This window comes from Gobius niger, assembly GCF_951799975.1.
Source record: "Gobius niger genome assembly, chromosome: 1".
NCBI lineage: Eukaryota > Metazoa > Chordata > Actinopteri > Gobiiformes > Gobiidae > Gobius > Gobius niger.
Window position 1 is genome coordinate 60983282 of NC_136852.1, and position 72089 is coordinate 61055370.

At 42.1% G+C, this 72089-nt stretch overlaps 1 protein-coding gene across 1 annotated transcript; it reads right to left on the reverse strand.

The window, feature by feature from the left end:
* Window positions 1-36175: 36175 nt before the first annotated feature.
* Window positions 36176-38360, reverse strand: gas1a (growth arrest-specific 1a). The gene has a single exon (XM_079562627.1). It carries the CDS (start codon window positions 37909-37911, stop codon window positions 37123-37125), a length of 789 nt encoding a protein of 262 aa, XP_079418753.1. The 5' UTR covers window positions 37912-38360; the 3' UTR covers window positions 36176-37122.
* Window positions 38361-72089: the final 33729 nt, after the last annotated feature.

Here is a 72089-nt window from a genome sequence, read left to right on the forward strand (position 1 = left end):
TGACAGTGTGCGTTAATGTTTATGTGGAGCAGCACTTCTCACATATATTCCTCACAAAGACGGGCCTGTGCAGATTGGATGAATTAGTGCTCTTGTGTCGGTGCGCAGGCTGCCGGTTGTGGTGTTTGTGGTGCCTGATGTGTTAGCAGAGAAAACAGCTCTGAGGCCAGGCCTGGGCTCTGGGCTGACCACTGACCACTGCAGGAGAGATGACAGTGAGGCCTGTAGATCACTGTATGTACAGCTGAAATATGGAGTGTAAAGAGAAATGTTGTTAAGTGCAAGTAATGCATGATTTCATCTCCACACATTCAAATTACAGATTTATTTCCCCACTTTCCTAGCTTGGAGAGCTTGGCCACTCTTACTTTCAAAAGAGCAAATGGTTGGCCCAGCGGAATCCAAGGATGGATCAAATGCAGAGGTCACATTTTCCTACAGGTACAATAAAGTACATCTTAACCTTCCACTCACCATATACTGTACAATTATTCGGAGTGAACTCAATCATTTCTGGCATCTCTGATCAGCGTTTAGAATTTGTCCAATGGTTCTTCGATTCTCTCAGGTCTTTGTTTTCTCGTGCCACAATGTTTGTTTTAATAAAAGGCAGACCATGCATTTCTCTGATTGGTTAAACAGCCTGACAATCCCACCCAGGTGACAAGTATCAAGACTTTGTTTAGAAAAGGAAGAACTGGCTGGCCATGGCCTCCACTTTCCTGAATATACATGTGAAACAGTACATTGTAACTGCACAGTGCGATGAGAGTTTATGTCATGGTTGCTCACTTAAGAATCTAGCAGTTTAGCATTTTCTGCATGTACAGAAAAATGGTTTTGTTGGAATCTGAAAAGCTTTGTAATAGTAGATTCCATAGCACATTTTTATTCGACATCCATATTTAATCCAGTCAGTTTTACTGTAGCAATGCCAATGATGTCATCTTCAAATAGTGAAAGTTTCCGTTTGATTTCTGTTGTGCTTTGCGCATTATTAAGTCTCTAAATTAGTCGAACAAAGGTTCCCAGTTCTTTCCTCGCTAGATTATATGACTGGTGACAGATGTGCACCTGTGACTCTGGAAGCACAGAACACACCTGCTTATATTTACTCAGGCAGTTGCCAAAACACAGACTGGGTTTTATATGCATTGCTTCAGTCTGAACAATCCACACTCACAGACTAATGAAATGCTGTTAATAGGCCAACAGTTAGCGACATCGGCTGCTAATGCGACATGACATGACTGTACGCCCAAAGTTGACATCATGCTCTTAAATCCATGACTTCACCTGCTCTCTCTCCAAACGGAGCTGCCAATGTCTCAGACCCGGGTCAGAATGGCGTCATGGGAGAGGTGAATGCATTCAAACAAGCTTTAACAAAAGGCTCTCTTGTCCCTGTGTCCACATCTGTCCAGAACCACCCCTCTAATTACCAGGGTTAGTCTGTGGGATTGACAGCATGAATATGAAACTGTCAGTCTGTCAGTTGGTGAGATGCTTTGTGTGAGTCACTGTAGGGGTGAAACAACATGGTCTTTATCTGATCTGAGCGGGTTAGTTCATTTGGACACATCTATGAACTCTAACTGCCGTGACAATAAAGACAGAAGATAATTATGCAAAAAGACCGTGTATGAAGTTTGACAAACTCTAAAACCATGACATCAACAGTAAATACATTTGACAACAAACCTTTTCCACACTTTGTGTTATAAAAATGTGTGGTAATGCACATTTGCCTATGAAACTTAAAAGACAACGGGTTTACATATAAATCCACACTCATTCTGTGTCCCATAGCCTGCTCTCGTGTGCTTACTGTTTGGGCTTAAACTGAGTCTTAATCATTTTCCAGACAAAGCGTTGGATTGCGGCTGTGGAAATGTTCTGCTCAAATCCATCACCAATGATCTTTTCAGATGGAGACCGTTCCTGTGAGTCTAGGACCACAGCTGTATTGTCAGGCATAAAACCTAAACAAACTGCACTGACAAGATGGAGAGCTGTGCAAACAGCAGATTAGAGAGAGATGAAAGAAAGAGGAAGCACTCTGGCAGGAGCTGCCAGCACTCTGTGGCTTCTGCTACTGTACCACTGACATGTTCATGTTTGCTCTAGGATGAGAAATATTCATGTGTTTACATTTTAATTATTCACTTATTAATGTGGGTTGTGTGAGAGGTAAACTGCATGGGAAGACGCTCGCTTGGTCGATTGAGATACTTACTCAAAAGTGAGTAGTTTGAGCATTACTTCAGTGTTGTTTTGTCTTTTGTGGTCTCCTGATAAGACAGTAAGTAACAATGATTATGCTGCATCTCCTTCAGTTTGTAGAACCATGTTAGTGAGTAAACGAATAATGGTGTGATCTAAAGGCCTTTGAAACGCTTGTAAAGTATTGCACAAATCAAGTATATTAGAAAATATTTTTAAAATCACTCTGCACAGTCTACAATTTTTATGTGGAGGCAGAAAATGCAGAGTCTCTTTACCAAATGAACAGTGATGTCAAACATCCCTTGTCTGTTTCACAAAGGCCCTTGTGAGTATGTGGTGCATTGTTCAGTGCTTGTGTGGACGTGGCTGTCTTCTCTTCCCAGGACTTGGACCAATAAAGGATGCACATTGGTCTCTGTGATAGCTCCTCCTCTTTGTTGAGGCGACAAAAGGCCTGTGGTGTTGTTTGGTTAGTTTGTGTGTAACCCCCACCGGCTGGGCTCCATCACGCTGCAGCCAACACTCTCAGCCTCTCACACTGGCCGTTGCTACACAACAGAACCTGGCATCCTGGAGATGAGCTGCTGCTCTGGAAGTGCAGGACCCCTGCCTGTGCCTGTGGACCACTGTGACATGGAGACCTGACAGCTCTGCTGCCTTGCCCAAGGACACGCTGTCACTGAGGTATAATAACAGCCAGTGATTGGCCCGTAGTCTTCCACAATACCAGCCCCCCTGCACTGTTAGAAAGGGCTCGACAACAAAGAGGCAGCCCACAAAAGAGCCATGTTAAATTAGGCATTTAATTCAACACTCGGTCACAGGGGCAAAGTAATCAAGAAGAAATTGTAAAAACATATTAAAAGAACAAGCACAAAGTAAGTCAGATAAGGCCACAGAATTGACTTCCACATCTGAGAAGGCAAGATGAACCTGCTGCATGTAATGAACTTCTGCACTGAGCCAACAGATAGAGACACTTTGCTTATAAAGCTTTTCTGAATATTGCAAATCTGTTGAGCACAAATATGAATAACTTAAGTTGTACACTAAACATGAGAGCTTTGTCAATGTCGACAGTTTTATCTTTTAAACCAGCCTCAGTGGCGGCTCCGCTGTTGAGAATTGCATCACGTGAACTTGCTGGTGCATGTTCAAGTTTAACGTTGACATTTATGGAGCTATCTGCAGGCAGTCGTTTCCTTACATCAGGCCCACGCAGCGGCACAGTGCTAATTTTGAGCGCAATGTTGTTGTATGATTTCATTACAAGCACAGCGCTGTGAGGCAGTGGTATCACCGGGGGTTAAGGCACAGCTCTCTCCTGGAGCTCGTTGAGCGCGGGGTAATTACAGGGAGGGGAAAGCTCGTCAGAGTCACTGGAATTCACTGGGATTTATTCAGGAGTGAAAGGATTCCTTGTAAGCCTTAAATAAATTTTAATTGCAGTAAGCTGTCGAACACAAGAGACCCCCCTCGGCTCGTCTGAACCCTGGAGAGCTGGGAACTTTGATTAGATTACACAATAAGACTGGAGAGGTATTAAGCAAGCAAAGGGGTCCCTGTACAATTTCACTTCTATTGGAGCACTACTGCTTAAGGGCAAATCCAAGCACTACACAGTTGAACAACAATACGCCGTTTAGCATTCAAAACAACAATGAAGCACTAGTTTTGGAGTCCTTTTTATGGCTGGCAAACAGAGCTGTGTCACCTGTTGCAAAAATAACAAATACTGACATTTAAATATATTCTCGGCGGTGAATTGGTGAGGTGAACTAGAATAGTTAGACAGACAGTGGAATGCATGTTTCCAATATCCTGTGGCAGAACCGCCTCCTGCCCTCATGGTGCGCTTGTCAAGTCATGTCGAGGTATTTATAGGTTTGATTTTGCATCTTTCCTCCCTTCCTTCCTCTATTTTATCACTTGGACTCGAGGTGTGCTGTCGAAGCTCGTGCAGTGGTTTTGTCTTGTTGAAGTTGTCTCATCTTTTCCAGCTGCATTTTCTTTACTCTAATAATATACGGCTAATTGAATTATTGGAAAAGAAGAACACTACAAGTAACAAAGACAACGACCAAGGCTAGGGTAAAAAGTAATGTAATAATCTCTTTATCTCACACCTTTTACCTCATATGTAAACCCCCCATATATATATTGTTTAATTATTGCTCCATATCACGCTCTGGTCACGAGTCTGCAGCAGCACTTTTACTTGGGTTCACGGGCGCAGCCGTTCTGGGCGGACAGTCTAAGAGAGATGGATATGTCCAAGGAGTGAGAGGATGGAACAGCTTGAAAGGAAAATGAATACCTTCACCCGTCAACTTTCACTATTTCAACTTCTTCAAGGTCTGCTCTTGTTCTGGTTTAGATCATGTCAGAGGTGTTTCATAATCTGTTTGGAGAGACAGGCATTTTCATATTTTCATACAGCTTTTTCCCAGCCATTTTATCAGAGTCAACACACACTTTTCTGGATGTTCCCAGTAGATTATTTGTTGCCGAAGGCCTCTTTAGAATTTGAATATGGGAATGTTTAACTGCAATTTATACCATCATTATATTTATGAACTGTGACCTAAAAACAGCTGTTTGTGTGTGTGTGTGTGTGTGGGGGGGGGGGGGGGGGGGGGGGGGTGGGACGGACTAGAGATTCGGGACCCTGCACAAGTCGCAGCCTGCCGCTTCTCAGGCCCCGAGGAGGAACGAGCGGACCGTAATTGAGCTGCAAGGAATGGAGGGAGAGAGTCAAACTCCCCCAGATGTATCCAAAACAAAAACTACACCACTCAAGCTCCTCCTGTTTCAACAGACTAATGGTGCAGAAATCCAAAGAACTGAAAATGCTCAAATCCAAGTTTGACTACAGGGCTTTCCACCATTAAAATTTATGAATATGGCATGGAACCAAACCAAACCACAATCTTTTTCTAAGCCTAACCAATGTTCAGTTATTGCTTGAGGGGCCGGATGTGAACTGCACTTACAAAGAAGTACTCAGAAAAAGGCAGTCAGATTATGTGCGGTAAAAAAATATACTCGAGTAGAAGTGTAAGCATGCTGTAAAAAGATAAATGACTGTTATCGTAAGACGACTGCTGCTAAGTTCAATTTTTCAAGTTCACGTCATCCGTAACTTGTCATTTTTAAGTTTCCACTTCTGTCATACTTTAGATGGGTTAAATACTCATAGGGTGTGTGATTTTTGGACACCCCACTTTTTTCAGGGATATAAAGGGAGTGCAAGACACCTCCCCAGTTGCCCTTTGCTCTGGTGAGGCTGGTCTAAGTGAGTGGACTTAGCCCCAAGGCAGGTCTTGTCTGTGTGATCTGATCTGAGCCTGTCAAAGCTCTTCAGACTCTTCTGATTCTCCTGAAGCTTTGATGACGCTGCACAGATCCTCATGGTCTGCACGTCCTGCTTTGAACTCGGTGCTGTCTTCTGGATGTCTTCATCGGACGAATACTGGCTGTTGCTATAAAAAAATATATATAAAAAAAACATTAAGAATCACCTCATAACCACAAACATACAACTTGAAGCCAAAATCCTGCCAAACTATAACCAAATGTTTCTTTCAGTGTTTCTTTCAATAATTTCACATCATGGAACATATTCAATGTTCGAGCTGCAGCGCATATGCAGGCCAGCATGTCTCAGCATTTTGCTCTATTTGTCTATTTGCTAGATTTTAGCATTTTGGAAAAAATGCATAAAAGTAAAGCCCACTGGGCGACGTGAATGAAGTGTAAAGTGTAGTGGTTCATACTCATTCCTAACCTTCTTAACATTCCATCCCTCTGAGTTTATAAGCATATTTCACAACTCTTTGGGAGAAATTAAAGTGCAAGATTCTTCTGACTTGAGAGTGTTCAAAGCGCAGCAGCTCTAGAACAGAACAAACCGCAGACATGTGCTTCAAAGCCTTACCTGCCCGTGGCTTGATCCCTCCACAATAGAGAGCTTTGATGAGATGCTCCAGTGCTGTGTAATAGATATCAGGGCCATCTTTGCACCTCTGTGCACCGCTGAAATCACACAAACGACAGGTGACAGTGTGTGAGAACAACTCTGTATAAACAAATCAAGCTTTATGTAAATCATATTATTTTGTTAGTTTATATGTTACTATGTCAGTAAACCTTGGCAGCAAAATATCTCAGATTCTTTATGTTTCATGCTAAAAAATATCTGTCCGGCTCTGTAATAACTTGGTGACACACCTGCAGTATTCTTAGTGACCCACCAGGGGGCCACAGTCCTCAGTTTGAGAATCGCTACATTATATGAAACTGTTTTGTCATATTTCACATAATAATTAAACCCTTTCTTAAAGAGGGGGTATTATGCTTTTTTCAGCCACATAGCACCAGTCTATATCACACTACAATGATGACGAAACCTTCTGTTGGTCTGTCAATGCAGTAAATTAGAATAACTGCCTTGTATAAAATTGCTCTTTCAAAATGGCGTAGCAAATGACTTGAAATAGGCCTCTGTCTCTTTAAGAACCTCTGACCCTTTCCGACACGCCCCCTCCACACGCTGTCTGTGGCATCACAACAACACTGCGCTCGTTGTCTGCGTACAGTATTGAAACTACGATCGGTGCATTTTAATTTTTATTGTTGGAAAGGACCTACTGTTTATCACTTTGTGAACAATGGCCACACAGGATATTATTTGGAAACGAACCTTCCACACCGGACGCTTGGAAGGGGCTCTTGCCTGAAAAATAACTGCTGTTTGGAGGCTATCTCTTTGCATCTGCCATGCCCTATGGATCTCTAACTATACCCCCATGGACGACACCAGGATCTGCAGGAGCCCATACCATTCAAAGACGGACATTATCTGTGCAGGTGGACAATGGTTTTTCGAGGTTACCCGTTAGCTTGTTATAATCGACTACAGCTCATTGTTGATGAAAAGTCTGTAATAAACCACAAATGTGTAAAGCCAGGCTCATTGTGTGATCATCGTAAAGGCTGCTTCGAGTAGTTGCCGGCTTTATTGACGTTATTTGTGCATAATATGCTGCCTGTTTTCAATGAATGTTGTGAAGGTGAAGGTTGTTAGCTTGTCGCGGCTAATAGTGCCTTAGCTCCGGGAGAAAACCACTCGGCTACGACTCACTGTTGATGAAATGTGAGCAATAAACTACGAAATCAACAAGCCAGGCTCCGTGTGTCATCATCATAAAGGCTGCTTCAAGCAGTTGCCTGTTTTAGTGACGTTTTCAATGCATAATATGCTGCTTGTATTCAGTGAATTTTCCCGTTAGCTTATCGCGGCTAGCTTGTTAGCTCCGGGAGAAAACCACTCGGCTACGACTCACTGTTGATGAAATGTGAGCAATAAACTACACAATCAACAAGCCAGGCTCCGTGTGTCATCATCATAAAGGCTGCTTCAAGCAGTTGCCTGTTTTAGTGACGTTTTCAATGCATAATATGCTGCTTGTATTCAGTGAATTTTCCCGTTAGCTTATCGCGGCTAGCTTGTTAGCTCCGGGAGAAAGCCACTCGGCTATGACCCATTGTAGATGAAATGTGAGCAATAAACTTCCAAATCAACAAGCCAGGCTCCGTGTGTGATCATTGTTAAACGGTTCTTTATGTGTGTGGTGGTTTTATTGACTTTATGTGTGCATATTTCTCGTTTTCACGTGATGACTCGAGGTTTAGCTTAGCATTAGCTTTCTCCGGAGGCTCTGTGCATCATCAAGGCCCAGCGCAGAACCAGACACTGAAATAAGTGTTCTTGTCACCGGTTTTAATCCTGGGTGTTTCGGTAACAGAAACACTGATGTGTGTCTTTGTAAAAGTCTGCTGTGGCTCCGGTTCACAACACATGGAGCTAATCCTCCATTATGACTCTGTTTACATCTTAGGGCTAGACACTGCGGGGAGGGGGTTCTGCTGAGGAGCAGTGGTTGGTTACTCGGCTGGTGACGAAAGGTCGGAGGCGTATCCTGGAGGTCGAGGGCGTTTCCTGAAGGAATCAGGCGTTTTATCCCTAAAATGGCCGCCATCAGAGTTTCTACAGATTACTCGAAAATACGTGAATGTGCCAAGGCAACACTTCAGGCATGGTTTTAATGAGGGAATGACTTAATAACATGATGTAAAGCTTGAAAAAGTCGATTTTGCATAATAGGCCCCCTTTAAACCTTCAAACTTAAAAAGTTAATGAGCATTTTTTCAAAAGTATTTCTAAGTTATGTTGAATTGTCACAATCTGACATTCTCTTATCTGTTACTCTACATTGCAGTATATTCTTGGATATACTTTAAAATGTAATAATGCATTTGCCAAGTACATAATATTCTGTTTCTGTCTAGAGCAAACCATGGCATCATAACCCACTCCTCTAGCGCTCATGTGAGTCCTAATCGTGGTGTTATTTTAGTTGCCTTCCCCTGCATAAGTCATGACCCCGGGCAGGTGCACACACAGGCGTGACCTCTGCACATTCGTCTGTCAGAGAAAGAGGCCTCAACATGAAGACTTCATTCACTGCAGACTCACTGTCCCATTTTGTTTACCAGTTCTGAAAGGGTTTGGATCAGTGATTCTCAAGCTGTGGTACTTGGACTTCTTCGGGTGATACTCAGGGACATCAGTCATTTTAGACTTTATTTTACTGAGAGATTTATGCTTTTGTAATGCAGTACGTTATTTAAACCCTTTTTAACCTGGTTTGATCTAGATTTAGGTACTTTTTTATGATGTAATGTATGGTGTGAAATTTGAAGTTCGATATATTGAGGCAGGAAAATATCGTGATAAATATCATTGACTCTAACAAAGATACTGTCAACTCTCAGGCATAACTATGACAGTAAACCTTTGTTCTAAAAGTGCATAATCATATCCTAAAATGCCACACAAGCTGCAATAACCATGAAATATAATGTAACTCAAATTGCTTCATCTAGATTTCAAAGTTTTACAAAGAAAAAATGGCGGGGAATGCTAATAATGTACAGGCGATAAATATCGTGCCCAAAAATGTATCATTTATCTGTTTTTCATTGAACGATAAGTCGATATAGTAATTATCGTGACAGCCCTAGTTCCAAGGCATCGTTGAATCTACACTTGCGCTAGTCCTGTGTTGGCAATTGTTCTTTACTACCGGTAGCAGTTCAAACTCTATGGGGCCTTGACAAAGTTAATGGGGGTCACATTCTTGGGTCAACTTTTGTAAGTTATTGTTTTCCCTTTTAATATCCACTGTAGGTGCCTTGTTAACTAAAGCCTTAACGGCATCTGCACATCTGTTCATGTAATGACTCAAGATTTGTACGTCGGCTAATGGCGCACGTGTACCATTTATGGGACAAGAGGTAACAATGTAGTGCTCTGGCAAGACCTTTAAAATAACAGCCCTTTATGTGACGAATGCTAATTTTACCACGGTATTTTGCCTTTCGCGGCTGGATCAGATCCTTTGCCCCTCTAGGCCATCCCCGGTTGAACAAAAGCAACTTGTTCCGTGAGAGCCGCAACTAAAGACTGCGATGCGAAGATTACAAACACGCTTTATTGGCACCTTGTAATATGACTAAGAATATCCTCAGCAGCTGGTAAAATGATTCACCGTTGTCACGAAATATTGCGAGCCGGTCTCCTCCTGCTTTAAGGCTCACCTCTGCAGGGGTCACGGAGAGTGGAGCCAGATTGAAAATAGTTGTGACGTTTTGGTTTGAGCAGAAAAGGCGCTCGGTCTGGCCGCTGTCAAAATAGATAAAGCCACAACGATCTTGAAAAGTCAGAAACATCAAGCCCAGTAGATTAGTGCTAAGGTATTGGGTAATAACTTTAACACATGACATCTTACCACTTTCCATCACATATGCGACTTCAAAGGGGGAGAAAATATGGTATTTATTGATGGGTCCATAATTCAGCTCTCCTCTAAAGCAGGTCGGATTTCATTGGACAGGGCGGAGAGAATAGGAAACAGATGATACGAGCTTGGGCCCCCAGACTCCCCTACCCCATCATCCTGCAGGTTGCCGGGTCGAATCCTGAAAGGGAACAGCCCTGGGCCCGCTGTGGCTGTGCGCTGGAGGAAAAACAAGCTCAAGCTAAGAAACATTATTGGTAACAGTGGGGGTGTGTACTATTATTAAAGTGTATTTTTCACTTATGGTTATTTTTTGTTAAGACATGTGTGTTGTGTGTTGTTGTGAATAGTTTCCTTGATAAACTGATACAATATGGGGACCACAAATTTAGATGAAAGCTATGAAAGCTATACTGGGGGAGATTTTTTACTCCATCTCTATTCAAAGTTCATCTTTTAACTTTGTGAATATGTGTTTGAATGTGCCATTCAGGGTGCTTTCAAGAAAATGATATCCCAGGTATCCCTTATTGATTCTACCCCCATCCACAAGAGGTCGGTAGAGAACACTTCCAACAAAACCTCAAAGGATAAACATAATGGAAACATTTTTGGAGGGATAACAAAATAATTTAGAATGGTATTCAAGCTATTAGTTTATTGGCCGATTACCCACATCTAACAACAGGTCATTGATTGAAAATGTAATGTCCCCGCTGAAAAATAGGGAATTTTGGACATTTTTAGGCATAACACAGCTTATTTTTTTAATGAAAACATCCATCCATCCATTTTCTTCCGCTTTATCCGGGGCTGGGTCGCGGGGGCAGCAGTCTCAGCAGAGATGCCCAAACTTCCCGATCCACGCACACCTCCTCCAGCTGTTCTGGGGGCTGGAACGAATGCTGGAATGAAAACATGAAATGACAAAAAGCTTGCAATACGTTTTTTTCTCATATTCATGTCAGTAATCCACAGCAAAAGCTTCAAATTGAAATCTTTTAAATTTTCCTTCTTCAAGGTCAATGAGGCAGGGGTAAATGTTGCTATAATTTGAAAAAAATATATATATATCAGGTGATTTTTTGTGACTATTCGAACAAAATTCAGGGCTTGGAGCTTAAAAAAATATAATTTGAGAATTTACATGGGATTAAGGACCACTCTAATAAGCATGGCATAGTTAATTAAATCAATAAAAAAACATTGTTTTTATATTTAATTGGTTGCGTTCACGTTTTAGAATGTGATGATGTTATAATGTCAGGTGGGCCAATACAACTCTATGGGAGAAATCAGTTTTTGCAAGAAATCTACAAAAACGAAAATTGACAAATGTTTTCCCCCATCAGTTTTTGGAAGTAATTGGATTCACAACCCTGTCACTGGCTTTTTAGTCCTTTCTACTGAACAACATCATGCTCATGTTTTTGAATATTGTCTCCACTTTTGGACGCTTTTATGAGGAAATAATTGGACATCATTCTATATGTACTGACAGAAAAGACGATGAACTTTGAGACAGTGTTTGTTTCATGTGGATTATCCCAGTAATGAGATATTAGACAAAACCTAAGAAATAACTTATATAATTTTCAGTTAACCTCCACCTCATGTTGTGATCACTACCACTACCTAGGGCTATGTATAAAATTTATTAATTTTCAATCAATTCCTACATGTATTTCTTTGAGTGAGAGTTTTTGCTTCATACATGCCGAATGCTGATTTAATCATCTCGTAAAAGGTGTGGATGACCAGCACCGAAGTGTCAGGCTGGATCAACCATGGAAATGTATGACACAGAGAACACATGCCAAATTGAAAAATCATGTGTGCTCGGCTCCCTCAGTTACAGCACATGTGTGAGAGTAAAAATACCCAGGCCCCAACAGATGAAACATATGAGTGAGCCATTCGTCCTGTCTCACTTTGCAAACGCCAACGGGATTTCCACAAAGCAAACACTGGTTAGCCTCGCTATTTAGTGTGGAGAGCCACTGCAGCCAACAAGTTCACTTCCAGAAAATAAGTTGGTCTGCCCCCGGTTTGCGTGGAGAGAGTGTAATCCATATGATTCTGCATGGCCCCGAGAGCTGCTGCGATTAATAATTCTCTGGCAGAGGTCCAGCCTGGATGTGGTGAGATGGCGTTGTGTAGATTTTCTCTCCAAGAGGGGGGATGGTGCTTTGACTATCAATTACAGTGGCTTCAGCGCTGGAATCTGAGCTCTCTGATTCACCAACACTGAGGCGGCAGGCTGCACTTATCTTCATGTTCTCATAGTGTGTTTGCTTGCTTTTGTACAATATTGTGTATACACTATCAAAACTATGATTACAAAAGTGGCAAAGTGTGTCAGTATAGAGTTCATTAGACTTATACTGTGGATGTACACTAGCATTAGTTTTACATAGTACGAGTCATTTGATAGCAGCAGACAGTATTAACATGAAGTATTTCAAATTTCAATATATGATTGATTATGGTCTATTGCAACAATAACATACGTAAAAGCGATGCTGTGACGTCATTTCCAGCACAGAGTTTGTTGGTTCAGTAATTGTATACAATCTGCTACTACAGAAATCAAGACAGGCTCATTCCTTGAAATGGAAGACAAAGAAAATACATGTTCATCAAAGTGCTGTTGCCATAATAGAGCACAGCCACACGAGACATGCGGTATGTAATTAGTGGTACACAAAATACTGGCTTCCTCATCTAAGCGCTAGGCTCAAACAACTTGTTGCTATATGTAACACGAGTGCCTATAACCTATAATAACGAAGAACATATTACCTGCGATTGACAGGACAAATTTGGCAAGTATGGCAGAAATTACCCCAACAAGCTTTCCTTCAAATTCTATGTTTCAGATGGGCTACTTTCCGGCATGGTGTGTTTAAATGCAAGTCTTATGTGTGTACATTAACATGAGCACCAACAAACAAACAATGAATAAATAAATACTGTACTATTGGAGGTCGAGTCAGAAAAGATAACAGCCATAAAAAAGGAACCCAATCAATATGTGGATTACTGCACAGCAGCTGCGTTGAAGTAAACAGACTCGACAAACACACAGCAGCTCCAGCACTTCCACTACTGTCATCCCCAGACTTAAAACCCTTAGTGTATACACGAGCCAATAAATAACAAAATATATCCTTATAATCCACTCATATTAGAGTATGTTCCAGATTTGGAACAACGCCACCCCTGTACAGTCTCTGTCAACCAATCATTGTCCAAAGATCCCCCGGTCTTTCTCTTTTCACTTTCCCAAAGCACAGAACAAATAGCAGCTCTTAGTGAAGAGATGAGAGTTGGACCTGAGGGAATGCACCTTTTCTGCGAGCCAAAATAAAATAACGATCTGTATTACGTAGACTGTAAGGGGAATACCATTATAACAGAAAATAGTAAATAAATGATGCTTGTTACTGGGAAATATAATGCGGTTATTTAAAATGTCATTACTCCTAACTCTGCACAGCAAGCCAGCGGTGTTTCCATGAAAGACATATGAAACGCACACATTTATACGCTAGACTTCTTAAATGTTCTGATTTCGGCTAGGGTGGTTCTAAAACTAAACCCAAACTGTTCTTAATCGTTATATTCACATCTTTGTTTTGTTTCTGAATCGGAGGAAAAGCATGTACATTCCTAGAAAAACATTTACATAACCCTCGAGACCAAAGAGTGAGTAACCTGAAGAATAAACCCATGTCATGGAACTCTCTGGACAAATTGATATGCGCTGAATAAGACCACTCTCCCTCTCCACACAGTGTCCCCTCGGTGTATAGGGCTCTCATTGTGCACCACTGCCATCTGTCTCTCAGCAGTAGGTCCTTGTTACCTGTTGTACTCTTTCTTAGCCCGCTCATTCACCAGGCCAACCTCAGTGCCAGCAGGCCTCTCCACAATGCTCGTCTGTAAAAGGGTCTTCAATAAACACTACAGAAAAGAGGATTCCAGTATTTATCAAATCTCCCTGCTTTAAGTTCAGGCCTAGATTAAACACTTAAAATGTGTGTTCAGAGGATTGGTTCGGAACGTGAGAATGTATACGTTAAGGTCGAAATTATGACTAAACTATTTCTGCTTATTAAAGTCAAGTTGGTTCAGGATAGGTCGTTGTCCTTATTGCTTCATCAGTGCCTCTGCTTAGAGGACGTAGCAGTCACAGACACAGTCTCAGTCAGTTGGCTGTCCAGCTGGTGTTAGTTAAGAGCAAAGCAACAAGCCCTGGGCCTTTCACATTCTCCACATGCTACGTGCTAACAGTGAGCGCTCACCTCAGGCTTCAAAGATTACACTTACACTATGTTTTTGGACATCAGAACAGAAAGGCGGCTTCCAATAATGATAAAAAGAACATGCCAGACTGGTGAGTGCGTTAAAAAGTGAAGTATCAACGCACATGGTGTTCATTATAATAATCCTAGTGCAACGTAGTGAATATTTTTGAACAAACCCTTTCATAAAATTCAAAAACACGAGAGCCATTCACAAACTATCGTAATGTAGAAGATCTGCTCACTGCATTTGCACTACATTTGTGTTTTGCCGAAAGACTACCAACATGTTTTCCACAGTTACTTAAGTATCCCTGCTTTCACTGAAAGTTAAAAGACAAATTTGGAGTAACTTTGAGTAAATGTAATACAGACAACTGAGAGAAACTCCATGAAAGAGGAGTGATGTGTTTTGTAGCAGTTGTACCAGAAGTGCGCTACACTGTTTTCTTCCACTGAAGCAAGCTAGTATGTCGAAAAAGGTTTTCAAGTCCTCATTTGTATTGGATTGTTTTGAAATTGAAGACGTTTCACCACATACACACACACACACAAACTCGCTTGTTGGCTTCTTGAGTGCTTGTTCCAGCTCTGGTCATTGTTTTCTACGTTCCCTTCGAGCACGCAGCTGTTTGTGCGTAACATTCTTTCTAACGACTCTTCGTTAACTTTGCACCTCAAGTGGCCATTATCATTGAATAACAGGAAGTTAATTTTCCTGTTCTAAACTTCCCCACTTTTTTTGACCACTGACCTCTCAGGAATAAGAGGTCAGGGCCAATTATAAGCAAGCTGCTAATGGCACTTTAGTGAGTCCAGATGTTGTTACCTCTATGAGCTAAACTAAGTGTACGCAGTGACTGACCACAACAAGGTGAAACACTCTCTGTTGTCTGTAGTCTGCAGGCACAACGCTAACATTGTCCGTCAGAAAACTCAAAACCTCTGCTTCTGCACTGAATGTGTAGCATGAAGTATACACTCAAGGAGTTCAGAGGAAAGGGGAGGTGGAAGAATTCCTCAAATACAAAAGAATATAACTTTGATTGCTAATACTACCACCATAATAGTGACGGCAGTAAAAGATCGCTTCCCACTTTTCCATGGAAACCAAACTTAAACAGTAAGTAAGTAAATTCTCAAACTTCCCAGATCTTAGAAAGAATCTGTTGTGTTTCTAAATTATTAGTTGGCTGTCTGTTTCATTCTGAACGCCCATCTACCAAACTGCTGCATAATTTTGCTCTGCCAGATCCAATGGAGGCTCTTGGGGAAAGTAATGAAGTCCACAGTAAACACGACTACTAGAGTTTGTGCAGAGGAGCTGCTCGCGTTTAATTCTCCTCTAAACACATGCGAGGGGAAAAAAAGATAAAGCATGACGTTTGTCTTTGTTCTGTCCAAACAAACATTACGTTGTATATTATAAGATTAAATAGGCATCAGAGCAGCAGACACATTCAGAGCACGCAAGATGTGTATATGATTGTGCTGTTTCTGGCATGGAGCAACTTTTATCTGGTGATCCTGTTTTTATGTACTGTAATACCGGAACAATGTTTTATTTTTATTTATTTTATTTTTTTTATTTTTTTTTTAAATTATTATTATTTTTATTTTAAAACAGCCAGAGGTGCTGTTTTACCGGAACAATGTTTGATTGTCCTGGGGCAACTTTTGTGACATGGAGAGGAAAGATGATACGATAATTCTGGATTTTAACACGGTGACAACTTTTGTGTGACTATACTATACAGAACGTTTCTACAACTTTTCTGTAAATTTGATCTAGATCTGGGATAACTTTAATCCACGGGCCAGATCCAGTCGACTGAAGGATAGTTTTATCCACCAGGCTATCAGGAAGCTTCCCCTGCACTCCCTGTGCTCCCACCCAAGGACTTGAGAGAAACGAAAATGTCTTATATTTTGAATCTTTGAAAAATAACATGGCCCCAGAAAACACTGCATGCAAACCCCGGCAATCACCGTATTTTCAAAACTATAAATCGCACTTTTTTCATAGTTTGGCTGGGGATGCGACTTATACTCAGGTGTGACTTAAATATCAAAATATATTATTTCACATGTTCGTTATTTTCACACTGACGACTGGAAATAATAATTTTTTTAAAAGGGTAATAGAGCAGCAGAAAGAAAGGTTGGAGTGAGCAAGAAACTTGAGCGACTGGTGAAAAGCTAAATGGCCACAGCTAGAGTAACGAGTTGCAAATGAGAGCTTGAACAACGTGCTGCCGGGAGGGGCTTGTCAACGGTGTAGTTACGCCCAGGTAGTTGCCAAGGCTGGTGCGACTTATACTCCGGAGCGATTTAAAGTCTGGTCAATACTGTGCTTTTATTAGGATTCTTAGATTTGGAAGTTTTGGAACAGCTTCGTAGTGATACCGGAACAACATTTGATTCTTCTGGGATAACTTTTGAAACTGGAATGATCTTGGAATGCACGTCTATGATAGCCAGCAACTTTGTATTGTGAAATGTGACACAGGATAAGTTGAAAGTTATGAGAGCGAAAAGGATTTTTTCTCATGATGATTTTTTTCTCTCTCTTTGTCCTAAGTGTAAAAAAAAAAGGAAATGAGTTTTGTGTTGTCCTTTGTTTTTTAACGCAGTTCGAATTTTCTCATGGGTCGATTCCTCACGCTCCACTGCTGTGTCTACTCTCCTCTTACGCTTTTCAAGAGCAGTCCAGCCTCAATTTATGTGCTTTTCTGTTTGTTTACTGCGGTTTGCGGGTCATAAAAATAAAGTCAGCTGTAGAAGTCTGTCTCTTTCGCTGTTTTCCCTCCGTGTGTCTCTCTCTCTCTCTCTCTCTCTCTCTCTCTCTCTACACACATTTCACTTGGCCGTTCGTCAAACAGCCTGCGAGCCTCCAGAGCGTCACACCCTCTCTACACTCAGAGCTGGAATTAATTGCAGGCTAAAAAAAAAAAAAAAAAAAAAAAAGCACCTAGCAACTCCCCCGGCTGCGCTGCGAAAACACATCAACAGGTTGTCACTTGTGATATCCTCGTCCAAACGGCTCTAAAAGCTGACACAAGAAAATGATACAGGCCTGGTGGAATGCTCATGACATCAGGAGGAGAAGTGCCAGCCAGCGGGGTCTGCAGGGCTGCGGCTCATGTACCAGAAAGTGTTAGCCAAACTGGGGCGCACAGTTACAGACCATCAATCTACGAGCTGTTTAATAAGTGACAGGGGAGTTCGAGTTGCCAGAGTAAAGCTCATGATTGCACATTCAGTTTGTCTAATAGCCTGTCCCGCTATGATCTGGTGGGACCTCTCTCTGTCCAGTTCTCTCTCTCTCTTGACTTCTTTTTTTGCTGCTAAAAAACAACGGCATCAATTACTTCTTCATTCTTGTCAAGGCTGTTTTGTCATGATCTGGGGATAGTCAAAGTTCCAAATGTCATTTCTTTACTGTGGCTCACATGGTAGAATGAGTCCGTCATATAAAGGTTGGCAGTTTAATCCCGGCTCATGTATGTATGAGTGGTTCCACGATGGGAAACAGTTTTGAGAGCCTATAACAGGGGTAGGCAACTTCAGGCCCGGGGGCCAAATTCGGCTCCTGCGGAATAAAACCTTTGGCCCCATTTTATTCATAAGTTTGTGAGACTATGTGAAGAGGATTCTAAAATGTGGAAAATACTGTGAATATTTTCGCATTTCACAGCAAAATACCCCATTAGGTCATATATGAACTTATATTTGTGGAAAAAAGGTGCTTTACTTTGGGTTACAGTTGTGAGTTTCGGCCGTTGGCCTTTTGGCAATGAAGAAAATCGCCCCTCCATTACACAAACTTGCTTACCCCTGGCCTATAATGTATGTGGAAAAGCGGCATTTACCTTTAACACAATCTTCCAAATGTCGATGGATTAAATAGTCTGTGTACATGACTAGTTCCATATAGTAATAAAATGATTTGATCAAACATAATTAGTTTCAATCTTGACTAAACAACATGTTCTCATTAAAGGTGCATTATGCAACTTTTTATGCAAAAAAAAAGAAGTTATATTTGTGTGTATTTGACCTTGTAGTGACCCAGCGGCTGTATGAGTGGTCAGCATAGCGCCTTCACTTTCCATTACAGTGGTCTCTGGGACGCTCCAGGTTCAGTTGTTTCCAAGGTATTGAGCCTCTCCGAAAACGTACATAACAATTGATCCTGGAGACCCCCGTGATTGAAAGTAAAGGCGCCATGTTGACCACTCATACAGCCGCTGGGTCACTAGAAGGTCAAATACAAACAAATATCGACTTTTTTTTTCCGCATAAAAAAGTTGCATAATGCACCTTTAATGCAATAAAAAAAATTCTGTCAATATAAACACTGGATTTTTTCTTTTTTTTTTTATACAAAAGGTTAAAAAACTGTTTTTGGACACACCATAGAACCGACCTTTAAGAGCAAGGAGAGAAGCTACACAAATGTTTCTGGCAGGAAATTGAATACTGATGTGCTCCAGCCTCCAGGACATTGAAATAATGAACTCTGGCATTTCTTAGGTCACATCCATATTCTGAAGGAGCTTAGTCTTTTTGGGTTATTGTTATTAACCTGTGACTTTGATCCACGGAGCGTCTATGAAAGGCAGATGGTAAAAAGTCTGAGGCCAAACATGTTTGCAATGGGCCACAATGTTCAGCCCCCATCTGTAAGCTTTGTTTTTGAACCCACATTTTGGTTTCTCTCTTTTTTTGTGATGTCGTGCATGTGGGCTCGAGCTACCTGCAGGATTTTACTCTGTAGTCAGCGGGGGATAGTATTACTAACTTCACTCAGTATTCAACGTCACTGCGGGTATAATACTCAGTGCTCACGTACATGTACTTGAGTAACTTTTTGTACTTCTTAGAACAGTTTCCTGTGTTTTTTCTTGAGAGCTTAATATAACATGTGAATTTCTCCATTGTGAGATCAACAAAGGCTTATCTTATCTTAGTTTTATCATATGGTACTTTTTACTTGTACTTGCAATCTATTGAAGTATCACTTTTTTAGATTTAAAAAAAAGATAGGAATATTTTGGAATTTTCTTTGGAAATATCACAATTTCTGCATGATTTTATGTTTGTTTCACATCATTTATGTTGTCACTGAAATTAAATCATACTTTTTTCGCTCAAATAGTTACTTACAGTACTCAAGTAACTTTTATTGTTTATTGTTACTCAAGCAACAATTAATTGTTACTCAAGTAACAATTATTTTGGCTACTCTACCCACCTCTGCTTGTAGGCAACAGTCAGATCTTATCTTGGTATCTCTTCTGCTTGTGGCAAAGAATGTCTGCATCAGGATGTGAATGATCTAAAGACATTTTTCCTTGTAGAAGATTCAAATGACTTTTATCCCATAGAACAGATTTTCTCAAAATCGAACAAACCCCAAATGTGTTAAAATTCAGGTCTTTAAAACGTGGTTTAAGTAAAGGTGTTGGTGTTCTTTTTTTAATTGTTTCCATGAATAATTACCAGCCTGTAAGTACATATAACAGATTATTTTCTTCAAATTGTTACAAGTTTGACATACGACTCAGAGACACCACACTGTAAATGGTCACATTTATATAGCACTTTTACATTAGGCACTCAAGGCTTTACTTCAAGGAACCCATTCATACACTGTTAGACACTAGAGGCATGCAGGTGAAGTGTTTTGCTCAACAATAGTGTGGAATTCATACGTCGACCCCCCGATTACAAGGTGGCTAAGTAAGTCATAAACATTTTCATACGTCACAAACTGAATGCACTTAGATTTGTTGGTGTTGCCAAATTGCCTCGACTACAAACTTATCTTCACAGTATGTAGCCGTACAGAGGAGTAATGTGACGTGCAGAAGAGTTTGAGGCAGATCTCTCTGTGGTTAAAGGTTTAGAAACAGCCTCCCCCTTCTGTTGCTGTTTTACAGCAGGAGAAAACGGGTGTAAGAGCTTCAAACAAAATCTGGAACTCCTTCTTTAACCTCTTGCAGTTCATGTAAGTAACCCAGGGTCCAATACTAACCAAATGTCTGATACATAAATTACAAGTCGTTCACATTACTATCAGTATCAAATATGTATGAACCCAATGTGTCTGCAAATATGTTTTCCAGGAAGCCCTCCAGCGCCCGGGGCCTGAGTTGACCCGGTGCTGCTGTAATTGTGTGTTCATTAAAGTAAATGTGGCTCTGAAGTAGCTCCGATAGCCGAGTGAATATCAGGCACTGGGCAGTCTCCGCTCTAGGCTATCCTGAAGGAGATCGCATCTATAGGTCCATTCATAGCCAAATATTTCAGTGCGTTTGGGAAGGGGCTGATCTGGAGGGGAGCGGGCCACAAGATAAGAGAGACTACTAAGGAAAGGAGACAAGCTAATGGGAGGGACATTTCCCATGGTCCGACAAAGCAGCTGCACATCTGCGAAAACACTACACACAAGCAAACAGGGTCCATCCATCATCAGGAGCACATTCACAACTACTTTAGCATGTTCAGACTCAGAGTACAGAGTCGAAGAGTTATTTGTCTAAAAATAAAATGATAAATTATAGATTTATAGGTGAAATGTGATCAAATGTATAGAGTCTATCCTGAAAACAGATGAGTATCGATGGCAAACTAACACTCTTACGATGCTTTGGTGTGATGTCTTTCTTTAGCCATTTTTAACTTCCTGATAATCTTCTAGTTTTGGTTATATTGCTTATCTTTTTTTAAATTTTGTATAGGACATAGATTCTTCTTATCATGAATCTGGACAGAGGGAATATATTGGATATCAAACAAAACTCCTTTTTTTCTGAAACAAGTATCGTTTTTCTGCTTCACTGTGAATACATGAATGAGTTTAATGCCCTTGTCAAACTGTGGTGGTTTATGTGACCAGTGTTCATTTTGTGGAAAGCTCTGACCACAGCAAGGTCAAACATGAGAAAGAGTAAAAGATAAAAATGAACACAGGGATCAGCAAAGTTTTTAACCAATCTACACTCATCGAGGAGGTAGTTTATTGTTGCTTATGGCTTACTTTCCTATAGGTAACAAACTATAAAAGCAGCTCATTGCATCATAATGCCTACTAAGAAAAGGCATTGAAACCAGTCTGAAACCATCACGCTATTATGAGCTGTTCCTAAACCACAGACGAGCCACTTGAATGAGCAAGAACAAGGGGGGAAAAAACAACAACTGTGTTCACCAGCAGGCTCACATTATGCAAACGAAGGGTTAGGAAGTGAATGTGTCGCCCTGCCCTTTGCTCCTCAGCTGGGACTCTGTTGGTTTAGGAGCGTTAGATCCTCACGGGTGGAAGAAATGCAATAGTCCATTGCGTGAGACGTTTGTTCTTCTCACTTTTCCACAACATTAAAGAGAAGAAGAAGAAGTAGGAGAAGAATAACAACAACTACAACGAGGATGAGGAGAAAGAGGAGGAGAAGAAGGAAGGGAAAAAAACATTTCTACAACAACAACAAGGCGAAGGAGGAGGAGAAGGAGAATGTAAAGGAAGAGAAGAAGAAAGAGGAGGAGATGGAGGAGGAGAAGAATAACAAGGATGAGGAGGAGGAGTAGAAGAAGGAGAAGAGGGAAGAGAAGAAACATAACTACAACAACAACAACAAGGAGGAGGAGGAGGAGGAGAAAGAGGAGGAGAAGGAGAAGACGAAAGAGAAGGAGAAGAAGAAAGAAGGAGAAGACAGAAGAAAGGAGAAGAAGAAAGAGAAGGAAGAAGAAGAAGAAGGGGAGAAGAAAGAGAAGGAGTTGAAGGAAGAGATGGAGAAGAAGGAGGAGGAGAAGAAGAAAGAGAGGAAGGAGGAGAAGAAAGAGAAGAAGAAGAAAGAGAAGGAAGAAGGAGAAGAAGAAAGAGAAGGAGTAGAAGAAGAAGAAGACAAAGGGGAGGAGAAGGAGAAGAAGGAGGAGGAAAAGAAGAAGGAGAATTCACTTTCACCTGATCGTTTGTCTTGATTCACATTGGCTTAAAATCCTATCTTACTAATAGCTTGAGTAGTAGCAGCTCTATTTTAACGGCTTCACTTTCTCTGAACCGCTGGGCTTCACGATAAGCAGGAATCCAAAGTAAATGGAGCGTAAGCGTTTTACAGTTCTCTGGTAGAAAGAAAAAGTGTGTTTTAACCTCTCACCTCCCACCTTAACCCAGCACATTTTCTACAGCTCTACCCTAATCTAAAGCTTCTTGACTGGAGAGTTTACGGCCTCGGCCAGTGTGACGCCTCATTTGAAAGCTAAGACCTACAAAACTCATCTAAGCTTCTTCCTTGTTTTTGTGATCACCTTTTACTCGTTTTTGTTGCGTTTGTTGCTTTTTTGCCACGTTTTTGTCACATTTTTGTCACGTCTTTTGTCAAGTTTTGGTCACGTTTTTTGTCACTTTTTTGTCATGTTTTCATTGCTTTTTGACACACTTTTGTTGCGTTTTCATCACTTTTTTGCCTCATCTTTGTCCCGTTTTTGACACGTTTTTGTCATGTTTTCATTAGTTCTTTTTTGTCATGTTTTATTGCCACATTTTTGTCGCGTTTTGGTCGTTTTTTGTTTGTTTGTCTGTCTGTTTGCTTGTTTGTTTGTTTGTGGTGTAACAAAACAGGGATCAAGCCACAAAAATGTGACCAAAACATCAACAAAAACGTTGCGGAAACACAACCAAAAACGACATTCATAATGAGGAAGACGCTTAGATTACTTTTATAGGCCTTAGCTTTCAAGTCAAGAAGCTTTCAGATTTGGGTAAAGCCGAACTGAAATGCACTCGGTCATATACCTGGGATAAGAGGTTAAGAATCATCCATAAAAAGACACTTGGAAATGTTATCAGTTATACAAAAAAAGAAGAAAAAAAATGTGACGTATTTCCTGCAGTAATGTATTATCAAAAGTTATCATCGGGACAGGTCCATAGCGTCTCTACTGCTGCCCCACTCTGGCATGAGAGCCGCTCCACCTGTGTCTGTCCTGTTGGAGTCCCGGCAGGAGATTGAGAGAGCCAGATCCGCGGCTTCACGTCACATTGTTTGATTAACATTCCTGGTCCGGCCTCATTTAGGCGCTCTGTCGACAGGTGGGCTCAGAGCACAGACAGAATAATTGGAGGGAATTCTGACTACGTCCTTCATCACCCGCGGTAATGAGACAGGTGAAGGAGCGACCTGGAGCGGGATAGCGGACCCTGTAAAATTCCTACCTCCCAAACAAACAAAAAAAGACCATTTATATGATATTATTCCTATTAAGACATTCATGATTTTAGTATCAGGCTTCTACAAATATGCCATTTTCTGAGCTGTGTCTTAGGGGAAAGCTCAAATTCAGTCAAACAGAATGAGTTTCTGTCTGTCTTCTTCCAGACCTTGGGTTCGAAGATCGTGTGAAAGGAACAGCTGTTGTTTCCTCGTCTGCAAATAAAGGCCACAGACCCCGGTGCAAGATGATACACCATTAAGGGGCGGCTGTAAAACTCCGCAGCCATGCAGGACCGAGGCTTAGGTTTAAGGACACTTTAGACCGGGAAGGGGAAAAATATCTTACTGCTCAACTCGAGAGCCGCTGTGTGTTTAATCGGACAATGTTGCACATTAATTTATTCGCCAGCGCTGCCAGGAGGGAGGCGCCCGACAAATGAGTGAAGAAAAGCAGCGAGAGGGAGACACACAAACAACATGGCGCTCGGCTCTGTTTTGCTTGCACTCCACTGCTAATAATAAGAGAGTGGGGTCATATATATCTCCACGTGGACACTGCCAGTTTAAGTGTCGTCTGGGAATCTGGAAATGATCGCCCATGTTGACATGTTACCAATTCTTTTTTTTTTTGGTAGAAGTTGTAGTAATTAAACATTTTGCGCTAATATTTACTATAATTTTTGCTGTATCTCACCTTAGGGGAAGGATGTCCCACGTCATTAATAGGGCCGGGTGTTTTTTTTTTGGTACCAGTACTTTAACGTTTTCAATACCGATACCTGAGCAATACCTTTTCTGATGCGTATACTAAAATATTTGTCATTGAGAACCAGAAAACAGAAGAAAAATGTGTGGAAGATCTGCAAATTTACAATAGCGGGTTCATCTTCAATGTCAAGAAATATGCGAAAAATTAGGGGGGGGGGGATTTGGAGTAAAACGAGGGGGAAAAATGGGGGGAAATAGGTAAAATATCAGTAAAAATAAGAAAAAAATGTAAACAGGAAAAATTGGGGTAAACATTCCGCAAAAAAATAAAATAAAATTTGGAAAATATCAATAAAATTCGTAAAACATTTTGTGGAAAAACATGTCCAAACATCACCAAAGAATGCATTTATTTTGGAGAAAATGTATAAATATCATGAAACTGACATTCTTACCTCGCCATTGTAGGCACTGGCTTCACCATTCCAGACCATAAGGGGAGAAAAAGCTCTATTCACAGGTCCGTGAAGCCGATTACATCATGAGTGCGCATTTGTAGGAACAGGCTCAGAAACTAACACAGTTTATGCAATTTTTTGTAGTGTGGCTTGTTTGCTGCATAGAGACTCATAAGAATTCCTCAAACAGCTTCACCAGTGCCAATACGGCAGACGTCGTTACTAAGGGGCTACATCATAAATACCCGGATTGCCGTCTGTCTCAATGTGAAGTTTCCATGTCTGGGTGGGTTATTTTTCTAAGCACTCCAGTTTCTCCCATCAACCTAAAACATGAATAGTTGCCAGTTACTCCTGACCGAGGTCCTGGCTCAGTCGCTCTGAGGTGCTGGTCAACGGGTGGGTCAGATGTAAACTCCTACAGGGACAATAAAATCAGTAAATATGAATACAAAAATATAGGTTGAAGTAGATGAGGAAGTAGTGTTACTGTAGTTAGTAGTGATAGATTTATACACATCTACACACAACACAGACATTTACACATAATCCAATAGCCATATTTGTAGTGACGATCAGTTTGAAAAGCCGGGAAACGCCTCTGGCTGCAGCGTGCCGTCTGGCCTGCTGCAACTCACTCAAGTCTAAATATTTACTCTCCACAAATCTACTGTTTGAGCTCTCGTGTTTGCCTCGCACCATAAATAATTCCAAGAGTTCATAACTTTCTACTGTGTTGCCACCTCGGACCACACCGACATTTCTGGGGCTGACCACAAACCAGGCAGAAGGATTGGGATTGGAAGCCAGAGGGAGAGAGAGAGAGAGAGAGAGACAAACACTGTCTGCTTCATCTGAATATAAAAGGGAATGACACACATGTTTATGTTTTGGAGAGAAGACATCTTATCAGAAACACTCGGCTGCAGAATGCAGACAACATTCAATGCCCCTATATAGAAGCAGAGTTCATGTAGGGCTAGAGTTTACAAGTGAAAACAGTAAGGATGTTTTGAAACGCTGCACTCTAAGCCAGTGATTCTCAAACTGTAGAATTCATATGTTTAAACAGAGATCATGTAATTTATGTCTTACAAAGTGATGTTGATCTGGTCTGGTAGTACTTAAAAGGTTGAATATTTTGTGAGGTGAGTAAGAGCGCAGAATGAAAAGTTTTAGAACCACTGCAATAAGCCATCTGTTTGTGCAAGTATGAATTACATACAGGCCTGTAGAAGAGTAGCCTGGGAATACCCATGCTGCTTCACACGCTCGAATCATTTCAGCAGCCTGGAGACCAAGGCCGAAATCTTTGCATGGATTTGGGGACCAATCACAGAATGGGGAGGGACGGCAAGACTCTGACAAACTATTCGACATACGGAAGCTCGTGGTTTGTTTACGGATCCAACATAACAGCAGCAGATGAGAAACCATCATTCGATCAAGCTTCAGCTCGAAAGTTTATTTTAAAAGACGAACAACATTCTTTTACATACATCATCAGGTACAATTGATACGATTGGCTATGGCTCCGTGCAGACGCATATGATTGACATTCGTAGTGCCCAATAAACGGCTATGGACAATCGTAACCCACACCTCTCCTACGAGAAAATGAATCGGTGGTTACCAGCCAGGCCTGTAGTAAAGACTAATCGAGTCGAAACCATGTGTTTAACAAACATTCACCATAACATGAAGGATTGTCTTCAAAAATACAGTAAATACTCATTGAGGCAATTTCATGTTTAGAATTGTTCTTCAAGCATATTGTATTTTGCTGCTGTAACTTCATATACAATTCAAGATTAATAAAACACACTTAAGCTTGAAAGAGAATCATGTTATGTACGTTCAAACAAGTTAAAGTCATATCATGTATAAGTTTAGTTTACAAAGTCGTCTCCTACAGTCTTTGTTTCTCCGATGCATATTTGCTGACACACAATTTTCCCATTTCATTGCCAGAAAATGGACCTGTTCACTTTCACTCTGGCTCCCGCACCCTCCCCCAAACTCTCGTACAGAGTGGTGTCTCTCTGTCCCAGACATGACTAACTCCTGCTGCACGCCCTGCCTGCCTTCTCTCTTCTGGAGCTGTATGGTGTGTATAAAAAAAAGGATTTCAGACTTTTCCTGTGGATTTTAAATAGTGTTGCAATGTCTGACCTGCTATTCACAAGTTTATTCTGAAACTGAAAAAATCGCGTTTGATAGATACCACACCATGCAGCCCAAGAATTCAAAAGTGCTGCAGATATACACATTTCCCGCATTTCAACGTCACCGACTTTCTAAGTATTGTTTACACTTCTCCCATGAGTGTTCCATCCGTTTCAGCAGTCTAAAGGTCACATGTGAGACGATCGCTTCTCTGCTGGCGTCCGAGATGATCTATCATGCTGGGACATTGTTAAAAGTCCTGCTACTTCTGATGAACTCCGCACAAAGAGCTCTTTATCACTCGCTCTGAATCACCAGTGCTGCTTTGGTAAACTGCACCATTGTGGTGCCCTCCTCAGTCCAAGTTAGAATATTCATTATGTGTTTAGCTCATGTCACCACGCTATATTACCCACTCCTCTGGGTTTTGGACTTCAGTGACTCTGTGGTAAAAAAAACTTAATGCAACACCTCGGCATGTGTCAGCAAATCATGGGTTATCATTTTGTCAGGGTGTATCACACTTTGGGCCCTATAGTTTCAGGGTCCAGCTATCCTGATGTTAAACTTATATAAGCAAGTAAGTGAGCGAACTGGTGTGTTTTCATTGTATTTTGCTACAGATTGCCAGTGAATCCATGTTTGTGTATCTGCCCTTAAAAATAAAATAAAAAACTGGATGAAAAACAAGAGCAACTTTTATCAAATAGGCAAACCTTTCTGAAGCTTGTGCTGGAAGTGTCAACAATCTGTATAAAGACATAGACTATGGTGTCAAGTGCTTTGACCAGTCACCAAACATTTCTTTGATTTATCTCACCCTGAAGGAAACACGAAGGCTCAGTTCAGTTTCCCAAAGGCATATATAGTATTTAAAGCTCGGGTTTGACGTCTTTGGCTTCAGTAAATAAACAAGGCCATTATGTTTACCTTGGTAGTCACTTCAAACCGAGTAATGATTTCCTGTTGTCAGCAGAAGGCCAGTTAACACGAGCACTTCCTTTATTGCCACTTGTTGGAGTTCAAACAAGTGTGCAGCCACGGAGCAGCCCAGGGCTCCTCCACTCCGCATGTTTGCTCTGGGGATTTCACTTAAACATGTTTACAAATGTCACGGCAGGGAGCACAATAGAAAGAAGAGAGGATGAAAGCCGAGTTTAGTAAAGCACACCAGGCTACGGAGGATTATTAACTGATCTGTTTGAACACTTCTACAACAAGTTAACAGAGGATACTTGCACAGTTAAAACATTGTTGTTTCTTGTAATGTTATGTATGGCGGTGCTTTCATGTCCTTTTGTTTCTGTTTTTTTCTTGTGCTTTGTAATGATGTAGTGCATCTGAATGTTTTGGGGTTTGTTTTTTTGGCAAAACGTATGTCCTATATGTAAAGAAAGCTCTTTATGAAGTGTTAAAGGAATGGAAGGTTAAAAAACAGAGCAGCGAATCCAAACAGGCCCTGTGTCCACGTGTAGACGCCATTATACACTCTTTGGATTAAACTGGTCACTGATCTTCTCCATAACTGTGTTTGGAGCTGTCTCAGAGAGAGGTGCCACACCGTCTCGTCAGTCCTGTCTCAGGGAGAAGATCAGTGACAGCTTCATCCATTCTTCAATTTGGAAGCTATTGTTATTGTGTTTTTGCATCAAAGGTTTGAGAGTAAAACTATTTAGAGATGTGATAGAACTGACAATAAAGCTAACTTAATTTAATCGGTGTAATAACAGCGAGCTAGTGAGTTTTATCCGTCAAACCTTTAGTTTGAATGTGTGTTGTATGGAATCCAAATTGGTCAGCACTAAATGGAGGCCATATTACATAAACATTACATGGGACTAATGAACTTTAGAAGCCCTGGGCCACAGCTGCCTCTTCATTAATAACCTCAAGGCCCCAGTTGTGTCCGGTTAACAAAGCCACATCAGGCTACATATTTATGACCTACAGTCTGTACAGGCATGTGTGCATGGGGCTGGTGCTGTGCCCCCTCCGCTCTGAATGCAGAGCAGCAGAAAGGACCAAATGAATGTGCAGAGGATGAATACGTGGCCCTGGGGGTCAGCTTAATGGAGTGAGACCCTGGCCCCTATTGACTTCCACTGCCAAACTATTAACTCCCCACAACTCCCAGCTTTGAGCTCATTATTCATTCAGACCATAGCTGTTTCTGTTTGTATGTTCAGGAGTAGTCGGTTGACTTTCAGGTCACTCACCAAAATCACAAATTTTAACTAAGAGTCAATGAGCCCTTAGAAAAACCTATAGTTATGCCCAGATGGAGCTATCAGAAGTCATATCCGAAATGCCCATGTGTTTTCTTGAGAAAGTAAAAGAAGGGTTAAGCTCCATCTGTCAAAACTCCCTTCACTCTATTGTGAATGTGTTAAATTGCTCTGTATCCGCACATGCAGTCCCGCGTTTCACTCACTGGAGGTAAACAAAACTGATTGTGATCGTAAATTACTCTATCCAACTCTGCTGTAAGATGTTTAACTTCACACGATTAAAGTATTAGTGCAATTAGAAATTCATGTGGTAATGGGACAGACGGGGCATATAGCCTAAAGCCTGTGTGTGTAAGTGTGGTGTAATCAATAACCAAAGGGGCCTATGTTTCTTTAGGACAAGGCCATAAATGGTGGCGCTCAGCAGCTCTTTACGGCAGTGGAGTTTTCCTTGGCAGGTCAGGAGTGCCATTGAAGTGTGAATGGGCTGCCATGGCAGATTACACTGCACAGCTGTCCCCCGACCGTGGAAATTAAGTTATGCCCCGTGTCAGCAAGTTTTGTGTTTTCTTCTCTGTCTCTTTCTGTGTCTCTGTCCCACCCCTCCCCCTCTCCTCAGCCCCCCTCCCTCTGTTTCGGCCCATTGTGGAGGCCCCTCAGAAGTCCACGGCTAGAGCCTTGGGTAGGTGGAGGTGGCTTGGGAGAAATCATAAAGGAAACACTATATCAAAACTGAGATTCGTTGAGGCATTCTTCAAACCCTTTTGGCTTTATGGGGAGCGCTGAGACACAGGTGTCCCCCTCTTGCTTTTCAGAGAGGATCTTGGCCGGCGTCCTGCCCCTGCCTCGTGTTTTGTTTATTTGTGGCTCAAGTTGTTTGTGTTGAGGTCGAAGTGAAAGGCAAACACTCGAGCGGGTTCAGAGATGTGTGAACATGCTGGGAATGTGTCCCTCTGGCATCAGATGGAGGTTTGATGACTGTTTTTAGAGAATACCCATAGAAATAAACTGGAGAAGCGGCATTTGATCCTAACATATGCGCACAGTTAGCAAGCCAGCTAGTCCGGGAAACTTTTCAGCGTTCATTAGGCTGCTCAATGTGTTTTCCCTATAGCCATTAGCCTCCCAAATTAAGAACAATCAAGCTGTTATCGACCACATTTTTAGGTGATATCAAAGCCTGGTCAGAAATCAATAATGCCTATACAGACATGTTGAGATTACTTAAGATAACAATTGTAAGATAAAAGTGGCCTCAGGCTTATTTCCCATTAAGTTTCTGCTTTCCGTGGGGTTGGATACACATCCAATGGCCACTAAACATCATTTTATAATATGTTAATGATAAAGAAACCAAATAAAATATATAAATGGGAAGCAGAAAGACGACTGGCGGGTAACCGTGAATGCAGTCACACACACTGGTGGGTCTTCATCAGGTTTTTTTTATGAATGGGTTCCTCGCAGGTGTGTTAAATACCTGGGAACAACATGGACAATATCACGTGTCCCTGAAATACAAATTTACACAAGTACCTATGGAAGAGATCACTTCTATGTACATAAAATAAGATTAAAAAAAGACCTAAAATATATAAATGTATGAAAGGGACAAACCATACCTCGTCATGCTTTTAGGGACTGGCTCAGCTGTATTATTTAAACAGGTCCTGTAAGCCGTTGGCTAACAGATACGTGTTTGAAGGAACAGACTAGATAGCTACAGTATTCCTGTGATTTCAGAACATCCTCTTTGTTTTCAACCACAGCAGCAGAAGCACGAGCCACCTCACCCAATCCCTCTACTCGGTGTTAGAAAACTAACTCACTGAATCACAGAAGCAATTACCTTTACTTCTTCAGAAATCAGATTCAGTATAATTGGAGTCACTGCAAAAACAATCCATTTTTTGTTGTCTAATAAAGATTACAATGTTCTCTATTTTACTATCAGTTTTTGCAAGATACATGTCATCCCCCTCTGTATTACATCTTAATTTATATGTCAAACTCCAAAGAAAAGAGGCTTTACTTACTGTCTCTCTACATACAATAAACAATACAGACAATATATTATGTCATTGTTAAGTATTATGAGTAAAACATTAAAGAGTGACTAGCAACTGTCCAATAACGCATAGACCATAACTTAAAAAAAGTGTGTGATTGTCTGAAACATTACGTACAAACAGTAATAAATTATATGTCCTATTAGATTAATAGTCCAAAGTCTCTATATGGTACAAAATGGTGCTGACTGCTCTGTGTTTAGCATGAGTATTACTAAGTTTGAATGGGCAGATACTGAGTGGAGAATGACTGGAATTGTGTGTGATTGTTCTTATTGATGCCCTTGTCTTTCCAGCTTCCAGTGCCATCCTGAATCCACCCCTGGCTTTGGAGACGCAGAGATCATTGATTCTGCATCTCCCTCTCATTAGCTGTCCCGGCTGCTGCTGCTGCTGCTGCCTTTGGAGAAAGCCTTGTTGTTTTGCTCCTTTCTATTTCAGCTGCCACTTTGATTTCATCATGCAAGACCTCTGCTGAGTTCAGCGGCCTTTGAAATGAGAAAGGCTCTGTAATCCAGTTACCGGAGCTGCAGGCCTGGCTCCTCGGGTCCTGAGAGAAAAACCTGAGTCCCTAATCCCAATGTCAGTGGCCCAGCCGCTGTGCGTTCACCTGAGTGTTTGTGGCAGCCATTTCATACGTGCCCTGTTCCAAATGTTTCTGCTCCGTGTCAGACAAAGAGGGTCACAAACTATAGCACCATGGCTTTGTTCATTGTGTTGCAGTGCATAAACTGATTGTGTAGTTTGGAGGAAATCAAGCAGGATTCAAATAAAGGATAGTAGCACACAGGTGGAGTGGATTAGTTCAATATGGGCTCAAATGCAGAGAGAAAGTTTTGCTACTTTGGTATAATATTTCTCTGAAAGTAATTCCTAATCTTGTTCCAAACTACTGATTTCATTTTGGGACAAAGGCTGTGTCCTGAAACCAAGGGCACAAAAGGGAGTCTAAACAAAGCAAAAAAAAGCAAAAACAAACTTCAAATAAAACTAATATAACTTAACACTAAACACTAAAAAAGTCTAAAAGCATTAACCAACCAGGGACTAATCTGAGATAAAGTAAGGCCTGTCCAGCTCCATTGGGAAACCATTCACTCACTTACTCTCACTAATACACAAGGTCATGTGACTGAAGTGTCTTGCCAAAGGACACAGTGGGATCAACTCACCAACTTTTGTGCATGAATGTTTAGTCAATTGAACCACTAAACCACAATCAAAATAATGAAAAAAGCATCTTAAAAAGGAAACTCCAACTTGACCAGTAACCAGTGGCACCGTCCCACTGTTTAGAGCGGTCCTGTTCGACACCACCGCATGAGCTCAGAGGGGAGGCGGAGGTGGAGCCCCTTCCGACCCAATACCCTGTGGTAACTTTAAGGGATTATTTCCAAATCCTTTTAGATGAACTTTCCATCTGAGTGCGTCTTTCCCTTCTCACCATTCCAACTGTCCGAGCATTTCTTCATCACTTTCTGCGCAACCCTGTGTGGAACCAGGACCAAAGCAAATGCCTGTGAGAAGTACAGAACACACACACACACACACACACACACGTACACTCTCTCCTACACACACATACGCACACTTCAACACACAAACACACCGGGGTTATAGGGAAGCTAATTGGACAGAGTCACTCATTACAATTACACAACAATTAGTGCAATGGTCAAGATCCCATCAGCCGAGAACAAGTGCCAACTGTTGTGTACTTTTACATGCTGCATTACTAGATCATTCTTAATTGTCTAGTGGCCCACTGATCGCATTAAAGTACCGGTGCTATCATGTAGGAGCAAGTTGGAACTGTTTGTGTTAGCAGTCACACAAGGGATTGGGGCTGTCATTTTGCTCATAAAGTTTAGCTTTAGATAGATTTACTGGACAGGAAAGAAAGCAGTGTAAACATCTGGTAAAGATGGAGAGAGACATTAGGCATTAATTGTAGGAGCCAGAAATCAGTATTACAGCCAGCGCCGGAGCCTACAGCATGTGCACTCATTTCTAAAATTGTATGAGCAAAAAGACGTTTTCAGTTGTCAAAACATTACACAAAGTAATCAGAAGTTACTTGTTTTGCAACTGTAACACTACTCCATTACTTACAAATTCCACGACAGGCAAGACAACACATCGATTGCCCCTTCATATCCTGCCACAACTACATTCATGTCAATGTATGTAAGTTTGGGACAGACACAAGGAGTACACAGTCTTGTGACATGTAGATGACTTGTTTGAATCTCAAATAGGCTACTTTTAAATCTTTAGAGTTAGCAAAAGCAATCTGATTTGCTGTATATTTTCTCAAACTATATTGAAAAATGCTAATGTGTTGGTGATGCTATTGGTCGATTTCTCATGTCACATGTTCCTGCGGCACAGAGAGGCTTTGTTAGTGTGAATGTAAGTTAAAGAAAGATTTCATTTCGTGGCGCTACATCAAGTCTCGAGTCAGAGGGTCAAGTCCAGGTGCCGAGTCATGGGTGTCCATGTAGATTTTTTTATTTTCCTTTTTTAGAAATTTTGAAACAACAGAATTAAATAAGAGCACATTAAAATAGGTAGTAAATAAGGGAAGTCTGTGATGCATGTACGGGTGATATAGGGTGATGCAGGGCACATGCAGGTTAGCCGCGTGTGCACTGGTGGCAGAAATGTGTGCCGTTTTGTTCCCCGGGCCAAAGGAGCCTGGCCCAGAGCGGAGTAAGTGGAGTGGAGCACAGTCGATGGTGGAGATACCTTACACACACTCAAAGAGCTGGAACACAAACAGACACAGTTTGTAAATTAAACCCAGAAGCACCCCTCCCCCCTCCAGCGAGAGGCCTTTCACCACGACACCATTGTACTTTATGCTTCTCATTAAATGCTTTCTTAGGTACACATGCCGTTGAGCAGGTAACCTTGTGAAGAAAAGTGAATTTTTAAAAATGCAGAAATGTGTATCAGATGTACATGGGGAGTGGCTCAAAAAAGTATAATTGCAGAATATGAGGAGAAACTTATGAATTGTCGCTCTTTCCCTTGGAGGAGATAAGAATGTATATATGCTCAAACTGGAACTGTTTCCAGCATAGTTTTCCAGTGCTATATTTTGACATAGATTCGTCTTGTGAGATGATTTGCTATGCGCCTTATTCATCCATTATAGCGCTCATTATAATGGGCTAATCAACGCACGCTGGGCTTTTCCTAAACGCTCAAAAGTGCCTGAACAAATGCGGTAGGCGAGAATAGAAGCCCGTCAGGGTGGAGGGAGAGAGGAGGGAGGAGAGCTGCAGGCTTTTTAGACAGGGCCTTTCTCAGCTGCACAGTACACTGCATACCGACAAGCTGAACACGGATTTAAAACCAGGATCCAAACTTCATGGGGAAATTAAAGAGTACAGGGGATTTCTCACAAGTATTTCCTGGTTAAAGTGGAGACTTCAAGACGGGGCCAGATTTTGTTTATTGCTACATATCCGGCCCAAACATCTTTTCTCTGAACTGTAGTGTTATAGTTGTACAATGTCCTGTTAGATAAACAATTTAAATAGGCACAATAAATAAATGAAATGTTATCATCTTACCAATCAAATACTGCCCCACCCCATAGTATAATACTGTATATATATTTTTTTTCATCATGGCAAAATTCATGCTTTGTTTAATTCGTCCTTGTTTGTCAATTTTTCGCATAATAATAAATAAATAAATACATAAACAAAATCTGTCACCTCCAGAAATTCCCTGAAATTATAGTGTTAAACTACGAATTACAGATAATAGTAATTCCCCCGTTTGTTAGATGCATTTTCTATTTTAGAAAATAAGTCCACCTTTTAAAACAGTTCATGATTGGGTGAAGCATTTACATTTATCCAGTATTTGTATATGGGGCAGATAGACAGTGGATATTACTCCTTTGTGGCGTGCCTGTCATGTGTTTTTCTCCCGTTCCTTTCTTGCTCCAGCAGCAGATCGTTCCCACATGCTCTCCTGCCGCTTGGCCCTCCAGAGGTGTCAACCGGCCTGAAAGAATGAAGTGCCTCCCCATTGTGCGACCCAACTATTATGTGCTTAAGATTTCCATGACAAAGACGACACTCGACTTCTCCTCCATCCTTTCACCACCGAGAGCCCTTGTCCCGCTTCTAATACAACATTTTGCATCGAATCGTTGATTTAAAACCCCTCCAGAAGACACGCTGAATAGTAATAAGATAAGGATATGGTAGGAGTGTATATGCGGGCTTATGTTCAATGAGCAAAACCTGAGCTAAGCAGATAGAGTGGTAAAAAAATCTGGGCTACCTGAGTGCAAGTGGTGCAGTGTTGATTTATGGTGACAGTAGCTTTTCACAGCAGCCAGCTAAATCAAAGATATGAGGGGTCATTAGGCTATCAGTCAACAAAGCATTGCAAATGAGCCCATAGGAGAGCAGGGGAAGGCAAGAGGACACTAGTAAAGGAGTCTGTGAAAGTGAACAGTTTCAGTAGATGTTCGGACAGATGCAAAAACACTGACAGTAAAGAAGCCCCTGAAACGCTGCTGTCAAATTCTCCAATGTGCTGTCATGATACACTTTAGGGGTCATTTACCAAGCGTTTGCTCATGTGCAAAATGAGTAGCACGTGCAAAAGTGGAGTCATTTGTGCATTTTTTTTTACTCACACAGCATTCTCTCATTTACAGATTTAAGTGCTTAATACTGAAATACACATTCAATTCCAAATGCCCACAAATGTCTATATTCAATTTTCCAGCTTGCACTCATTTTTTAGAGCTTGTCTTGATAAATGTGCCCTTATAAGCGTCAATCAAAATGTTCAATCCAATAGTAGCATTTTAATAATTTCCTACGTGTTAAAAATAGTGTTGTGTAATGTGCAAAAACAGTCACACTGTACTTTTGACATAATTTTATTGCTGGACTGCAAAATAGTTTTGTTACAATTGTATGTAACGGTAAATCCATGTTATAAAAAGCATACAATGCTTTTTTAGTCAAAATACCATCAAAATTTGTCATTAAAATAACTTTAATATAAAACATATAGCTTTGTTTGACAGCGTACATCAAGCTTAACAGAGTGAGTGGTGATACTCATTATAAGTTATGTGACTTTTAGTTGGGGTCAAGGCACATCTGTCATTAAGTACAAAATCAACAGAACTCACAGTCCCAATATATCTTCAAGTTTTCATTAAGCCTTCTATAAAAGTATATCATTAAGGCGAGTGTACAGTGGATTTAGACATTTCTTTCACTAGGCTATTCTCAATAAATCATTATAGCCTAAACATAGATTCTCTGGACAGGTCTATAGTATTTATATACATATATACAATGTACATAATCTCTGAAGAGAATATACAAAATAGGTTCCCTTTAAAGCTGGAATTCTCTTTTCTATTTACATTCTGCACATTTGGATCTTACTGTAATAAATTACTGTGACTCCTTAAACTCTATTGTATTTACAAGTTCATCTGTTCCAGCATTAAATACTTAGCAACAGTCAGTGATATAAAAACAGTTCGTATCTTTAAGGGCTTGGCAGTGCACAGCTTGAACACCTCCACATGGCATTGTGGCTCAAACAGCTGTGTGTGCAGACACTCTGCAATCAGTCCGACTGTGTGAGACAATAAGCTTATCACATAAGCAAAGAGTAGTGAAGTGGGCTCGATAAAAGCCTACTCAGAGCCGTGTGGTATGATTTGCATAGAAAATCTCCTGATGTGATATCCTTCACTGTGTAGTCCAAACAAGGCGCTTCCTTCAGTCCAAGAGCCTTTTAACTCCTCCAACTGCAGGTCACGGAGTGGCCCGAGTGGAGATGGCCCTTTATCGGGACAATAGCGGGGGCACGTCATGACCCCAGGGATTAGACGAGGGCCAATACAGCCAAAATGGATGCCAACAGAGTGAGGGCGCAGCGCTGAGCTCTGAGATCCGCTCCGCTCTCTGGCTCCTGATAATAGTCCACCTCTGGGTCATCGTCGTCATCCTCGCTGTCCGGATCCATCCTGCGGATCCACCCGCTGCTCTCCTCGCGCTCAGGCGGAGAGTCAAAGCACAGAGTCTTCATACTGGCTTTGACAAACTCACATATCGCCCGCTCTGTGCCATCACACATACAAGTGTCCAGTTGTTGGCCCTTGGGTATTTTACGCATGTTGGCAATCACATTGCGGCAAGCGTTCGTGCACACCGCACCGCTAAACAGCTTCCCACAGTGTTTTAGGTAGTCGTGCATGGTCGAGCTGCACTGTTGGTCCCTCTCGCACTGGCGCCGTGCTTCTGTGCAGCCCGTGCTTGTGGTCCGGGGCAGACAAGGCTCGATAGCTCGTTTCGTGTTCAAACACATAGCGTCCCGCGCACAACTGCAGTCCTCCAGTGCTGGACCACTTTTCGTTAAATTAAGTTGTACCAGGGACGATATGCAGTGACTCGGACACTTTCTCCTGTCCCCGTTCAGCACCGGGCCGCAAGCGCGCGTGTAATGCTCGTAGGCGTAGTTACACTCAGGCTCAGCTTGGCAGTTCATAATAGCCTGCCAGCAGATGAGCCGGCGGCCACAACACGGCGTGAACAGAAATAAACACGAGAAGAGGAAAAGTAAAGAGCCCAGTGGCCAAAGGGCGATGTGCGTCCGCTGCACACACAATGCCATTACGCACTCACAACAGTGTCATAAGCGGTCGGCTAGTTTGCTGAGTGCGGTCCACTCCTGGGCCCGATGTTGGGAATGAGACACTTTGGTCAAAGATTCTCCATTCGACCCAAAAGCACCGCGCGTCTCCCGTTATCCATACATGACTCGAACAAAAGTGGAGCACACGCAGCGCTAGAGCTCAAAACTTCCAACAACTTCAGCGAGTTTTGGAGTCGATCATTCCAGGGCAGCTTTTGTGAGCTCCGGTAAAAGTGTCTTCATCTCACATTCCTCCGTCCGCCGCTCCAAAAAAAACGCAAACCCAAAACACTAAAACGACCTGAATAGTTCCTGTGAGCCGTGCGCTGTCTTTAACGGAGTGATCCAAGTAGTGCGAAAGCAAACAAACAGCGCAGCGAAGAAAAACAAGGGGCTTGAGGGTCGTAGAGTGGTCCTTACTCAGTCCCCCTTTTTGCATTTGTGTGAGTGTTGCACAGCCCCCTCTCCATACTTCAGGCACTCTCATTGGTTGGCCACTTGTTGTGGGTTTCCACGTAGTGAGGGGCGGGAGTTGAGGGGCCAGGAAAACTAAGTTGAGTGACTCCCAATTCTCTCACTGTTATTTCCAGGAAAGATATATTGAAATATAGACTATGCACATAAAGGCATACTATGGGAAAACCTGGTCAATAGTAAGTCATAATGCATGCCACAAATCATAAAACACAACTTCTAGTTTGTTTACCTCATTGTCTAAAAACAATAGTGTTGATCACCTCAACCTATTTTCATTTGTTCAAGTCAGCTTTTGGGTTTGCAGAATGCCGTGGCTTTTGAAGATGCTTTTGCAGCTGTACTCGTACTGACAAGACTGACCTCAGCTACAGCTTCCTCAAGGAGAAGAATTGAGGAATGTCACATCATTTAGCATGTAAAAATATAAGAGTAATATGGGTGTACTGTAAATAAATGCACTACTAAATACGCCTACTTGTGGTTATGTTTCGTTGGGATCAAATTTGGGATGTGTAGAGCAGAATGCGATCTACGCCAAGACTCCTCTCCCATTGTAACTTAGCTCTAATTAACTGGGGATAATTGGCCTAAAGTAGCCTTACATCAACAACATCGCTGTGTGAAGCACCATGTTTAAGCTTATTTATTAAACCATCCTTTTACTCCTCCCAACAGCAACTTCAAATGTTTCAGTGTCTTAAGTCATGGTTATGGAGATGCATGTGCTTGTCTGTGAGCGGGTGTGAGTAAGCCGATAGCCCACATGTTGACACTTGAGCAGGAGGAGCTGTGCACCTCTGCAGGCTGGATGTGGATGAGGGAGTCAGAGGAAGAGAGCGGTGAGGGCACAATGCCGGTTTGTGTTTCTGATCTCAGGAATGTACCTTTAGGCCTGGGCAATGAGCTTCCCACTGCAAACAATGCACTCAATGTCAGTTACGGCTGGCTAACGCAGACACAGCTAGCTCTGCTCCAGCGTCACAGCTCGTCCAACATGATGGATACAAGGAACCCAATTCCCTCTGACTCTCAGCCATTCCCATAAAGAGTATAGGGAGAGAGGATAACATGATTTTGCTGTGTGTTAATGGAATGCCTTCAAATTTCAGTAGAAGAAGAAGAAGAAGAAGAAACTTTATTTATATAGCACCTCTCACAGATAAAATCACAAAGTGCTTCACAGAGAATCACAGAAAACATTACAGAATTTACATAGGAACAATCACAGCATTGTCAACTAAAAGCTCGTCTAAAAAGCAACGTCTTCAGCTCCTTTTTGAAGGAATCAACAGAGTTGGCTGTACGCAGCGACAAAGGAAGGTCATTCCACAATTTAGGAGCAACGGCTTCAAAGGACAGATCACCTCTGGTTTTAAAGCGGGTTCTTGGGACAGTGAGGAGGTTTTGGCCCGAGGACCTAAGGGTGCGACCCGAGGAGTAAGGGCACAGCAGGTCAGATACATATCTGGGAGCCTGACCATGCAGCGCTCTAAAAGTCAAAACTAAAATTTTAAATTCAATTCGAAATTTGACAGGGAGCCAGTGCAACGAGGATAATATGGGAGTAATGTGTGACCGTCTGCTAGTTCCTGTTAAAAGCCGCGCTGCAGCATTTTGAACCATTTGAAGACGATTCAAAGCAGGTTTGTTAAAACAAGTAAAAAGGGAGTTACAATAATCTAAACGAGACGAGATAAAAGCATGAATCAACAATTCTAGATCAGAGTTGGATAAAATTGGTCTCAACTTGGCAATGTTTCTCAAATGGAAGAAACAGTTTTTCACCAGGTGCCTCGAGTGGCTGTCAAGAGACAAAGACTGGTCAAACCAAACACCAAGATTTCTGATGCTCGACTGAACCGAGGAGCCCAGAGAACCAAGGTGGTTTACAATCGAGGGGATTTTCTGCTCTGGAGCAATAATCAAAGTCTCAGTCTTTTCAGAATTCAGAATTTTCAGTATGGACTTGTCACATGATGTCATAATAAGTTCACTTAAATAATAAAATTCACTTAAAAAATAAAATTAAGAACGTTCACTGGAGAATAAAGCCACTAAACTGCTAAGCTCTTCCAAGAAGATGGTGAAGGACCATGGAATGGCGAAAGCTGCGCAGGAGTGCAGGACACCATGCTAAAATTTCACGTGGTGTGGCTTAAACTTAACAGATGAGTTGCAAAGTATGAAGTCCATGAGCCAAAACTAATCACTAAGGAAGACCAATACTAAATAAAGTAATTTTATAAATCTCTGAAATGCATGACTTCATAATTAAGTGTTCTTTGCAGGAATGGTCCTTGAAAAACTGGAAAGCTCTTCATAGAATGTCTTTTTGTAAAGTGAAACAGATATTTCACTAACAAATAATAAAACAAACTGTTGTTAATGAAGCCACAGCCTGGCCATTTTAAGTCTACAATAATAAGCGTATTTTGATCTACTTCAAGCTTTCAGTAGAGAAAATCATTTTCAAAACCTTATCAGACATATAAAATGCCCTTTAAAAACACTTGTGTTTTTGCCAAACGTTGAAAGTTTGAACCAGATGTGCAGCACAGAGCGCTGTGCTTTGATTTTAGGGCTCATATAAAACTTGAAGTTCATGCCACAACAGTCCAATTAAGGGACAGGCATAATGATATCAAAACAATCCCCTGCTGATGTTTCAGACACCATATAGCTTTTTGTATCTGGCTGAAAGGTCCACAAAGCAGTAATCAACAGGTTATTGAAAACTGTGTGCAAATCTGTGCTATAAAGGCAAAATACCTTTTAAGTAAACAGCACCGGTGTATATTGTATGTACTTGTATCGTTTCATTGCATTTGAAACCTTAAAATTCTGAATTCCATATTTGTGTCTGTTTTACCAAGTGAATACTGAAAATAAGAACACGAGATGTACATTCTGCTTGTGTTAAGTACTGTGGTTCTGATATAGACTGAATGGTCTGAATCCCAGCAGAGCCAGGTCAGTCTGAGAGGAGGAAATATCAGAATACAGGAAATGAGTTGGCAGGAAGAATCCATTCAAATGACTTCCTCTGTAGGATTTCAGAGAAGCGATAATAGCCGTTGATAAGTTTTTTGGAACAGGCCCAAATGCGATTAAGGAATCATTTCCGAAATCATGTCTGCACACTAGTTTCCTCCATCTACTTCCGGGGATTAGTGCTGAGTTCTTCAACATCATAAAAAGTCATTACAAGACGGAAAATCATGTCTAAGCCACCAATCCAGTTGTATAAGTTTACATTTATGCTTCCTGTCTGCATGCAAAGAGGAGAAGAGACTTTTTCAGAAATTAAAAATAACATTCTGGTTGACATACTGTACAGATGTCCACATTTAAAAGTGTCAGTGAAAGAAAAACAAAAAGTAATATATAATTAATAGCTATTTATGGTTTTGCATCAGAATGCAGCAACAATATTTTTTTTGCATAAAGCCTCAGACCTGAAAGTTTGAGACAGCAGTCAACTTTCTCCAGGCGATTTCAAATAACAGTACTTTGTGGGTAGACCCTTTTGTCTTAACTTTCCACCCAAACACAGAAATGGTTGAAATGTGAAATGAAGTGTTATGTGGGCGGGGCCTGTTAATCAGTAAGATTAAAGTCATCCATCATGTCAGAGCCCAGTGATCCCTGTGACCCTTTAGCCACAGTCCGCTGCACCACAACTCCTCCACTTTGAACTTTACCCAGCAGCTCGGAGCAACATCACAACACAGGAAATGCACCGGCAATAACAAGTATGTTTTTTTTCCTTTTCCTGAGCACAATTATTATTATTTTCAAACAATTTTTCAGGACTATTGAAAGCTTTCTTTCGCAAGTGTCTTTTAGAATGTGCAGGTCAAGCTTACATGTAGGTCACTGTGGTAATGACATCATATTTATTCATTGTTTTATTTTTGTTACACTCATATTAGTAGATATTTAAGTGAGTACCTGACGCATTATTTTCAAGAGAGCAGAGACCCACTTGGCTTTACTCGCATATACCACACTATCCACACAGCTTTTTTTTCTTCTTTTTTTAAATTTACACATGGAACAACAATAATGAACAAAGATTTAATGCTAGCCCTGGAATTTCAAACTAAAAATTAAAACAATATAAATTTAAAAAAAGGCTGCAGACTGTGAAGTGAGCTTTGTGGAAACATGAGAGAAAAGACAGCAAGGATACGTATTTCCCAGCATTTCAAGCACCATAGCAAGCGGCAGCAGATGCAGTATTATAACCCTCACCTATTGGCATCTAAAGGCCTCCCAGTTCTATTATATTATTTTGAAGGGCTGAGTAGCGCGAAAAACAAAAGGATGTACTTCAGTACCCCTATTACAACTGTTGGACTTGATTCTACCAGAGTTTTGACTCTACTCAATACACTACATGGAAGCACTGCTAAAGTAAGTATTGCCTTGCAATTATCATGTTTTTAGCAGGCCCAGAGCCTCCTGTGTGAGTGCATAAGCTGCTGTGGACAGCACTAGCCGCGTTAGCTTTAGCCTATATTTATTATGAAATAAAGGCTATGACTGTACAACAGAGACGATATGGCTGTACAGCATAACCCAATATGATAAATTACGATGCTTTTAGACTGTGATTCCCTTGTCCCGCAAATATTTCTACAGTTCCGGCGCATTTACACTGATGTTTGACTGACATTTATCCTAACTTGCGGCTGTTTCTCCTGTGTTTGTGCATTCACAGCTCGCCTCAACAATGACCTAGCACATAATTTCGAAAGTAAGGAATGACATGTATAGTACTACCAGCAGTTACTGCTATAAAATACAAATAGTTGTGTGTGTTTTATGTTTAATCACTCTTCTGGTGAATCAGACAGTGTCAGTTGACATTTTAGTACTGGCATGGCGTGCTTTTGGGGAAAGCGGGTACCCGCAACACGTCCAAGACATCCAACAACATGACAGCTAAGTGGTGGTAACGTCTCTGAGACACCTTCTCAGTTACCGAGCTGTCTCCGTGACTTCTCTGCCACGTAACCGTTACGTCTCTTTAAGATCTCCTTGGTATCTGACAGGTCTTGGAGACATTGCAGGGACATCACTGAAAAGTCTCGCAGGTTGCGGAACATGAATAGTGTCCACGACATCACCACAACTGCTTGAGACCGTGTGGGGACTTCTGAAATTGAACCCGTTAGGTATATGCCATTAAAACTCTCTTTCTGGATCATTCTAGATGTGACAATGTCCATTCCAGCTCCATATTTTCAGCCACGTTGAGAGACCAGAGAGGGTGACCTGAATTGACCCCAGGTGAGTGTCCTAGACTGGACCCTGTTTGAGACCATTCCCAGCAGAAGCAGCAGCTGTCCCGAGACGTGCCTGTGAACGCCTGTTGTTTCAGATCACACTAACACCAGCACATATGGGGCGGCCAATAAAGAGCTAACCCCTGACAAAAACATATGACCTTAATCCTCAACATGAGAGCACCAAGAAACTATTTGAGTATATAAAACACAACAAAGACCGTAGGCACAATCATGGAGCAGCACATGTGCGCCACATTCCTCTCTGCTCTTCATAAAAGGACAGGCTTATTAAAAGAACAGAGATATAGGCTTTAACAGCAGGCTTTGTTTGTCCAGACAAGACTCGTGTCAGTGTGTCTGTCCTGCTAATAGCTACATGGGGTGGAAGAGACAACTCCTACACAACATCCAATTAAATCAGCTGGGCTGTGGTATGGCATAAATACACTTCTTTGTTACAGTGCCTTCACCAGCAGCTCCTTTCCAGAAATTCTTGTCTTCTCCAATGTAATGTCAAATCTGAAAGAGCCGAAGAGACCAATTCACCCCAAGTTTTACCTCAATTCACGACAATGTACGTAGTTTAACATGTTGAAACTTAGGGCAAAAAATCGAGCAAGGAGTATGGCTAATCTAACTTCTTCCCTCAGGGGGAGTGCTTAAATCTAGGGTGTAGCCCAGCAAAACTCCAGCTCTGAAGAAGCCTATTGGATGAAGGACAAAACTGATTTAATTCTGAATGGCCGATGGCCAATGACTACCTTTTGTAAATGTCCTGGAGAGCTTACACAAACATGTCAAATCAACTTTTATAGAGCTGTTTCTGTCTCACTGCGCCATTGATAAGAGATTTGACCCTGAACCAACCCAGACTAAGGCAAAAGGCCCCACATGTCTCATCTCTCTTTCTCGCTGTGTCATGGCAGCCTCCTATAGAGATGTCAGCCATAGCTGAGCAGAGGGGAATGTGTAACTCTATCATGCTCTTCCATTTGGCACGGTCCTGAGTTCCCGACCAGCGTAGTTATGAGCCCTCTTCACACCAGAGTAAACTGTGTATTTAAAAAGCCGTCATTGCGGGACTAACACCGGCCCTGCTAGAGGTTGTTAGAATAACCCAATGACACAATGGTTTCTTTTCTAAATAAACATATGTGGGTAGGCAGTTTGAAGTGACTTTTTTTTCCACTACTTCGACCACCCCTCCTCCTCTGTCCTCCATCTGTAAGAGCTTCCTTCTTCCCCCGTGCACATGTCTAAGAAAGGCAACAGGCGGCCGGGGCTGCAGCTGTTCACATAGAGTGTGTGGAGGACTGATAGTGCGGCTCTGCTCAGCCTGATGAATCGTGTGTATCTTTCTCTCCTTTTCTAGACCCCCCTGCCATCCCACACTCCTCCCACGCTGCCCCAGAAGGAAGCAAACACAGAACTATGATGCACTCATATTATCTATTTCATGCAGGGTAATAGAAGTGGCTTTTACACACTCAAAGCGCATTATTGGAGCCGCAGCTACTCTGGGGCTGACTTTGAAAAACACAGCTGAGTAGTACACTGCTCAAACAGCCAACCTTTCAGGGTGACCATACTGCCATTGTAGCTCTGTGGTTAATACAATGTAAATGTATCACAGTGGAAATGGTATAGTCGACCAGTTTTTATGACCCAAACATACAAGATGAAGATACTGTACACAAACGACTTTATAAGCAAAGCCGTTTCTCCAACTTCTCGGATAATAGTGTTCACAGAGTGACTTGTTGTCTGTGTCCCCTGCAGACTGAAGAGTGCATTCCCAGCTGCTTGTGCTGAGCTGATAAGGCAAACTTCTGCTGCACTCCAAATCAAAAGCACATGTTTGACACTATAGGAGAGAACGACGCAACCATCCTGTGCACTCCTGACACCACGGGGCTCTACCGAGATATTTACTACCCACATACTCTGAGCCTGTGCCGGTTTGGAAATACAAACTTAAACACATGAAAAGTTGTAATCGAGATGTGATAGGGGTAAGTAGATTCACAAAGCATGGAGCCCATAATGTAGTAGGGCAGCCCTCAAAAGCACAAACATGCCACCACAAGACTGAAAAAACAGGATAGATTGTTTATGTGCCGCGTTAAGTTTCCTGTTTTTTATGGCAGTCATCTCCGCCTCAGGGTGAAGGGGGCTTCATGGCAGACCCTGTGTCAATTTGACTGACACCACTGATAGTGAGGTGTGGGGTTATCTGCAAATATGCACCAAACACAATTACCTTGATAAGCAAGATTATGATATTTTCTTTAACTTTTTAAGGTTTAGGTATAATCCCTATTTGAATCATGACATATTGCATTCCAACATACAGAGTGCTTTATGTTTTGTATCAGAAGGCCCAACCCATTAGGCTGGTTATTTTCATGGTCTCCATTAATTTCACAATCATTTCAAAATTACATCCAAGTTGCCAGTTTCGGAAGAAATAAAAAAAAATATGTGGAAGCGAATGTTTCGTCACAACAGAGTGAATAGGTGAGCTGTCATATATAACGGCGGAGGGGCCCCAGACACACCGAGACAGATTCATCACAACATGAGCCCAGGTCACAGCCAGGTGATCCATCAGAGGGACAGAGGCAGACACTAGCACCCCTGCACTCACACACTTAATACCAAGCTTAAGACCCCATTCACACAATTTATAGGCTTTTCCAGAGCCTTTCTATAGGGCGGGGGCTACCACTGGAATACAAACAAAACAATCCTGCTGTGACTATACCTTCGACTAGTGCTATTGCTTTTGCTGTCGTTCTGTTTCTAACATTAACAAAACGCTCTGAACACACTGTTCACTGAATGTTCACTTAGAAATCAGCCTACTTGCTAAAGTTTCTGCTTCTCCAGCAACTACTGGTCTACTGGTGCTAGATATCTGATTTGCTAAAGACATTTCTGAGTCGGCTCTAGTAGAAAACTGGATCTTGTGGTTAATTAATTCTATAGTAAGTCTCAAAGGAACAGGCCACCCTTTTTTACATACTGAGATATGTTCTTACCTTAGCTTAGATGAGTTGATGCGTACCGGTTGGTCTCAGTCACGCAAAAACACCAAACATGTTGTTAGAAGCACTTTGACGTCCGCGCAGTAAAGTCGAAGTGCTCCTAAGGTATTATTACGCCTTACAATAGAGTACCCCTTTTTATTTGCTTAGAAAATCGACATGTATAATTTTGTGTAACTGTACTTGGATCGTAACCGTATTTGAATAGGGAATTTGGGTCCATGAGGAGAGGAGGAGAGGCTAAATGCTAACAACATGTTCAGTGTTTTTGCGTGACTGAGCGCACGCGTAAAGACCGGGCAGTTACGCATCAACTCGTCTAAGCTGAGGTAAGAACATATCTCAGAATGGAAAAACGGTGGCCTATTCCTTTAAACAACAGCGATCATGGAACAAAACTCATGTTTATTTGTTTTTATGCCACAGGTCTGCCACATCACAAATTCTCTTCACATAGCAGAATTAGTTAGCATGAGAGACCAAAACAGGCTCAATGCTCTAATTAACTTTATCAATTTATTCACCCAGACATCTTTTATATAGCTAAGGCCCTGTGTAGTGAGATAAGTGACTAGGATTCTTGTTTGAGCCAAACAGCAAGGATCAAGTGTAAGTGTAGACAATCGAGCATCGTCCATCCCAAACTGACCGCTGCTTGCAAATCACATATGTGCTTGTCTTCAGCCCAATCATAACATCTCAACATGTTCACTGGACTTGAATTAGAAATATTCAAATGCAAGGTGATTCCTGTAATGGTCGGTCCTGTCCTTGCATGTCCAGCTCAGTTCTGCCTAACTGTCAGACTGGGATGTCCTGTCATGGGAATGTGCAAGTGTGGATGTGCAGTGGCTTGCTTCATTCGTCTCGTAATGACCCTAAACATGCGCCTGCTAAGCTACTTCCAGAAACAACTATAGGTTACTCACTGAAGTTAAAGCAGGTTAGGTTACGGTTACCAATTCTGCCAGGTTTAGGCCAATTCTTGTCGTTGAAAAGTATATGTATCTAGTTGCTTTCCTCTAAATTAGACAGCATTGTGCCCTTTTGTTCTGGGCCATACGTCTTGGAAATGAAAGCACATGTGGCGAGCAAAGTCCATTCTTCCAGCGAGTGAGATATGAGATGGTTTGGAGGGGCCACTTCTCCAGCCTATTACATACCAAATCCATCATCTGAGAGGACACTGAGCAGCGGACACTGGCAATAATGGCAGTCATTTCCTGGACCAAGCTGCACACTCCGCTGTCTGTCTCTATGGAGTCTGCGAGTCTGGGCGCATATACACAAGGCTCGCTCACATCTATCCAGAAATACTCAGATCCATATGTGACAACAGCGCTACAATCTGCTCCTTCTTTGTCCAGTCCAGACAGACTTCAGTTTCAAATAAAGATAAAGAGTACAAACGGGATTTATCAGTCAGCGAGAGGCTTTATCTGAAAGTCCCCGGCACATTCACTGTTCAATGTCAACTTCAGCCCCGTCATACGCTTTATCTGCCTCTTTTAAGCCAAATATTGACAACATGCAGATACACCGTGGAGAGGCTTGAAGAAGTAATTCAACCTTTTAAAAGAAAGTGCATCCATGTAACAGCATATGTAAATTATATTGGTGACACAATATGTGCACCCACGCGTTTTTTTTACATCTCTTTGAATATTAGCTCTAAACTACTGGTCAAAAAATATGTTGTCGCGCCCAATAAGGTGCACGTGCATGAGCTGGTTTCCATCTGGAGCCCTTTAAGGTCAAAAATGTATGGCACTCCAATGACCCCGGGAATCTAAAATTAGAAGAGGATAAAAATACTCACAGCTTCGGTTAATGAAGTTAGCGACAGCGTGTCAAGCTCTAGGCCGTAACTTAAGGCGTGAGAAAATATTCACTTTTGCGGGCGGGTAAAAAGTTTCAATACGACAAAGCTATTTTTATTGTCTTTATTCAAATTATATGGAAAACTTTCACTGTGTGAGACGTGCACAAAGCATGGTTATATATTGTTTTAACACCTGCAGTACGCTGTGAGGTTCACTGTGCCACAGATTACACTGAGCTTAACTGCTTTTCTCGTCTGTCAGCGCGGCTCATTCAGCAAACACACAATAAAAACCTGCCCTGATCCGTATCTGCTGATGCCTTTGGAGCAAGTGTTGGAATGAAGAGACCCAAATCCCTTAAATAAATTTGAAAAGCTCAAAACATTTAAAAGTAAGCACTTGTACTCTAGGCAGGGGGAAAAGGGTACAATTGGAAGTAGTTTTCAATTTTATTTAACAGTTCATTTTAATATGTGTTCAGCACACAACACAAGAACTTCTCAGTCATCCAGGCGGTTATTTCAATCTTATCATTGAAGTCCAATAAGATGTCAGATTCAGAATTATGACTGCCCCAATACAATATTAATCCAGGCTTAGGACTAGCACCACATGCTGACCTGGCTTCACTTGCAGAAGTAGAGCTTATATTTTCTTCTACCTTTTCTCATGACAGATCTCGTGGTGGTTGGTCCATGTGTTATGTAGATTCTTGAATCTTGATCTGAACTATCCAAAATGCTTTGCTCTCATCATGAAAGCATTTTCTGGACTGAGCAGATCTGTGAGTCAGGGACACAGATGTCCTCACTGCTTTGAACTTGAGATAACATACTCTTCACATGGTGTGTGTTAGCCAGCCTTTGGTCTGTGTGCACATAGTCACATTTACCGTTAAAGTCAAATCAGAAATCACATTTGAGCCTCATGCAGCCGGGATATATTGGTTTTAGATAATCACCAATATTTTCACCCAAGAGCTTAATGATTTTAAAATAAATTATGAAAAAGATAATTTGACACTGGGCGTGAAAACATGTAAAACTACAAAAAAACATAAGTAAAAAAAAACAACGATATTGATAAAGTAGTCACAGCACTCTCAAAACAATTTGATTATTGATTCAATAGTCTCTTTGGTTATACGAGACAACTTTATCCTCTGCTGCCTCATTAACAAGTGTAGATAAAGGGTTAGACTGATCATACAATGATTCTTCTATACATAAAGGAAGCAGTAACTGAACAGCCTTCAAGCTAGAAGATGAACGTCTCTATGAACTGCTACTCAAACATAGATACAACTTCAGTCATACAAGTTTTTTTTTATCCCATCAGCTATGCGCTTTCTAGGCTATTTACTGAACACAGAATTAATACTGGACCCCACTTTGGCTCAATGTATCCTAACATTTTAATTATGTACAGTTTCCAGTTAAATGCAGTGGAACATTCTCATTTTCCAACCAGACAGAGATTATGTAGTCAAGACTGGGTTACACAGTAAATCTGGGGTCCCTCGCTCTCCTCTCTGCACATGTACCTGACAAGAGCAGCTGCATCACATGACGGATCGTCCATATCATGTCCAGCGGTCCCACAGTGCTGCCCTGCACTCAGCATTCTGTCAGCACTCAATATGACGGGCTAATTTTACCGAGCTTACACCCACTTCTATACGCTACATTATGTGTTACACTAATGAAAACATGCTTAGTGCACACACCTGTGGTTAACTGAAATGCTTTTAGAGATCATATATGTCTAGCAAACTTATATGAGTTGACGGTTTGATCTTCGTTTCTTTCAGAGCATGCTTTCCTTGATCTAAAGCGCTCCAAATACCAATTAGAAGTACCATCAGTTGAAGTATCTACTGTATCTAACAACTGCACCACCGGCTTCTGTCATCTTGATTTTCATTTGTCCCATATTGTCAAACCTTTTATTAGCCCAGTATACTTAAATATTGCTTCCTGCCATCTTCTTCTTTACAGTGTTCCGGTCTGTTACTTCTACACTCCTGTCGTACTCATAACTTACACCCTTTCTCTGGTCTAGAGACTGCAACCTCCCACTACACAACCAGCCAGGGACAAAAAGCACTTGCGGACCCTCCAAGGTCTTGTTACGACCCTGGAATGAGCTGCACGGCCCTTTGGGTAATGGAGTAGGGATGTGCCGGGAGGAAACTCTAGCCTTGTGGACATTCCAGGCAGAGCTCAACAGTTTGTGCGCAGTATCAATGACAAAAGCAGACAGAGACAGGCAACAGAGCAGTGATGCATAAAACATAAGTGAGGAAAGTTAGCCCAACATTTAATGACCTAGCAATAACAGTAGAGTTAGCTTAGAGTTTGACGAAGCCTTAACTGACCATTAAGATGCTTCAATCTTGCTTCAGGTGTGGCGAATGCTAGTTTTGTTCCCTTATAACAAAGGAAAACATATGTGGCAATGTGTGAAACTTAAATAAAGTTATCATGTTAAATAACATACACAATGTTTGTTACAGTTAAGTTAAGTTAAACATAAGTTAAACAGATCTTAGATGGAAAATGTCTCAACAAGCCAGTTTAGATGACTACTGTAATGTTGACAAAGCCCTCCACTCCTCCTCCACCTACACCTTCCTGTCCCTCCGCGCCACAACAGTCTTTCTCCATCTTCTGGGAAGAGCTTAGCATTGATCGGTTTTATTCTCCTGTGAACGTCCATTAGCCAGAACACTAGTAGGGATAGAAGCTTGTGTGGCTTAGCTGCGAGTCTTGCCCGGACACCTCCTCATTTATCCCTTTTAGTTTCCAGTAGCTCCTCTTGTGACGCCTCCAATGTACTGAAGGTGTGGGAGGCTCTTGGTTGATGACACTGATGTTTGTTTATTTTAAAAAGCATTTACTTCATAACTAGTATGGACTCTCTGCAGTAAAAAATCCACTAAGTGTCTCAAAAGCACAGCGAAGATGTACAAAAGTATCCAGTACTTATCCAGGGTGGACCACAGAAACTACAAATTTAGCTCGTAGAAAAAGGCAAAAAACGCTGCTGTACCAAGAGTGGGGGAAGTTGCTGCATGTTTATGCGTCGCGTCCCCCACCTTGCATTCCCTGTTGCTATAGCCATAAAACTTCCATATTTTACATCTTTGTACAAATGTTTCTAAGCCGTCATCTATACTTTGTAGTTTAAATGCTGGACGTTTCACTTCTCATCCAAGAAGCTTTATCAGCAACACTAATGACCAGAATATAACAGAACAGCAGGAGGGGTTTATACTAGTCCCACCCATCTTTGTGTTTTAGTGTTGTTGTTTTTATAGCTACATCAATACCTCTAGTATTCATTGCCGCCTTAAAATGTTCAACCAGTTCTTTTCTGTAAGGGGAACTCCCAAAGTATAAAGAATGATGAAATATGACTTGGTTAAAGAGTGTTAAGTGCTATGAAAACATATTTAAACAAACATGCAGTCAAACTACTATGCTGTCCGCAAGACACAGACAAAGCCGAGCAGTTATTATGGAGAGGAGCATATGGGATTCATTTGTGAGGGAACTTCTGGCATGGATTCTAGCTCTTAGCTTGATGTGCAGATAGGCACATGAGAACACACTTTGGTCAAGCTGAAACTGTTCCAAAATAAATGTGTCACTGTCACCATGAGAGAGAGAGAGAGAGAGAGAGAGAGAGAGAGAGAGAGAGAGAGAGAGAGAGAGAGAGAGAGAGAGCGAAAGAGAAAAAAAAGTTTGGTTCAAAATTGAGAACCTCAGGGATGTTTAATTCATTTGAAACACTCCTATCCAAGGACTTTGTGGTGGGATAATCAGAATATGAATTCCAGTTTGAAAAGCGTAATAACATTTGCGTCTATAAAGCTACACTGGTCTATTCAGTCTAACTTTTACAGACATAGTTTGAGACTGTTCTTCTCTGCAGCTTGGATCATTTTCAGAAAGGGGCCATTTTAGGGGATCCAGAAAGCTTAGTGCCTGAAGGTATGGTTTCAGGCTACATCGATTCAACGACATGTTTTCTACAATAACGCTATGCTCTTGTTCCTTTGTTACATGTAGATTTTAGATCTACATGTAACAAACCCAATCTATGTAATTTAGAAAATCATTAAACTCGTCTTGGCAATTTGCTAGGTCACAGAATTGGCTAAATTGAAGAAATCTGAGTTGCCTTGACATGGTGGCTCACCTGATATAGCACTACATACTCGCAGGAATCACCACTAAAGCCTATCGCCAAATGTATTTTATGACCTATATTTCTATTGGCCCTTCATAAGAATAAAGGCAAAAACCTTGGGGATACCAGAGGGAGAAACAGTTTTTTCACGCTTCACACAGAATCACAGCAGCAAAAGCAAATATATTTTAAACTTGGAAATAGTCAATGGTTCCCCTCTATGTGAGAATAGCAACAGCTGCACGCCCGCAGGGATCTGCCTCCATGACAAGCCCAGGAGCAGCACAGGTAAGATTACACTGTCTCTCACATCCATCACCAAGACAGAGACAGAGAGAGAGCGAGAGACAGAGAGAGAAGAGAGAGAGAGAGGGAGAGAGGGAGAGAAAAGAGAGAGAGAGAGAGAGAGAGGCAGAGAAAAGAGAGAGAGGCAGAGAGAGAGAAGAGACAGAGATAAGAGAGTGAAAGAGGCAGAGAGAGAGAAGAGAGAGAAGCAGAGAGAGAGAGAGAGAAGCAGAGAGAGAGAGAGAGAGAGGCAGAGAGAGAGAGAGAGAGAAAGAGGCAGAGAGAGAGAGAGAAGAGAGGCAGAGAGAGAGAGAGAGAGGAGAGAGAGAAAGAGGCAGAGAGAGAGAGAGACAGAGAGAGAGGAGAGAGAGAGGAGAGAGAAAGAGGCAGAGAAAGAGAGAAGAGAGGCAGTTAGAGAGGAGAGAGCAAAAGAGGCAGAGAGAGAGAGAGAAAAGAGGCAGAGAGAGAGAGAGAGACAGAGAGAGAGGAGAGAGAGAGGAGAGAGAAAGAGGCATAGAAAGAGAGAAGAGAGGCAGTTAGAGAGGAGAGAGAGAAAGAGGCAGAGGGAGACTTTTGCACATGCATTTATTGTCAATCTCTTACTCAATACACTTCATAAAACCAATATTATTAAAATCATCCATTTACTTTAGAGTCCCGCAACAAGCACACCCAAAGAAAAGGCACAGAGAGAGAGAGAGAGAGAAGAGAGAGCGAGATAGATAGAGAGAGAGAGTGCGATGGGTGGGGGCGAATAGACACAGACGCCAGACAAAGGGCACCCATCCGTTCTGGTGTCTGAAATGTCTGCTGCCCGAGGACTTACATGTTAATATTTAATACAGCTTAATAGCATGTCAAGTAGCTTTGTTTAAATGAATGTTTTTAGTCAAAGGTTAAAGTTAATGCTTAAGCTATTGTGATGTGTTCTGGTTACAGACATTTATTGGATCCTAGATATAAGAAATAACCACAGGATGCTTTTCCTACTAATGTGACGTTCAAGACTAAATCAAACCTGGCTCGGCTCTTCAATGTTAATGGTTTGGACAGATCTGTGTTTCCTACGTTTTTCATGCAGTTTTAGTTGTAACTGAATTATTATTATTTTTTGATGCATATTTGAGCATGCAGAAAGGGGATATGTTTACTTGTGGCGCTGACAGCTGGCCCGATGGGAAGGTGCAGTGACTGGATTGCAGAGAGGATGCAGCTGCACGATGGTAGGGTCCAGATGGGGGCTGGAAAGTTCATGGTAACCTGATCGCTATCCTGAAGTGCCCACATAAGTCTCCAAAGAAATCTGAAGAATAAACAAATAAAACCATTTTTCAAATCCACCATTAACCCATATCTTTGATCAATTTGCGGGCAGATACTGATGCGCAAGTTTTGAAAGAAGCGGTAGCTCCTCCAGAGTACCAGCAGCTCCAGTGAAGTGTGACTGAATTAATGCACAATACAATATCCCAAAACCATCTTTGATTTCAGACTAGACTGGCAGATAAACAGTGTGGAAATAGATACAATAGTCCAAATGTTGCAGGTTTTAAATCGATTTGAAAAAAAAAAGAAAAAAGAAAGGAATAAAAACAATCTAAAATTGCTCTAAGCTCAAATGCATTGAAAGTAACTGAAAGATATTGATGTACTCACTCCACCGCCTTAGCTTACGGGCATGCTGGCGACTATAATGCGAGTAAAGTGAGATGCACGCTAAATGCGACGTAATGACTCAGTTAGAGACCGATAATTAGCTTGAAACATTAGACTTCATATGTCTTTAGGTCGTTCAGAAATGTAAGTTATAGTTTGCTGAGGTTTGCTGTGCTTCTTTAAAGTAAGCCGAGCTCAGTGCCTCCAGCTGATTGTGGCTCTCCAAGACCAGGACTGGAATCCAGCCTTTGTCTAAAGATCACAGATGACTGAAGCACTTCGGCATCTGAACTGGAGAACACCTAATATTAGGAATGTCCCCCCATAAAGACCCGCCCCCGCACGAGTCCACAGGCTACAGGCGTTACAGGGATGTGTACGCAATGGCAAAAGTAACATTACATTACATTTTTGGAGCATAGACTGTAGATTATTAAAACATCGCAGGCCTTTACATTTGTCACGACATCTGCAGTGAATTTTACAAAGGAACTACAAATATGATGTTTGGTGTGTGACAGGTTGACAGCTGCCGTGACCTCAATGAAACGACACAGGTGCTTTTGCTGTTCCCAGTTGTCCATTGATTACAAATTATGTGAAGTTGTTGTGGAATTTCACGTGTAAGGGATACGACCAGGGAGATTTAGTACATTTTAAATAAATTAGGATAATGTATATAATAAGGACAAGATTATACCAAAATGGCATAGTCTGCAAGGCATGCCATTGATCCAGACGCAGTACAACCTAACTCACATTTTTTACTGTCATAAACATTTCTGATCATTTCATAAAACCTGCCATCCAAATTTGTAAAGGTGACTTTAATGAGAGTGGATCCAGTCTGGACATGAGTTACAACCGTCATAATGCTCTGGCTGTTTCGCTTTTATCGCTCCAATTACAGTTAAAAACATGACGCCTGGCTAAGTGGCTGTGGGGTTTGGGACTGGTCAGAGAGGCCCGGGCCGTGCCGAAGCCAGGGTTTAAGCCGAGCCTGTGCCCTCAGCAGGAGTTGTTTTATTAGGCCTGTTTAAATGAGAGCCTTGTTAAACATCAAGCGGCAGGCGGTCATCCAGGCGGCTCTGGCCTCAAGAGCGGTCCTACTGCTACATGACTGGCTATTTTCACCCTCTTCAGCGCTTTATTTGACTTGCTAGTGTGTGGACAGGCCCGTTTGGAAGCACAATAATCACTTGGAGCTTAAGCTGAAACCCTAGATTCCCACCTGCGAGTGGGGCTGAGGACAGGGGTGGACCTGAGTTCATCCCTATCAGTTTACACCGAGTCATGGACAGTAGATTTACCTTTTCTATGTAAAAAGTACAGCATCCAATTATTCTTATTTGATTGAAGTATCATACACATTGCAATGGGAACACCTTTATAAGTGCATTCTGAGACCTGCTATACCAAGCTAATCTAGACTTTGTTTCACATGAAATATTCCAGTGTTGGCTTTGTATATTTTACAAAGTTTTATCTAGGGCAACCTACAGGGAGAGATTAATAGAGTCAGGCAGTACTTTATTCCTGACGAGAGTGGGGGTCACAGTGTGGGTTGAAAAGTTATGTGCTTCTGATTCTCATATAATAAATATGAAGACAAAAGTTCTGAGCCAAGAAAAACAGATGCATCATGGGTCATTTGAGAGTTAAAGTTGAAGTTGAAAATTGAAAATACACTTTTATTTGAAGTTTAGCCTCGAAATAAGCATACTTATCAAGAGAAACGTAAAAATCCATCATCCACTATTTGTAATCAACGTAAAGACAAATGGAAGGCTATCATTATCTTGCGCATTTCAGTGGATCATTTACAGACCACTTATCTGCAGTTTATAGTGGGCAAAACTCATCGCAAAAGTCCACATTCTCTCTAATGTTGCGTTCATTTTTTCCTCGTGGTTTGCCAATACTGACTCATTTTTACTTTATTTGAACCTAAAGTGATTGATGACTAGGCCAGACGATTTTTTTTTTTTAAAGTAGAAAAAAAAAAACTACAAAAACTTAATATGTTTAGTGTATTAGTGCTATTCCCTACATTAACATAAATATATAGACTTGTATGGATTTATTAAACAGGACATTAAAAATAGATTGAAATTCAGTTAGAGACATTCAGCAAATGTGGCATGTCAATACTTGTTTCTAACTAACCCCATATGCAATTTGTACAAATATTTCTAAATTTTCCCAATACTGCAGTTAATATGCTAACCCAACTTTGTGCACTTCATATTGGGCAGTCAGCTGTTCTTTTTTTGGAACCCCTCACCCATTCACACTCCCATTCATTCACCAATGCTCTCCCTCCTCAGCTTCTGTAAAAGCCAACGTTACTAGGGTACAATTAATTAAAATGCTAAGTTTTCATAACCCTGAATCTCTAAAATCAAACAAATATATATATGTATTTTCCTTTTAAACAAAACCCAGTGAGTTGAAACATGAGAATCAAAGGCCATAGGAAAAGTTCACAATGATGCAACAATAAGTGGAACAAGCTGAACAAACGGTGCTTCTCTGTGATGATATTCTATTAACCTCAGGCGGTTCTCTGTGTAAAAGACAAGGACTGGGAGCAGACTTTTACTAATGGGGCTCTGGGGAGTGGTTGCAGTGAAGGACATATTTCATGAGGCAGAAGAACGAGGCCTGAGGTTTCTGGTTTGGGGTCATCTCAAGAGTCAAGACTAAACATCCCACTCACGGTCCCCACAGGAAGTCATCTCCAAGAGCACAATCTGCTTTCACTGAATGTATGAGAAATATAATGAGTTTTTCATTTAAAATAGACGAAACATATATATTACAGTTGTGCAGTATATAGTAAAAGTACTGTATAAGCATCAATTACTTAGTAATGGTGCCAGATTCTAGTTGTTAAGGTTTCATATTCAGTAGTTCTGTTGGCATGGTAGTGCTGGTGCTAAAAAGTCCCAGGTTCGATTCCCACCTGGACAGGGCCTTTCTGTGCGGAGTATGAATGTTCTCCCTGTGTCTGTGTAGGTTTTCTCAGGCTACTCCGGTTTTCCCTACCACTAAAAACATGTACAATAGGCTTAACACCACCGAGTATAATGTAAAAAAAAAATCATGTAAAGCGCTATGTGACTATGTCTGTGAAAGGCGCTACACAAATAAAGTTCTTCTTCATCAAACTAATTTGGCAGTGTAATGACCACAAAAAGAACAGAGAGAAAGTGTCTTAATCCGTACCACATGTTTCAAACAGCCGACACAACCAAGAGACAATTTGACTTAGTTAGCCCACATTAACCTACATAAATACAGACTATAATACACCTGACCAAAGTACTAACTAAACATCTAGAGTCATGCTCTGCTCCTCAGAAATGTGTCATCTTGAAGGATTGGCCAAATGCAGTGATAATTCAACACTATCCATCACAATACACCTAATCTAATCCATTGTCCAGACTTTCATCAGTATTACACTGAAGTGAAGTGCCTGTACTGACTATGCCCTGATTTTCTATTAAATGATGGATTGTTGTGTGCTGCTAAAATGACGTTGAACCATTTTGTTTACATGTAGGGTGTTCAGCAGCAGCTTCTGGTCCAGTTCTTGTTTATGTTCACTGTGGACACCCAGCACCTTCCACTCACATCCATTTGTTCAGACAGACACAGCCACCAAGAGCGAATGCTCTCTATTCTAAATATTTGTAGAACTGTGCATTAACTGTGCTAATGAAGTGACTTGTTGGTCACTGGTTGGACTGATTAGGTTTACATTGTCAGTTTGTGTGTACCTTCAGCCCAGGTTGAGCTATAAATTGTACAATTTGTTTGCCTATAAGTATATTTTAGGACATCTCAGTCGTCATCCTTACATGAACAGACTAGGAGCAAAGGCATCAGACTCACATTGATTGTCCTAAAATTAACATCATTTATATTTGAACATTTTGTCAATCTGACAGAACAATTTCTGTGGTTGCGAACACGCTAATCAGATCTCTGGTATTCCTTTGGTGATTCTCATTGTACTTCTTTAATTAGTTTTTTGTTAATGTCTCTACTGTAATTCTCCCAAACCCTAATGCGGGCTGAGTCATCTTAACAAAGAGCAAACTATTACCACGTCCAGGGCGGCTGTTTTCTGTTCCCACACATTCAAAGACCCTGCCCTCTTTTTTCTCCCGAAGCTGTTTTAGTGTATTAAAGACATCTATTCCAAATCCAAAATAAGTGACCATAACACATTAGCCAGCCTTTAGAAATAGAGTTTTTTCCAGTGATAAATAATTAGTTGCTATGGCTATGCTGAAGGGAAAATATGATGTTGCTCCATTGGAATGTCTCCTCCGTGTCCTGCCAAAATCAGAGCTGGAAACAGTTAGTAGAGAACCTGTGTGCGCAAGGAACCACTAATAATTTGCTTAAGGGAACCACATCTGGTCCAATGGCTGAGGCCCGGCTTAAAAGTGTCCATTCAAACTGGTCTTAATGCTAAACAAAAATCTTAACTACAGGAAATAGGCCCCTTATCATAGCACGGCTTGCTACAATTTGCCTTGGCCGGACACCAGAGCTGAACTTACTCGGTTGTTGACTGTTTTTGAGTAAGGGGCAAAATCAAACTAAATCGCACTGAAAAATCTGTTGTTGCATATAAAAGCATTGTATTTCATACTACCCAAGTAAAATGTACCAGATGAGTTGCTTTTAGCGGCCTACGTTTATTAAGAGTCTCATAATGATGCTGTTTATCTTGAATCTGACAGTTCGTGTTCCTGATTTAGTTACTATATACTTTATTTATATACATTGTGATCCATAATATTACATGAAACAGATCTGCCATTTATATAAAATTACAAGTTCTAACCATTTCTTAAAAGTTGCAAATGATCCCAACAGAATGGCTTAATTACTGTGCCATGAGCATTTGTAATTGGCTCCTTCCACTTCTGTACATGTCTAATGTGCTGTCGGGCCGGTTGCAATGACCGAGATGTTTATTTGAAGGATCACGGCCAAAAGAGCAGAGCAAATAGACAGAACAAGTGTGAAAGCCGTTTGGTTTGTTTACACAGTGTGCAGCTTTGTTTGAGGGCTTACATGATAATCCCAAGAGTTCCACCTTCAGAGCTACTGAACGCGGCCGAGTGCTCAGGCGCCACGCTGCCATTGACAGCAGCTGTAAAACACTGTTTAAACATGGTGACCTTGGGAGGGTAATGTGTAATGTCCTTGTAGGGACTGCAGTTCAGTCATCTTTTAGGAACCTAAATCCATTGCACAAGTAATAGTAAAAGCAATCTGTATGTGTCAGTTTCGCCTGTAGGGTCTCACCTGCACTCGGATCTGACAAAGGACTCCTCCTCCTGCACTTCGTAAATTAAGTGGAAGTGACAGCCTGGCACAGGTTGACTGAACATGAATCTGACTGCTTGAAGACGGTGTGAAAGGGCCTTTCAGTGGACAGCAGTGTGGAGCAGGAGCAGGCCAAGAATCAGGGCTGCCACTGTGTGCTGGGACCTGTGGTTTGGTTCCTGCAGGATAGTATGCTTTTACAGCAGAAGAAAGAGAACCACATCCACAAGAGAGAGGCATGTCTGAGGTTATTCAAACAGGGGCTTAGTAGCAGAAGCTGGCCCGCAAAGTATGATAAGGTTTTGGTGTAGTAGTATAAGCCAGGACGTAAATGAGAAAAATATTTTCTACGGTGGGTAAGTGGGTTGCTGTTGGTAACACTGTATTCAATAAGCATGTCACACATAATAGTTATATGTCCCAGATCCTGGCAGCAGAACCTAAACAAGTTGTGAAAACTGCAGTACCAAAAGAGTTCCTCTCAACGGCTAAAAGTGGTCCAGCAAAAGTTACAGAAAAATTACAAAAGTATCCACCTCCTCCTATAGCAACGATATGTTTACTTTTTTAGTATTGTTGTTGTTTTGCTCACATGTTTGGGGAAAAATATATACTTAAAATTCCATGCCCAATCTTTATATTGAGCTTTAGGACATAACTATATGACAAAGACTCTTTTCCAAAATCCGTCCATAACTTTTGTTGCATGCATCGTGTCTTCAACATAATTTCCTGCATCCTCTGGGACTTCTACTTTAAAATTGCAGTGCTAGTACTCACGTAGTGTGCGCTGTACATTCTGTAAAACATCAAATCGGGTGAATCAACTCAAAACAAACATAAAAGAAATGTCATATGTGCAGTGTTGTGTCTATTAATTACACCATGGTAGCGCATTGCAAAGACAACTCCACAGGGCTATAATTAATGTCTGAGACCAACAAAAAACAGATGTAATGTTGTTCATAAAGAGGCCACCATGCAGTCTGTACCCATGTATTACACTACAAGTATTTGCTTCAGGCACCGCTACACACTTATTTCTTTTAACAAGGATTTGTGAGCTGCTCTTCTATACGAGCAGTGGAACAAAGGGAAAATGGGAACTAGTTTCAGGGGTGCCCAATGTGCCCTCAGACCAATTTTCGATGGCCCACTGCCTTTAAAATGACACACGTTGCCAGAGATGGTAATTTTTACTGCAAGTTTAATAATTGTACGGTATTTAAACCTCAAAAACTTTTCCGAAGTGCGACAGAACTAGCATGTGTGGTATGATTTAAATTTCTCTTAAATGCACCAGGTTGAATGTTTGACTGAATTGCTGTATACGCGTCTATATGCAGCCCTCGATGAAAACGTGTAAAGTTAAGTGAAAATTGTATGTTATGGTCCACGGCAAACTTACCCAGGAGCAAAAAGGCTTTTTTTTGCCTTCAGAGCAACTTTCAATGAGCACACTCACTGTATCACCAGTCTCTTTTGGCAAAATGGACTATGGATGGAAAAGAAAATGGGCAACTTTGGGTACAGCACCTCGAACACTTCCAAATAAAAAAAGTTGTACAATTAATAATAATAGAGGGTTATTGCACAAACCTTATCATCTATTCTGTGTTTCCAGTTGATCTGACTAACACAGTGATTCAGAGTTTAATAGGATACAATGATTTCTTCTGGGTTATGGTTTTATGAGTTACTGTAAGCAGCCCTCATGTGCCAGGAAGCTCATGGACTTGATTTTACACAGACCGGGCTTTGAGCTGGTTCCTAATTATGGACCAACCATTGTGTACACATCACACACAAAAAAAAGTTTTATCGGGAACTAGCTCCAAAGTTGGTCAACAGTGGCTTGCTACACGAGAGAATAAAAGTAGCACAATGCAAAATGATATGTTTGATTATAAAACTGTGTAATACTTTGGCTTATGTAGACAGACAAACTTAGACTCCATCTGGAAGGGATTACAGTGATATCAGTGAAAGCATGATAATTTTGTTTGGATAATTTCTGTCCTAGATGCTCACGACTCATCCAAGCTGCTGCTGCATGCAAGGATGTACCCTTAGATCTATATATAGTCCTAACAGTGGCATGTTGGGTGGTCATGAGAGTTAAAACATTTCTCGTGGGTCATGGCACTTTTGCACAGTCAAAAAGAAGTATTAATATAATTATTGATTGATAAGTTATAGTGGACTCTCAAAGGCCTAGAAAAGCTGCTGCAGATGGCCTGGACTAATGTAATTATAAGACATTATCGACATTTTTTTTTTTTACAAATCTCCAAAACAATGACTGAGGTACTGAAAAAAAGAGAGATTCCATTTCAAGATGGTTGAGTCCAATATAGTGGCTGCCGTATGCTCGCCACACAAAAGTGCAAGTGAAAAAGTGCCAGATGGACCAGTTTAAGAAAAAGCCGGCCCCTAATTATGTGCATCTCCATGATGTGGAAAGCAAACTGTGTACTTTGTTCCATAGCTCAGTGATCGCGGTGAGCTAAACCTGTAACTTTCTGTGGCGCTATCAATGTGTTGTGCTGATTATGTGAGTTGATCCAAAAGCTAAAACTCCCAGTCAATAAGTTGGGATGAAAAAGGCCTAAACTAACTTGGGCTGAAGCAGGTCTAGGACAAATTAAGCCATGACTAAAGAGGCTCCAAACAAGGACTCACCAAAAAGAGGACAAAAACTTAATTAAAAATGGTGGCAGTTTGAGTAACACCAATGGATCTGAAGTAACAAAGGAGGGAGAAATATGAATGGCTCGAGAGGTACTTGGTTGGCAGAGCGAAATATGTTATAAGAGGTTGGAAATATGTTAGTAGTAGTAACTTCATTTTGTTAGTTGTTGGGCTTTAAGTCCGTCGCTACAAAAAGCAAAAGTAGCATACATAAAGTAATAATAATACATATTTCACTTTTTGTTAGAAGTAACCGAAGCTTTAAGTTGGCATATTCACACAAGTAGAACATTGTGTTGCTACTCCACATCAGAGGAGCTTATGTATGGTCCCTTATCATAGCAGGGCAGTATTTAGTTTTGGAGGGCGGGACACAGGTAGAGGTCTATGTGAGACAGAGCAGCCCTCTCTTCTGTCTGCTCAGCTATCTCAATCATCTGAGGCAACCTATAACGCATAAGGCTGGCCCAAATCCACAGTCTCTTGTCAGAGTTCATTTCCCCCGGCCCCTTCCTCGCAATGACTTCCAGATGTGGCGCAGACGAAAAGTGAATTTCTTACGAGGTGGGGGCCATGGGGGGAACAGCGAGACGTCGGTGGGTGATGTTATTTTTTGCACTCTGCATGTATAATGTACAGTATGTATGCAGTCTGCCCCTCCCCCAAAATAGGCCATAAATACCTCTCACAGAACTCTAACTGTAAAAGCATCGAAATAATTTACATTAACAATAACTGAGGTTACAAGGATGAAATCTGGACTCAATTCAGTCCATAATTTGATTTCATCTAACAGCGGTGTCGTTTCCTCTCCAAGTTTTTATTGAGTCTTGACTTGTACATCTCTGGCACGGATACTTCTGCATATGCATTTCTGTGAAAGCTCAAATTCAAAAAAAATTGTGGGTCGGGCAAATGCGCCAAGGAGGTTTTCCAAAGCCAGAGCCTGTGTGTGGTCCGCACTGGAATAACCCGCAGCAATGAAGTCACAATGAGGCGAAATATACCGCTCTGCTGTTTTAATAAATATCAAATCCTACTCGCTGGAGGGGTAGATGAAGAAAGGCTTTAGCGCAGTCTTCTTCTTGGCTTGTAATAAAGCTGGAGCCCCCATGGGAGATTCTCAGAGGAGGTGAACAATATGGACCAGAGATACAATTACAGTCCTATCGTGTATTTACTCAATATGTATGATAAAATATAAACGTCTGAAGCAAAGTACCCCATGAAACAAAACATCACAAATTCTTTACTCTTTATTCTGACTTGTTCATGTCTTAATAACAAAGTAATAAAGAGTTAAAACTACTGCTTAACCCTTTAATGTTACCCCCACAACCATTTCAAAAGGTTTTTTCTAACCATTTGGGTGACAAACATGTTTTGACTTTTTGTTTTTTTAAACCGGTCCAAACCTGATCTAAATCAGTCTAAAACCAGTATAAACCAGTCTATGCCTGGTCTAAACCAGTTTAAAAGTTGTCAAAAGAAGCATGATCCAGTCCAAACTTGATCTAAACCAGTCTTAACCAGCATAAACCAGTCCAAACTAGTCCAACCTTCATCTAAACTGGATATTTTGAGTAATACACACTAAGAAATTAGAAACAACACATGATTCAATAAAGTGTGCTCTACCAAACGGTTGAGCAAACTATTAAAGGTCTAAACATGGACAAAACAAGGTGCGGGCCAGAAATAGCAAAAGGATGAATGTAAGACTAACATCTGAGAATATAGTTTGGACATGCTCTCCTGACAGCGCACTGAAGGTTTGTTGTGAGGGGGAGCGAGTGTAGTGAGGATGAGGGGAGGGGTTAAGGGATACTATGCTTTATTACCGGAAAGAAAAACAAAGGGAGATCTTGAGTAAGCCGTTTTAGATCAATGCAGCACTTTCTAAACAACAAAATCTAAGACTGTATTCAAGATGTGTTTAAAATTATTACCATACTTCAAACACAATATCCCTTTCTTGAAATTTATGAGGCACATTCAAACAAAGAATTCTGGTCCGTCTTATTTATGTTGATATACAAAAAGTTCTCTGTCCCAAATTCATATAAAATACATTAAAGCAGCCCAAAACAACTTGGAACAACTTGAACCCCCTACACATAAACCACACTTTTCCCTTACTCATTAGAGCGTGGACCTGTTAACTCACTGTTTGCTTTCCTTCCTGGTAAGCGGCACACGTCGGGAGCTATACCGCGCATGACATTGGCAGCAGATGTCGAGTGGGCCCAGGAAAAATAAACTAGCCGGTGAGGCTGAAGTCCACAGAAGCTAAATATTGACTTAGCGACCTGTAATCAGATTCACACACATGACAGAATGGAAATAAACAGCACAACATTTGCCCACGCTCCGACCATCGCGACCACAACACAGGGAGCCGGAGTAGGGAGTGGAGAAAAGGCCCAGGCACCCTAAGGGTTCCCAAAGGCACCCAAAGGAGCAGCCAGATCTGGTAATGAGACCACGCCACGACGCCGACGAGTGGGAAGCACAAACGGGAGCCATGTTATGATGGATAATTACTGATGTGACAGTGAACGGACCACACGGCTCTGGAATCAGGGTTTGAAAGTGACGACACCCAGCACATTCCTGACTAAGTACAAGTTTACTACACAAGAGCAGTTCTGTATTTCCAAAGAGAAATTAAAATTGCACCAACATAAGGAAACATTGTGATGCTCAATGGCCTGTACTGCATTTCTTTGCTTACCAACTATAGAAGAGCCATCGAGTCATATGTTAGTTTTGGTCCAAACTTATTCCTCTTAACACATTTTCTAACATCAGTTATTCGCAGGTAATGCTGCACAGTGTATGCTTTAAACAACTAGTTCACACATTTAATTTCACTGCTAGTACAAGAAAAAAAGTAATGGTTCTTTAAAGGTAAATTCATGTCATTTCATTTTAATTTAGATTACATCAGCATAGACGGAGCTTGGTTTGGCTTCGTACTTCTGGACTGCAAGGTATTTACAAAGGCAAACCAATTACAAGATCTGTATTTGATACTAAACTAACAGGACATTGAACAGATAACCTTGCAGCTCATCTGTGAGTACTATCACTGTTATCCATGCATCTGTTGATTTGGCCAGCTCGCAGGGGCTGCTGGCTCATCGTAGACAGAGAGAGAAAACATCACGCCTGCATTCTTGCGCCTCGATAAATTAAGACTCCAAATAGAAGGCCTTCATGTGGTTGGAATCTGGAGATTAAACAATGCTCGTAAATCACAGGCGTCAGGGGAGCAGTAAATCTGTTGTGATATCTCAGGCTCGTCCTGAGCTCTGGGCGCCATTACCACGATGTGAACTGCTCACACTGCAGATAGAGGGATCATTTTGGGGAAGATTGTTTCACGCACTTGCACTGCTAATCCATGAAAATCTTGTTAATGGTTGAATATGTTCTTGGAAGGTAATTCTTCACAAATGTTATGGGTGTTTATACTGATCAGTATAAGCAGGTTTGAAGATCTTTTTAAGGCATGTTTATTGTCACGATTTTGGAGTTTTACAAATCACAGTTTTTCAGAGTTTGTGTGACGTTAAAAAAATAAGTAGCTTACATTCACATAATCCAACTTTTTTTTTCTCCACACTTAAGAGTTCGAGGCAAGTCGACCCGGTGGCATAAAGTTATTTCACAGATAGATGTAAGCCATCAGGATAATAGTGGGATAAAATGCAGACAGCAATTGAGTGTAAACATAGGTGTAGCCGATAACCACACCAGGCAGAATAATTTAGACCAGGGGTCTCCAACAGGCAGAAATCCGGTCCACGGGATGATCCAATCCGGCCCCTGATTTATAGAGTATGTAAAAAAAAAAAAAGAGTAAGTCTCTAGCCCATTCCTGTGCGGAGTTAGAAATAACCAAAATTCTCTCTCCAGCCACTAAACTAGCTTAAAGAAAGGAAGTAAAGAATTCCACATGTGTCCAGCAGAGGGCACTGATAAACAATCAGGATATAAACAACAAATTATAGCCATATGGTAAATCTGCCCTAGGGCGGCTGTGGCCACATTAGTTACCACAAATAGAAACATTTTGACACAGGCTTGTTAAGTGCAATACAAGTGTAAACCATTTTTTATGAAGCTACAGTCCAGATCATTATTATTCATTTCTTAAAAAAAAGATAGAATACTCACAATCAAAACATATTTTACTGGAGCTTTAGTTTATGGACCCCGGCAATACTACTAATAATTACTTGGAGACCCCTGATTTAGACCAATTTACAAGATAAGAACCGTTTTTAAACGGTAAATGGTCTCAACTTATATAGCGCTTTTATCCAAAGCACTTTACATTGAGGAACCACTCTCCCATTCACACTCTCATTCATAGACCAATGTACGCAGACACTGACTAAACAAGAGGAAGTCAATGACAACACCTAATCACTACCTTCTGGAGGAGCAAAAAAGTTAAGTACAGATGATTATTTATTAGCATCCCATAAGTAAAAAAGCTTGCACGGGATCACCTTTACCAACTTTCTACTGCATTTGCACATGGGAAAGTGAAAGTTGGGGACAATTATTTTTGTCTGAAGAAGAACCATTAAGAAATAAAAATTATCACAACAGTACAGCACAACAGTTATAAGTTACAGTACTTTTATGTATTGCCTAATCATATTTTTTCATTCATTGTGTATTACACACATCTGATCTTCATTCACAGCCTTTGCTTTGTTCTGTATGAACAGATTAATGTTATTTTCTTATCAGCTGCCAACAGAGCAGATTCATAAATGGGAGTTTGAAAGCTCTCAGCAGCAGTTTGTGCTTTGGACAACGAGAGGCTATGACACATCCATCCATCCATCCATTTTCTTCCGCTTTATCCGGGGCCGGGTCGCGGGGGCAGCAGTCTCAGCAGAGATGCCCAAACTTCCCGATCCTCACACACCTCCTCCAGCTGTTCTGGGGGGACCCCGAGGCGACACCAGGCCAGCTCGGAGACATAGTCCCACCACCGTGTCCTGGGCCTTCCACGAGGCCTTGTCCCACTAGGACATGCCTGGAACACCTCCCGCGGGAGGCGACCAGGAGGCATCCGAAACAGATGCCCGAGCCACCTCAGCTGGCTCCTTTCGACGTGAAGGAGCAGCGACTCTACTCCGAGCTCCTCCCGGGTAACTGAGCTCCTCACCCGATCTCGGAGGGTGCGCCCAGCCACCCTGCGAAGGAAACTCATTTCGGCCGCTTGTATTCGCGATCTTGTCCTTTCGGTCATTACCCAAATCTCATGACCATAGGTGAGGGTGGGAACGTAGATCGATCGGTAAATCGAGAGCTTTGCCCTCCGACTCAGCTCCCTCTTCACCACGACAGACCGATACAGCGACCGCATCACTGCTGACGCTGCACCGATCCGTCTATCGATCTCACGCTCCATCCGTCCCTCACTCGTGAACAAGACCCCGAGATACTTGAACTCCTCCACTTGAGGTAAGGACTCCCCACCGACCTGAAGAGGGGAAACCACCTTTTTCCGGTGGAGAACCATGGCCTCGGATTTGGAGGTGCTGATCCTCATCCCGGCCGCTACACACTCGGCTGCAAACAGCCCCAGTGTGTGCTGAAGGTCCTGGTTCGTTGAAGCCATCAGAACAACATCGTCCGCAAACAGCAGAGATGAGACTCTGAGGCTCCCAAACCGGACACCCTCCGGCCCCTGGCTGCGCCTAGAAATTCTGTCCATAAAAGTAATGAACAGAACCGGTGACAAAGGGCAGCCCTGGCGGAGACCAACACGCACCGGGAACAGGTTTGACTTACTGCCGGCAATGCGAACCAAGCTCCTGCTGCGGTCATACAGGGAACGGACAGCCCTTAGCAGAGGGCCCCGGACCCCATACTCCCGGAGCACCTCCCACAGGGCACCACGAGGGACGCGGTCGAACGCTTTCTCCAGATCCACAAAACACATGTGGACTGGTTGGGCGAACTCCCACGAACCCTCGAGTACCCGATGAAGGGTATAGAGTTGGTCCAGTGTGCCACGACCAGGACGAAAACCGCATTGTTCCTCCTGGATCCGAGGTTCAACTATCGGCCGGATCCTCCTCTCCAGCACCCCGGAATAGACCTTACCGGGGAGGCTAAGGAGGGTGATTCCTCTGTAATTGGAACACACCCTCCGATCCCCCTTTTTAAAGAGAGGGACCACCACCCCAGTCTGCCAATCCAGGGGCACTGTCCCCGACCGCCACGCGATGTTGCAGAGACGTGTCAGCCAAGACAGTCCTACAACATCCAGAGACTTAAGGTACTCAGGGCGAATCTCATCCACCCCCGGAGCCTTGCCACCAAGGAGCTTTCTCACCACCTTGGTGACTTCAGCCCCGGTGATGGGCGAGCCCACCTCCGAGTCCCCAGCCTCTGCTTCCTCATTGGAAGACGTGACGACGGGGTTGAGGAGGTCCTCGAAGTACTCCTTCCACCGCCCGACGACATCCCCAGTCGAGGTCAGCAGCTCCCCACCCGCACTGTAAACAGTGTTGGTGAAGCACTGCTTCCCCCTCCTGAGGCGCCGGATGGTTTGCCAGAATCTCTTCGAGGCCGACCGATAGTCTTCCTCCATGGCCTCCCCGAACTCCTCCCAGACCCGAGTTTTAGCCTCCGCGACCGCACGAGCTGCAGCACGCTTGGCCTGCCGGTACCTCTCAGCTGCCTCAGGAGTCCCACAAGCCAACAAGGCCAGGTAGGACTCCTTCTTCAGCTTGACGGCATCCCTTACTTCCGGGCGCCACCACCGGGTTCGGGGATTGCCGCCGCGACAGGCACCAGAGACCTTACGGCCACAACTACGAGCAGCCGCATCGACAATGGAGGAGGAGAACAGAGTCCACTCTGACTCCATGTCCCCCGCCTCCCCCGGAATCTGGGAGAAGCTCTTCCGGAGGTGGGAGTTGAAGACCCCACTGACAGAGGGATCCGCCAGACGTTCCCAGCAGACCCTCACAACACGCTTGGGCCTGCCAGGTCTGACCGGCTTCCTCCCCTGCCAGCGGATCCAGCTCACCACCAGGTGGTGATCAGTTGACAGCTCAGCCCCTCTCTTCACCCGAGTGTCCGAGACACGCGGCCGGAGGTCAGACGACACAACTACAAAGTCGATCATCGACCTCCTGCCTAGGGTGTCCTGGTGCCACGTGCACTTATGGACACCCTTGTGCTCGAACATGGTGTTCGTTATGGACAAACTGTGACTAGCACAGAAGTCCAATAACAGAACACCACTCGGGTTCAGATCGGGGAGGCCGTTCTTCCCAATCACCCCCTCCCAGGTCTCACTGTCGTTACCCACGTGGGCGTTGAAGTCCCCCAGCAGAACAATGGAGTCCCCAGTCGGAGCACTATCTAGTACCCCTCCCAGGGACTCCAAGAAGGCCGGGTACTCTGCACCGATGTTGGGCCCGTAGGCCGAAACAACGGTGAGAGACCTGTCCCCGACCCGAAGGCGTAGGGACGCGACCCTCTCGTCCACCGGGGTGAACTCCAACACGTGGCGGCTGAGCTGGGGGGATATGAGCAAACCCACCCCAGCCCGCCGCCTCTCCCCGCGGGCAACTCCAGAAAAATGGAGAGTCCAGCCTCTCTCCAGGAGTTGGGATCCGGAACCCAAGCTGTGCGTGGAGGTGAGCCCGACTATATCTAGTCGGTATCTCTCAACCTCCCGCACAAGCTCAGGCTCCTTCCCCCCCAGCGAGGTGACGTTCCATGTCCCGAACGCCAGAAGCTGTGCATGCGGACCAGGTCGTCGAGGCACCTGCCTCTGACTGCCACCCAGTCCTCTCCGCACCCGACCCCTACGGATCCCTCTGCGGGTGGTGGGTCCACAGGAGGGCGGGCCCACGTCGTCCCTTCGGGCTGGGCCCGGCCGGGCCCCGTGGGCAGAGACCCGGCCACCAGACGCTCGCGTTCGGGCCCCAACCCCAGGTCTGGCTCCAGGGTGGGGCCCCGGCTGCGCCATGCCGGGCGACGTCACGGTCCTTGAATGTCGTACGTCCATTGGGGTCTTCTGAACTGCTCTTCGTCTGACCCGTCACCTCGGACCTGTTTGCCATGGGAGACCCTACCAGGGGCATAAAGCCCCAGACAACATAGCTCCTCGGATCATTCGGGCACTCAAACAACCCCACCACGTTAAGGTAGCAGTTCATGGGGTTGGCTATGACACAATCTATAGTTATTCAACACAATGTATATGTTATCAGATGTTTTTAAGTATATTTCTTACTGAATTAGCCTGTCCAATGCGTTTGCTACCAGTATAAAGCCTTGAATCTTAGTTACAGAATGCTGCTTTCTTTAGACACATCATTTCAATGAAGGAAGATATTGAATATACTTCAATTGTTTGGACTGATGTTTACTTCTCTCAGTGATTTCAGCTTTTCTTTGTATACTCATCCATGCACATTTAAAAAAATAGTTTTTAGTTTCATTGATCCAGTATACCTTGGTATTATAATCTTACAACTATAAGAGGTCCCTTGCAAACAGAAACAAATAGCCAGCTGTAAGACAAAACCTATTGCATAACAAACTGAAAGATCTTGCTGATATTTGAAAAATGTATAAGACTGAACAAGTATGAATGAATAAGATAAATATTTAGCTTTAAAAAAGTCAAACTTTTTCACACAGTAGACTACACTGCAATGTCCTGAAATGCATCCAAGTAAAAATGCTTTCCATATGTTACCTGGGGTGTGGGAAAGAGTTTTCACGTTTCTCTCTATTGTTAAGATCTAAATGAACTCCCCAAATGTTGCCTGTTATTCCAGTAGGCCTCTGTAATGTTAGGATGCCTGGATAAACTGTCAGCTCGGGCCCATTGCCTCCACAGCCATCTGGCCCTCTTCACGCTCTGGTCCATTAGTCCTCCGGCCACGCATTCTGGCTCCACTTCACACAGGAGGAGATAGCAGCTCAGATGACGACCAAGGTAATCGCAGGAACTTAAACGGGCACAGAGAGATACTGATAGCCACGTCAGATGGAGGGCAAACAAATTACTGTGGAGATTGTGGGACAATAAAGAAACAAAACACCAATCAACACTATAGTTCCCCAATGATCGGATAAATGAGTTGAATGTTAATAATTGTTGCAGCGATGGTGTCCGTTACTCTCCCCCAGCACCCGCCAGCGCATGCTGTTGGTGTGTCCTTGGGCAAGACACTGATCCCACCCTGCCTCTTCCATGGAAAAGCACTTTGCCCGAGCGCTATATGAATTGAAACATTATTTTTTTGGTAAACATTAGCAGTCGAGAGGAAAAAAAAGAT

What these genes read in the sequence shown, in the direction of transcription:
- gas1a (XM_079562627.1), bottom strand. Translation starts at nt 37,911, where the DNA reads ATGGCATTGTGTGTGCAGCGGACGCACATCGCCCTTTGGCCACTGGGC.